The 72,089-nt window shown below is 48.8% G+C and overlaps 1 long non-coding RNA gene across 1 annotated transcript; it reads right to left on the reverse strand.

The window, feature by feature from the left end:
* Window positions 1–34,126: 34,126 nt before the first annotated feature.
* Window positions 34,127–54,400, reverse strand: LOC144817740 (uncharacterized). The gene is made up of 5 exons (XR_013606969.1): window positions 54,181–54,400; window positions 53,729–53,817; window positions 52,814–52,993; window positions 43,077–43,207; window positions 34,127–34,340 (listed from the first exon to the last, which is right to left on the reverse strand). It is a non-coding gene; the product is annotated as an uncharacterized LOC144817740 (long non-coding RNA).
* Window positions 54,401–72,089: the final 17,689 nt, after the last annotated feature.

Below are 72,089 nucleotides of genomic sequence, written 5' to 3' on the forward strand. Positions count from 1 at the left end.
CATGAAACAGCGCAAAACGCAACATGGTCGCACCTCAATTTCCCAGAGAAATCTTGCTCTTTTTGGACAAAAAGACTACCTTTTGTTTTTGCGCCCTAGCTCTGCCAGCACCTAGGGAAACCTAACAAACCTATAAATTTTTGAAAACTAGACACCCAGGGGAATTTAGGATGGGGTGACTCGTCTGCCTACCCCCAGGTTCTGTTACCTAGAATCCCTTGCAAACCTAAATATTTGACAAAAAAAACACATTTTCCTCACATTTCTGTGGTGGAAAGTTCTGGAATCTGCGTGGATCAACAAATTTCCACCCGCCCAGCGTTCCCCCAGGTCTCCCGAAAAAAATTGCACCTCACTTGCGTGGGTAGGCATAGTGGCTGCGACATGAAACAGCGCAAAACGCAACATGGTCGCACCTCAATTTCCCAGTGAAATCTTGCACTTTTTGGACAAAAAGACTACCTTTTGTTTTTGTACCCTAGCTCTGCCAGCACCTAGGGAAACCTAGCAAACCTATACCTTTTTGAAAATTTGACACCCAGGGGAATTCAGGATGGGGTGACTCGTCTGCCTACCCCAGGTTTTGTTACCCAGAATCCCATGCACAGCTAAGATTTTGACGAAAAAAACACATTTTCCTCACATTTCTGTGGTGGAAAGTTCTGGAACCTGCGTGGATCAACAAATTTCCACCCACCCAGCATTCCCCCAGGTCTCCCGAAAAAAATGGTACCTCACTTGCGTGGGTAGGCATAGTGGCTGCGACATGAAACAGCGCAAAACGCAACATGGTCGCACCTCAATTTCCCAGTGAAATCTTGCACTTTTTGGACAAAAAGACTACCTTTTGTTTTTGCGCCCTAGCTCTGCCAGCACCTAGGGAAACCTAACAAACCTATACATTTTTGAAAACTAGACACCCAGGGGAATTCAGGATGGGGTGACTCGTCTGCCTACCCCCAGGTTCTGTTACCTAGAATCCCTTGCAAACCTAAATATTTGACAAAAAAACACATTTTCCTCACATTTCTGTGGTGGAAAGTTCTGGAATCTGCGTGGATCAACAAATTTCCACCCGCCCAGCGTTCCCCCAGGTCTCCCGAAAAAAATTGTACCTCACTTGCGTGGGTAGGCATAGTGGCTGCGACATGAAACAGCGCAAAACGCAACATGGTCGCACCTCAATTTCCCAGTGAAATCTTGCACTTTTTGGACAAAAAGACTACCTTTTGTTTTTGTACCCTAGCTCTGCCAGCACCTAGGGAAACCTAGCAAACCTATACCTTTTTGAAAATTTGACACCCAGGGGAATTCAGGATGGGGTGACTCGTCTGCCTACCCCAGGTTTTGTTACCCAGAATCCCATGCACAGCTAAGATTTTGACGAAAAAAACACATTTTCCTCACATTTCTGTGGTGGAAAGTTCTGGAATCTGCGTGGATCAACAAATTTCCACCCACCCAGCATTCCCCCAGGTCTCCCGAAAAAAATGGTACCTCACTTGCGTGGGTAGGCATAGTGGCTGCGACATGAAACAGCGCAAAACGCAACATGGTCGCACCTCAATTTCCCAGTGAAATCTTGCACTTTTTGGACAAAAAGACTACCTTTTGTTTTTGCGCCCTAGCTCTGCCAGCACCTAGGGAAACCTAACAAACCTATACATTTTTGAAAACTAGACACCCAGGGGAATTCAGGATGGGGTGACTCGTCTGCCTACTCCCAGGTTTGTTACCCAGAATCCCTTGGAAAGCTAAGATGTTGACCAAAAAAAGACATTTTCCTCACATTTCTGTGGTGGAAAGTTTTGGAATCTGCGTGGATCAACAAATTTTCACCCAGCGTTCCCCCAGGTCTCCCGAAAAAATGGTACCTCACTTGCGTGGGTAGGCATAGTGGCTGCGACATGAAACAGCGCAAAACGCAACATGGTCGTACCTCAATTTCCCAGTGAAATCTTGCACTTTTTGGACGAAAAGACTACCTTTTGTTTTTGCGCCCTAGCTCTGCCAGCACCTAGGGAAACCTAGCAAACCTATACATTTCTGAAAACTAGACACCCAGGGGAATTCTGGATGGGGTGACTCGTCTGCCTACCCCAGGTTTTGTTACCCAGAATACCTTGCAAGGCTAAGATTTTGACAAAAAACACATTTTCCTCACATTTCTGTGGTGGAAAGTTCTGGAATCTGCGTGGATCAACAAATTTCCACCCACCTATTGTTCCCCCAGGTCTCCTGAAAAAAATGGTACCTCACTTGCGCGGGTAGGCATAGTGGCTGCGACATGAAACAGCGCAAAACGCAACATGGTCGCACCTCAATTTCCCAGTGAAATCTTGCTCTTTTTGGACAAAAAGACTACCTTTTGTTTTTGCGCCCTAGCTCTGCCAGCACCTAGGGAAAACTAACAAACCTATACATTTTTGAAAACTAGACACCCAGGGGAATTTAGGATGGGGTGACTCGTCTGCCTACCCCCAGGTTTTGTTACCTAGAATCCCTTGCAAACCTAAATATTTGACAAAAAAACACATTTTTCCCACATTTCTGTGGTGGAAAGTTCTGGAATCTGCGTGGATCAACAAATTTCCACCCACCCAGCGTTCCCCCAGGTCTCCCGAAAAGAATTGTACCTCACTTGCGTGGGTAGGCATAGTGGCTGCGACATGAAACAGCGCAAAACGCAACATGGTCGCACCTCAATTTCCCAGTGAAATCTTGCACTTTTTGGACAAAAAGACTACCTTTTGTTTTTGCGCCCTAGCTCTGCCAGCACCTAGGGAAACCTAACAAACCTATACATTTTTGAAAACTAGACACCCAGGGGAATTCAGGATGGGGTGACTCGTCTGCCTACCCCCAGGTTTTGTTACCTAGAATCCCTTGCAAACCTAAATATTTGACAAAAAAAACACATTTTCCTCACATTTCAGTGGTGGAAAGTTCTGGAATCTGTGTGGATCAACAAATTTCCACCCACCCAGCGTTCCCCCAGGTCTCCCGAAAATAATGGTACCTCACTTGCGTGGGTAGGCTTAGTGGCTGCGACATGAAACAGCGCAAAACGCAATATGGTCGCACCTCAATTTCCCAGTGAAATCTTGCACTTTTTGGACAAAAAGACTACCTTTTGTTTTTGTGCCCTAGCTTTGCCAGAACCTAGGGAAACCTAGCAAACCTATACATTTTTGAAAACTAGACACCCAGGGGAATTCAGGATGGGGTGACTCGTCTGCCTACCCCTAGGTTTTGTTACCCAGAATCCCTTGCAAAGCTAAGATTTTGACCAAAAAAAACACATTCTCCTCACATTTCTGTGGTGGAAAGTTCTGGAATCTGCGTGGATCAACAAATTTCCACGCACCCAGCGTTCCCCCAGGTCTCCCGAAAAAAATGGTACCTCACTTGCGTGGGTAGGCATAGTAGCTGCGACATGAAACAGCGCAAAACGCAACATGGTCGTACCTCAATTTCCCAGTGAAATCTTGCACTTTTTGAACAAAAAGACTACCTTTTGATTTTTGCGCCCTAGCTCTGCCAGCACCTAGGGGAACCTAGCAAACCTATACATTTTTGAAACTAGACACCCAGGGGAATTCTGGATGGGGTGACTCGTCTGCCTCCCCCCAGGTTTTGTTACCTAGAATCCCTTGCAAACCTAAATATTTGACAAAAAAACACATTTTCCTCACATTTCTGTGGTGGAAAGTTCTGGAATCTGCGTGGATCAACAAATTTCCACCCACCCAGCGTTCCCCCAGGTCTCCCGAAAAAAATTGTACCTCACTTGCGTGGGTAGGCATAGTGGCTGCGACATGAAACAGCGCAAAACGCAACATGGTCGCACCTCAATTTCCCAGTGAAATCTTGCACTTTTTGGACAAAAAGACTACCTTTTGTTTTTGTGCCCTAGCTCTGCCAGCACCTAGGGAAACCTAGCAAACCTATACCTTTTTGAAAATTTGACACCCAGGGGAATTCAGGATGGGGTGACTCGTCTGCGTACCCCCAGGTTTTGTTACCCAGAATCCCATGCACAGCTAAGATTTTGACCAAAAAAACACATTTTCCTCACATTTCTGTGGTGGAAAGTTCTGGAATCTGCGTGGATCAACAGATTTCCACCCACCCAGCGTTCCCCCAGGTCTCCCGAAAAAAATGGTACCTCACTTGCGTGGGTAGGCATAGTGGCTGCGACATGAAACAGCGCAAAACGCAACATGGTCGCACCTCAATTTCCCAGTGAAATTTTGCACTTTTTGGACAAAAAGACTACCTTTTGTTTTTGCGCCCTAGCTCTGCCAGCACCTAGGGAAACCTAACAAACCTATACATTTTTGAAAACTAGACACCCAAGGGAATTCAGGATGGGGTGACTCGTCTGCCTACCCCCAGGTTTTGTTACCTAGAATCCCTTGCAAACCTAAATATTTGACAAAAAAACCACATTTTCCTCACATTTCTGTGGTGGAAAGTTCTGGAATCTGCGTGGATCAACAAATTTCCACCCACCCAGCGTTCCCCAGTTCTCCCGAAAAAAATTGTACCTCAGTTGCGTGGGTAGGCAAAGTGGCTGCGGCATGAAACAGCGCAAAACGCAACATGGTCGCACCTCAATTTCCCAGTGAAATCTTGCACTTTTTGGACAAAATCCCTTGCAAACCTCAATTTTAGATGAAAAAAATCAGTTTTATCACACTTTTTTGTGTGGGAAAGCGTGGCATCACTGGGCTCACACAAATTACCTCCCACCCAGCGTTCCCCCAGGTCTCCCGATAAAAACGGTACCTCACTTGCGTGGGTAGGCATAGTGGCTGCAACAGGAAAATGTCCAAATCGTACGGTGGTGAATTTAAAATACCCTGAAGCAAAATAACCTTGATTTTTGGGGGGGGGCACCTGAGTTTTTGGCCCGGGGCTCGGTGGTATTCTTTAGAAAGTACCAAACCTGAACAGTTCTGAGAACTAGACACCCGGGGGAGTCCAGGGAGGTATGGCATGCGTGGGTCCCTCAATGTTTTCCTACCCAGAACTCCTTGCAAACCTTAAAATTAGGTAAAAATATCACTTTTCCAAACTTTTTTGTGTGGGATCTCCGTGCCGGCAAAAATGTCCTACCACCCAGCGTTCCCCTTGTTCTCCCGAGTAAAAGGATACCTCACTTGTGTGGGTGCCCCAAAGCAGAACAGGCCAAAAATGAATTTTGAAAAAAGTAGTATTTAAGTTTTACAAATTAAGCCCCCCTACCTTAGTCACAGGCCTTTGGCCCACCCACACAAGTGAGGTATCATTTTACTCGGGAGAACAAGGGGAACGCTGGGTGGTAGGACATTTGTGCCGGCAGCGAGATCCCACCCAAAAAAGTACGGAAAAGTGTTTTTTTAACCTAAATTTAAGGTTTGCAGGGGTTTCTGGGTAGGAAAACATTGGGGGACCCACGCATGCCATACCTCCATGGACTCCCCCGGGTGTCTAGTTCTCAGAACTGTTTGGGTTTGGCAGTTTCCAAAGATGCCCGCCAAGCCCCGGGCCAAAAACTCATGGGAACCCCCTTGCAAAACCAAATTGTTTTGAATGAATTAAGTTTTCAGATGGAGAACGTGCGATTCAAGGGACAATATAGTATGAAAATTGTGACAGACAATTTCAAGTTTGCAAGAGATTGTGGACAAAAAACAACAATAGAATTCACCATAAAGACATAACCATATTCTACCATGAATTACCAATAATATCTAAATTTAGAAAGTTATTTATAGCTATAATATACACCATAACTGAGTTACTCAAAAGACAAAGAATCAAGCACGGCTATCTATTCTTCAAAGACACACACATACAGGTTGGATTTGGCATGAGGGCGAGTGATGGTTCAGTACATAAAATTTTATTAACATGATATTTCAAAAAAATGAAATGCCCTGTTAATAAATAAATGCATAAAAACCGAACCAGTGACTCACAACTCATGAGCTGTAAAGCCACGACAAGGCACCAACCGTTTTACAGGCCATTCACGCACCTTTCATACTTGATACAAACCAGACCACTGACACCATCTGGAAGGAAAAGCAACACATTACAACAATCACAATAAGGGACAAGGTACACCCTACTGCAGAAAGAGAATATTTTTTTTTTTACTGCACAGCAATCTAATCCGCAAGCACACACACATACTGGTTGGATTTGGCACGAGGGTGAGTGATGATTCAGTACATACAATTGTATTCGCAAATAATTTCACAAAAAATGAAATACACTGCGTATAATTGAAAGTATGATTAACTGAACCACTGACTCACAGCTCGTGAGCTGTAAAGCCACGTCAAGGCACCAACCTCTTTACAGGCCATTCATACACCTTTCGTACGTGTGACACATTCAAAATATTCACACCGCCAGCCGCGGACCCATCACATTTCAACACTCACACCAGCAAACAGCGCCATTGAAGGGCCCATCACTTTCACCCGCCCACATTTCTGACACTGCAACTACACAAAATGATGGACTGCGTCCACAATCAGGGTGATCGCGTGACAACGCTAAACTATTATCAACAAAATGCATCATCCGAAGAAGAAGCATATACCGATCACGACTTATGACTGCTGGAAATATAGCTGTTGCCATCAAGGGACTAGTGGACCAATATGAAGTCATTGATGGCTTCCTGAGCAAGCCCATCAAAAAAGTTAATCCCAAAAACTTCTTCATCTCTTCAACATTTGTGGGAGTCCACCGGATTGCTCTAGAATAGGGCTTAAGGCTGGCACTGTTGGCCCTCAAAAATTGTTCTGCATACAAATTGGTTTGCTCAACAATCTCTTGCAAAAACACATCGTCAAAAAACAACTGAAAAAAATGTATTGGCAGAAAATTCTCAGTATTCACTCTACACCCAGGAACACCAGTGAACTCTGGCAATGCCGGCTGCACCATGCCAGGGGGAACCCAGAGGCCATCCCTATCAACGGGGGGAGCAGCCACCCCAGCCTGCAGCCAAGAAGCCTCTTGCTGCTGTTCACCAACGGGAAGCCTAACAGTCACAGATACTTCTGGCTGTACAACAACAACAGAAGACATAGCATCCCCAGAGGGCTCTTCCTGCACTACACCAACGGGAAGCCCAGCAGCCTGAGATGCTTCTTGCTGCACTACACCACCGGGAAACCAAGCAGGCCCAGATGCCTCTTGCCGCTCTACACCAATGGGAAGCCTAACAGCCACAGATACTTCTGGCTGCACAACACCAACAGAAGACATAGCATCCCCAGAGGGCTCTTCCTGCACTACACCAACGGGAAGCCCAGCAGCCTGAGATGCTTCTTGCTGCACTACACCACCGGGAAACCAAGCAGGCCCAGATGCCTCTTGCCGCTCTACACCAATGGGAAGCCTAACAGCCCCAGATGCCTCTTGCTGCACTACACCAGCAGGAAGACGAAAAGCACCAGATGCCTCTTTGCGCACCACAGCAATGTGAAGCCTTTTGGGCGCAGGCTCCAGCCCACATGCCTCTTGCCAACGTAAAAAGAAAGGAAACCTTGCGGCCCTAGCCAGCAGCACATGTGCCTCTTTGCCCACTACCAGCACCTCAATGTTCTCCTTTACCATAGGCCCTTCATCAGCACTAGAAGAAGATTCATCATCCGATGATGATGATTCCATGCGAAGAGAAAACTCACTGCCAGAATCTTCTGCCGCCACCTGGGAGTCCGAATCGGACTCCGTCTCTGAACCATGGTCAGAGGAAGACTCAAAAAGCAAACCAAGAACCTGCTGAGCAGTAATCCTGCGACTAGCCATTATCCTTACAAAGCAAGAAGACTGCACACACAAGTGAACAACAACCTACACTGTGCAAAGTAAGAAGTAAACAAGGTAAGGCTTTCACAAAAAGATAAATACAATCCAAAACAATTTCACTCTTACCAAATATAGCTACACTCACCAGCACCTACTGTGTTGAGACACAGCAAAAATAAATGATATCCCAAGAAAAAAAGAAATGACAGATTAGAAAACAAAGTGCACATCAAACACTAATGCTGAAAAAAAAATGAAAAAAAACACAGAGCCACACAAACTTCTAGAAGTACAACCTTTTTCAAAAAGACAAACATCAAGGGAAAGTAGTACAAAATACATTCACTTACCAAGCACAAGCAACTACACAAGCTGCAAACAGACACGCAACCTACAACAATCCAAACAGCAAAAGCCTGGAACAAGACAAAAATAGAGAAGAAAAAAAATTACTACCACATTTCACAAACAATATAACAATTAAAACAACAACACACAAATTTGCCCCCCAAATTTAAATTCGGCCAGATGGGCCATCAAATAGGGCTTAGACCAATTGGGATTAGATGAGGTTTAACATCAAGACACTGGTTAATTTTTTGAATTTTTTTTACTGCCTGACCCCTTTGGTGCCAGTCAGTCTTTTGCTCCTACCAGTACCCCCATCACACAGGGGCAGTAAGGACATTCATACACCTTTTGTACGTGTGACACATACAAAACATTTACACCGCCAGCCGCCAGGCCATTCAAGGGCCCATCACTTTCACACGCCCACATATCTGACACAGCAACTACAGAAAATGATGGACTGCGTAGAGTGTCACTCAACTAGCAGTGTGTGTAGTGACCAACAGAAAGTAACTACTCACACACCGCCAGCCGAGTGCCAGTCCACCCACACCACCATCCAAGCACCAGACCATGCACACCGCCAGCCAAACACCACTCAGCGCACACCAACAGCCAAGTACCACTCCACGCACACCATCCAGCCAAGCGCCACTCCACACACACCGCCAGCCAAGCACCACTCCATGCACAAACAGCCAAGTACCACTCCACGCACACCACCAGCCAAGCGCCACTCCACGCACACCACCAGCCAAGCACCACTCCATGCACAGACAGCAAAGTAGCACTCCACGCACACCACCAGCCAAGCGCCACTCCACACACACCGCCAGCCAAGCAGCACTCCGTGCACAGACAGCAAAGTACCACTCCACACACACCACCAGCCAAGCGCCATTCCACACACACCGCCAGCCAAGCACCACTCCGTGCATAGATAGCCAAGTACCCCTCCACGGACACCGCCAGCCAAACACCACTTAGCGCACACCGACAGCCAAGCACCACTCCACGCACACCGCAAGCCAAGCGCCACTCACTGCCAGCCAAGCACCGCTCCACGCACACCATCCAGCCAAGTACCACTCCCCACACACCGCCAGCCAAACACCACTCCACACACACCACCAGCCAAACACCACTCCGTGCACAGACAACCAAGTACCACTCCACGCACACCACCAGCCAAGCGCCACTCCACACACACCGCCAGCCAAGCACCACTCCGTGCACAGACAGCAAAGTAGCACTCCACGCACACCACCAGCCAAGCGCCACTCCACAAACACCACCAGCCAAGCACCACTCTGTGCACAGACAGCTAAGTACCACTCCACACACACCACCAGCCAAGCGCCACTCCACACACACAGCCAGCCAAGCACCACTCCGTGCATAGATAGCCAAGTTCCCCTCCACGCACACCGCCAGCCAAACACCACTCAGCGCACACCGACAGCCAAGTACCACTCCACACACACCGCCAGCAAAGCACCACTCCACGCACACCGCAAGCCAAGCGCCACTCACCGCCAGCCAAGCACCGCTCCACGCACACCATCCAGCCAAGTACCACTCCCCACACACCGCCAGCCAAACACCACTCCACACACACCACCAGCCAAACACCACTCCGTGCACAGACAGCCAAGTACCACTCCACACACACCACCAGCCAAGCGCCACTCCACACACACCGCCAGCCAAGCAGCACTCCGTGCACAGACAGCAAAGTAGCACTCCACGTACACCACCAGCCAAGCGCCACTCCACAAACACCACCAGCCAAGCACCACTCCGTTCACAGACAGCCAAGTACCACTCCACACACACCATCAGCCAAGCGCCACTCCACACACACCGCCAGCGAAGCACCACTCCGTGCATAGATAGCCAAGTACCCCTCCACGCACACCGCCAGCCAAACACCACTCAGCGCACACCGCCAGCCAAGCACCACTCACCGCCAGCCAAGCACCGCTCCACGCACACCATCCAGCCAAGTACCACTCCACACACACCGCCAGCCAAACACCACTCCACACACACCACCATCCAAACACCACTCCGTGCACAGACAACCAAGTACCACTCCACACACACCATCCAGCCAAGCACCACTCCACACACACAGCCAGCAAAGCAGCACTCTGTGCACAGACAGCCAAGTACCACTGCACGCACACCATCCAGCCAAGTGCCACTCCACACACACCGCCAGCCAAGCACTACTCCTTGCCCAAGGGGTCGCTTCCTAAAAACTAAATTTAAATTCCCTGGTGCTAGTGGGCATTTTCTGCCCCCCCCCCCCCTGGGGGCAAAACGGCAAAAAACGGGCCGATTTGCCCCAAGGGTGGACAGAAAAACAAAAACACAATCATGGCCACCTGGAAGCGACCCTTACCCAAGGGGTCGCTTCCCAAAACAAACACATTGCCCCAACAAAAATCCCTGGTGCTAGTGGGAAATGTCTGCCCCCCCCTGGGGGCAAAACGGCAGAAAAACTGGCCTATTTGCACCCGGGGGGGGGCAGAAAAACAAAAAGTTAAGTATGAGGCCACCTGGAAGCGACCCTTGCCCAAGGGGTCGCTTCCTAAAAGCTAAAAACAAAATCCCTGGTGCTAGTGGGCATTTTCTGTCCCCCCGGGGGCAAAACGTCAAAAAGAAACGGGCCGATTTGCCCCAAGGGGGGACAGAAAAACGTAAACAAAAAACATGGCCGCCATCTTGGCTCCAAAAAACAACCCTGGTGCTAGTGGGTAATTTCTGCCCCCTCCTGGGGCAAAACGGCCGAAAAAACGGGCCGATTTGCCCCCAGGGGGGGCAGAAAAACGAAAACATAGTCAAACCCCGCCTGGAAGCGACCCTTGCCCAAGGGGTCGCTTCCTATAAACTAAAATTAAATCCCTGGTGCTAGTGGAGGCATTTCCGCCGCACGATCGCGACGCTGTGAGCGATCGTGAGGCAGAAATGTCCTGCAAAGAGACATCAGGGCAGAGGAAAATCTCTTTCCTCTCCCCTGATGCCTCTTCGCTGCCCCCAAACCCCCGCCAGCCACGAGAAACCCACCTTCTTTCCAAGCGCGCAGGAAGCAAATGGCTTCCCGAGCGCTGGGAATCCCTGATGATGTCAGCGCGCGCTGTGCGCGCTGTCGTCATCAGGGATTCCCATGGGGGGGGGGGGGCGGGGGCGGCAGCTGAAGCTCTTCCGCTGCCGCCCCCAGCAAAACAACAAAGATCGGAGACCCTCGGGGGGAGCGCCAGCGCTTCCCCCGAGGGTGGGGCTGATGACGAGCTGGCATCAGCGCACGACCGGTGTGCGCCATGACGAGCCCAGCTCGTCATTAGCCCCGAAGGGGTTAATAGATGTATTACAAAAAATGTACGCGAGGCACCTTTTAAATCAAATCAATGATTGGATTGATGATACCAAATTTCAAGCGGGATTTAGAACTAAAATTAGTACTATAGACCAAGTATTTAGGTTTTGTTGTTTGTGCTGGAAATATGTTAACTTAACCCCTTCGACGCTGATGACGAGCTGGGCTCGTCATGAGGTAGCCTCCTGCTACGCTGATGACGAGCCCAGCTCGTCACGTAACATGCGCTTTAGAATATCTCAGCGTACGAGCGGAATTCCGCCCGCACGCATGCGGTTAAGGAAGGGCCATTTATATGTGGCATTTGTTGACTTAAGAGCCGCTTTCGATCTCATCCCCAGGCACTTGTTGTGGAAGGCGCTTGACAGACAGGGATTACCAAATAATATCCTTGAGCAGTTAAAAAGATTACACCATAATAATTTTGCAAAGGTGAGGTGGGGTCCAGGAGGCGAACTGACTAGTTCTATCCCTATAGAAAGGGGAGTTCGCCAAGGTTGCGTACTGGCACCAACACTATTTTCCCTGTTCGTCAATGATATTCCATCCTTTTTAAGCAAATGTAAAAATGATTCACCAAAGCTGGGGGGTGAGGTAGTTTCTGCTCTATTGTTTGCGGATGACACTATTTTAATTTCCCAAACTGCCAAAGGCCTACAATTTCTGCTCAACATCTTTAAATTATATTGTAGCGAAAAAGGCCTAGAGATAAACACCAGCAAAACAAAATATATAGCAATAAATCCTCACAGTTCCGTTAAGGGGAATTTGGTCTTAGACAATCAAAAATTGGAATATGTACAAAATTTTAATTACCTGGGAGTCTCACTCGACTCTAAGATGCAGTGGAAATCACAAATTGAAAAAGTAAGCTGCTGTTAATACAGAACAGCCGCCCAATAATAAAAAGGCATGGGGAAAGCCGGAATAAAGCAGTGCTACCAGCACTTGAGGTGTTCCGGGCCAAAGCACAAGCGGCGGCCCTATACGGAGCCGAGTTATGGGGCCCAGCCTGTAAAAGGGCATTTGAGGTGAAAGAGAACACTTTCTATAGAACTCCCTGAGTAAGTGACCAGGTAGAGGTGAGGGCGACACCCAATAAATATGGGTAAGTCCTGATATTTATTTGATCGCGATGGGACCACTAGGGGGTTTACATACACCCTCTGAGGGATGAGAGGTAGCTTAATGAAAGTGAGTCACATGTGGACATGAATATCCTAAATCTGAACATACCTTGTTTCTTTCAGGTTCCCGGTAATTACTTACACCACTGTTCACGTTGGACAATACCGGTGGAGTATTTGTTAGAAAAAAACTTTTTCGTTCAACTTTAATCACTGTATATAATATCTTTTCACTTGTAGTAATGAGCAGCAGGTTTATTTGTTTATAGCTTGGTCCTGAGGAATGCCCCGATACTTATAGATCCACGTGAGGGCAGAAACATGTCGACCTACCACCTTGTCTGACATCTTGAAAATTTCAAGTGTCGACCTATTGCTTTTTTAATCATGACAGGGGCACTTGGAGAATAAAGTTGGGATAGAGTAGCCTTAGTAATTTTTAGACACTTTTTCCGTATTTCTTTTGCGCTGCACATTTTTTCACACTATTCTGACCCTCTTCTTATACCACCTTGAGTATGTCATTGGGTTCCAGAATGCGGAGCCACCAGCCATCCTATAGTCTTTCCCGATCAATTACTGAGATTGGGTGCCTTGAAAGGAGAAGGCCAGATCCAAATGATGAGACATCACGCCTTGTGAATGATGGGTCCTGGCAGAAGGGATTTCTTCTCTAGTTTTGGGAGGCTGGTGTCTTAGCGGTTGTCGTATGTTGGTCCTTTTGACTCACTTTCTGATTTTCTCTTCTAGACCCGAGGTGTTCTGTGTTTATTGTATTGAATTAGGGGAAACACACCTTGCAGGCCTATAAACTGTCCCTGAGACCCTCCGATATTTTGTTGTTGTTATAGATTTCCATGTATAGTCATAAGCACTTGAAAGGACTAGCAAGCCCATCAATGTAAAACAGACGCGGTGGAAGAGACAGAGAATAGATCTGTAAGTTTAAGCAAAGAGGTTCCTAAGGGAGGCCTGCCCTACTTGAGCATCTGCCTTGGCATCAGAGTCCAGGCAGTAGTGGTTTGTGAATGTATGGACTGACTTTCAGGTAGCAGCCTTACAAATCTCCGAAATGGGTATATTACGAAGCAGGGCCACAGTAGCTGCCATTCCTCTGGTAGAATGAGCCCTGGGCTTACCAGAAAGGGATTTGTTAGCTTTTTGGTAACAGCGTAAAATACAGGAAACAATCCATCTGGAAATGGATTTCTTGAAAGTCGCTAGACCTGTATGGACAGAGCCATAGTTTACAAATAACTGATCCGATCTCCTTAGATATTTGGTTTTGCCCAGATAGAATTTTAAAACCCTTTTAACATCAGGGGATGAAGCGATCTCTCCGCTGGAGTAGATGGAAGTTTGAAAAAAGTTGGCAAGGAAATAGTTTGGTTCACATGGAAATCCGAAATTACCTTAGGGAGGAATTTCGGATGAGTCCTCATAACCACTTTAGATGTATGGAACACTGTGTATTGTTCTTGACAGCAAAGTGCCTGGATCTCGCTAACCCTGCGGGCAGAAGTGATAGCCACAAGGAAAGCTATCTTCCAAGAAAGATGCTGAAGAGTAACCTTATGAATGGGTTCAAAGGGCTTTACATTAGCCGGGAAAGAACCACAATAAGTTCCCAAGGAGGAGAAGGACTTCTAATGGGAGGGAAAACCTTCTTCAAACCCTCCAAGAAATCTTTAATGACAGGAATCCTGAAAAAGGAAGTTTGTGAAGGGCTTTTCCTGTAAGCAGTAAGGGCTGCTAAGTGAACTTTAATGGAAGAAAATTGAAGGCCAGATTGTGCTAAATGAAGCAAGTATGGAAGGATGACATCTTCCTGGCAAGAGGTAGGATACTCATTCCTCAATGAGCACCAAATACAGAATCTCTTCCATTTATGAGCATAAGTAGAGCATGTGGATGGCCGCTTAGCTGCCTTAAGAATGTCCATGCAGTTTTGAGGGAAATTTAAGTGTCCATACTAAACTTAGTCAGGAGCCATGCTGCCAAATTCAAAGAGGAGAGGTTGGGATGTACCATCTGTCCTCCGAACTTCGTTAGTAGGTCTGGTGTGCATGGAAGCTGTCATATTGCTACTGATATTCTGAATACTGTGTTAAGTTAGCGTAGGCTCATTTACTGTTTAAACGCCATTTTCCTTTTTGCTGCTTCTGCACACGTTACATAAATGTTGATTTAGCTTTCACCCTAGTAGTTTATTTGAGAATAATATGTTATTGCCTTCAAATCAACGTTGCTTAATAAATAATGTCTGTACAGTGAGTGCTGAATCTATAAGGATAACAAGACACAGATTGTTGTGAGAACTGATCTCCGCACCTCCATAGACATAACATAAGTGCAGCTCCTGCCAAATTCTGGCTTTAGGCGGGTTTGATATTGCAGTGTTCAAAGCACATACAGACACTTGATGCGTTTTTGCATGCAGAGAGCTGTTGGGAGCAGATGTGATCTCTTCATACTAGGATCTCCAGGTATGGGCCCGCCCTGATAAAAACCCAAAGAGACCTTCTTATATATTAATATAATATACCAAATAGGGTAGGTGTGAATTATGTGTGGTTAGCACTTATTCATTTTGGCATAATAGCATGCTGTCCCCGTTTGCTTTCTATGGACTAGTAACTATGCTGATAACTTTGCTTCTGATAATATGTTTCCTTGTATTGTCTAAGATACTGCGTTTGAGACAAAGGCATTAGTAAATAAATATTTCAAATGTGCGCGTGTCCTCATTACTCCACGTTCTGGATTGAAATGATTATATAACGAAAGAGTGCTCATGTGTTCCATGTAACCTGAGGTATTGTGAGTTCATGTATTGGTTTGTCTAAACATTGGATGTTCCTTTATGTTCAATAAGACACTTTGGCTAGCTCGGTAAGGGTTTTTTTGGGTACTGAGGTGAGTTTTGGGTCACCCTAATTCGCCGAGGTTTCCAATCCTCTGTGCACAGTTCTGTGGGAGAACAGAAACCCTCCGACAAAGCCTGAGATGTGGATGGATAGACCGGTGAAGTAAGTATGTCAACCACCATTGATGTGGCCATTCCGGGGCTATGAAAATCATCTTGGCCCGTGATTGAGAGAGCTTGATGAGAACTGCTGGGATCAGGGGAACTGGAGGGAAGGAGTAGAGAAATCTGCCTGACCAGTTAATCCTCAGGACATTCCTCAGGTTGGTAGAACCTTGAGGCGAAGCTTTGGCATTTGTTGTTTTCTGCGGTGGCGAACAAATCAACCTCCGGAGTACCACATTTTTTAATACACCTCGTACCACATCATCGTTTAAGACCCACTCGTGCTTTGCCTGAAGGAGTCTGCTTAAAGAATCGGCCTGAGCATTTTGAACACCTTGGAGGTGATTCGCTGATATGGTCAGGTTTCTGGTGAGAAGCCACTTCCAGATCGTCTGGGCTTTCCAAGATAATGGTCTGGATCTCGAGCCTCCCTGCTTGTTGAGGTAGAACATTGCTGTTCTATTGTCCGTCTGGACAAGCAGGGAGCGGGCACGGAATGATGGTTGAAAAGCTTTCAGAGCCAAATGAACCGCTCGAGCTCTAGCAGATTGATGTGGTAAGTAGATTCCTTATGTGATCATTTGCCTTAAATTTGAAGGTGCTCTGTATGAGCTCCCCATCCCAGGAGAGAAGCTTTCATGACTATGGTTTAAACAGGCATCTCCCTCGTAGAAGATTGGTGAGCGAACACCAACATTTGATGGACTGGGGGGCATGTTGAGACAGTTGAATCTAGTCTTCCCAATCTCCTGTTCGCTGGTACCTTTGATCTTCCAGACATTCCTGTAGGGGTCTCATGTGAAGACAGGCCCGGACTGGCAATGCCGGGCTCCGGGCAATCCCCCGGTCGGCTGCCAGGGGTGGGGTCCGGTTTTATGGCCGGGGGCCGGTTTTGTTGCTGGGTGGGGTGGGGGGCCGTTTTTTTGTGCTGCATTCAGTACTGTAGTCACTTACTCACTACTGTACTGCTGCGTCTACTGATTCTCACTGTCTCCTCGCTCCTGGGGAAATAAACACAATTGAATTCATCTCTGCTGTTCGGTGCTGGATAAATAATGCAGCAGCAGTCAGGGTCATTGTAGGAGTCGGTTCGGGTCACGCGCATGCGTCGAGTCTGCACAGCTCAGTCTTCAGTTCACAGTTCGTTCACCCACCTTAGGGTGGTGACACATGCGCATTGGGGCTCGCGCTATAAAAAGTGTGCGTGACCCCTGATTCCAGAACACAGAGACTGAGAGTGAGGCCCAGACGACGAGAGGCCCTCTCACACGCCACTCCAGAATTTAATTATTTCTACCCGTAGTAGTCCCCCGTCCCATGCCCTGCCTGTCCCAGTGTGAGTATCCAGTCCCAGTGTCCCACTGTCCCTGACTGCGGCCGACAGTTTGCCAGTGCCACCCGCCGCCAGGTGAGTGTTGTTTCCATTAATGCATTTGCAATCAGATATTCTCGTATCTGCGCACTGTGCATAATGCACAGTGCGCAGATACGAGATGTGATGTGTGATAATAAGAGGGGCAACTTACTGGGACACTTGGAGCACCGCTTCACAAGAAATGGAAACGGCTTGGTGAGGAATGCATATTGCGCAAAACAAAGTAAATTTGTCCAAGTGGCGCCTCGCGACTTTACCTTCCATGGGTGGAAACTGGCTGTGGCTCTTGCTTTCCGCAAATGTGCCTGTACTGAGGAGCACTTCTGCCAAGCTCTCGTGGGTGTTGTGCTGGGACGTGGTGAACGTCGCTTCATCCTGCACGATAACCAATCAGGGGGCTGCTGAATAAAAGCCTCTTTTATGCCACCCATTGAAGGTGGAAACGAGTTCTACTTTCTGTACACAGCAATATTTAGCTACTTACCTAAAAAAAATACAAATTATACAATCATCGTAAAGACACTTTATTCGTCTCAAAATTGGGAGCAACTATCAACTGATGATTAGATAACACTTCTATACAAGTGCCTGCCCCCGGCCCCAACCTCCCCTTTCCGCCCACCCGAGTCATTGCACAGTGATATCTTTGATATCAGCGCTACGCGCACCAGCTCCACTTTCCTCGGCGATGGATGGGCTGGCCTTGATGGGTTCGTGGAACGGATGGCAGCCCTGGGTCTCCATAGCTGCCAAGCTTTCAGATCGCTATAAGTGACATTTTCGTCATTTTTTCAGTGAGGTTATGAGTGCAGTGGTCGAAGTGGGCGGGATCGCAGGGCCCCTTCTTCTTTAATTTGATTGATTCTGTTCCCCAACTTTATTATTTTAAACACACGTCGCAAAGAAGGCAACGTCGCTTCTTTCCTCCTCAGAGAAGAAGACAAGGTCAGTGTCGACCTCTGCTCTGCAGCTGATAGCTGTCCCTCTCTCTTTCTCACTCATCCAGGAAACAGATGGACCAGGGCGGCACTACAGCAATTATGTTGCTGGACCTCAGTGCCGCCTTTGACACTGTCAACACCAGCATCCTTCTCCATCGCCTACGCCAAATAGGAATCTCTGGGAAGGCCATGCACTGGCTTCAGTCCTTTCTGGAGAATCGTTCCTTTGAGGTAGTAGAGGGCACTACCCACTCAAAAATCTGGCCCCTTGACCAAGGCTTTCCCCAGGGCTCTGCCCTGAGCCCTACCCTTTTTAATATTTATATGCAACCTCTTGCTGACATGGTGCATTCGTTCGGTCTAGACATAGTAACCTACGCCGACGATACACAATTGGTCGTATCCATGAACCAGTCCAATATCTCCCCCCCCAATCTCAGCAATTGCCTGGTAGCGGTTACCCAGTGGATGACCACCTCGCACCTGAAGCTCAACGGCGAGAAAACGGAGCACATGATCTTGGGCAATTCAATCACTTCTAGCCCTCTGCTGGACTGGACCCCATGCATGTGCATCCCGCCTCAACCTAAAACCCAAATAAAGAGCTTGGGCATTTGGTTGGACGCAAATTTAAACTTTACACAGCAGGCAACCATTTTATCCGCCACTTGCTTTGGCCTTATGCGCATGCTTAGGAAAGTGCTGCCACTCCTTCCCTCTCAAGCCCGTAGAATAATGGTACAAGCCATTATCCTGTCCCGCCTGGACTACGGGAATTCCTTATACCTCGGGGCTCCTGCCTCTACAACAAGGAAACTCCAGGTTACTCAAAATGCGGCAGCCCGCCTTTTGCTAGGCCTTAACCGGCGAGAATCAGGCACAGCGGCTCTGAAGAAACTTCACTGGCTTCCCATTAAGGCCAGAGTACTGTTCAAATCTATGTGCATTATGCACAAGACCATGTGGAAAACCGCACCAGCAATGATCTGTTCTTTAGCGACCCCTTACCTCCCCCACAAATCATTGCAATCTAGCACTGCAGTCCTGGCGACCATGAACAAAATTAAACGTACCAGATGGGGCGGACGTTCTTTTTCCTGGAACGCCGCCAAGGCTTGGAACTCCTTGCCTACTACCCTTCGCTGCGAATCTAACCTTCTGAAATTTCGGAAGGAACTGAAAACTCTTCTTTTTATCTAATCTTGGTCTTTCAGCTCACACTAGTCAGACAATACTCAGCGCTACGAGGCCTCCGGGTTGTTTGCGCTTAACAAAACACAATTAATAATAATAATAATAATAATAATCCTCCCTCTCTGTCTGGCTTTTCCTCACTTACTGGAAACCGTGACTTCAAGAAACGGGTTCTCACCCTCTCTATACCACGTTCGTTTATTTGTTCCTCTGTGAAATGGATCCAAAAACGAAAAACACTTTTGCTGGATGTTAGAAATGGGATCCCTGGTTGGCCAAGGCTTGCGCCGAGGCCAGGCAGAAATCACCATTCCTACCTAGGGTAAGGAAGTCACCCGCCAAGACAACCCCTGCTCACCCTCGTGGTAGCTTGGCACGAGCAGTCAGGCCTATCTCGGAGGTCATGTGTAAAGCATTTGCGCACGCACCCCCAGCACCAACCTCCCGGGCCCCCCACAAAAGGAACTCCACACAAGATATATATGAAAAATATACTTTGTATTGAAAAACATACTTAGGGATATATACACAAGATACAATGTGCCAGGGGCACGGGTAGGGTTTACAAGGGAATATATACAGGACAGGGCCAATGGGACCACTGCCAGGAATATGCACATGATGGAACTGGCCTTTAAGACACATAACAACTGGGAGCTTCCTAGAACTAGAACTAGAACACATAACAACCAGGAGCTAGCATTAGAACACAGGACAACCTGGAGCTTAATAGAACTAGCAGTAGAACTCACTCTAACCAGAAGCCACATACATGAGACCTAGGATATTTAGGAGGGAAGGAAGGACAAGGCACATAACACATCTGACGCACCTTCGGAGGCGCAACACATAACAACTCTTCAGGAATCACATTAACATCAGCCAAGAACTTTCAACAGGCCAACTGGCCTTTCTAGGGCTAGGACGCCCAATGTCAGGATATTCAGAATAGGCTGTAGGTAGTCAGAGCACACCTACACGTAGCAGCTGCCCACGAAGTGCTGGGCAGCTGAAGGGCCAGGATTAGGCCAAAACGTTGGAGCCTCGCAGGCTCGAAGCCAAGGGGCAGGGGTTTAGCCTCGCAGGCTCAGGAGGGATGAGCGCCATGAGGGAGCCTCTAGGGGCTCGGGGGCACTGGTGCAGGGACTGAGCCTCGCAGGCTCGAAGAACAAAGGACCACGGTGGAGCCTCTCGGGGCTCGGTACTGACGGAACACGTGGGAGCCTCCTCGGGGCTCGGGAAGCAAGATGCGGCTGGGACCGAGCCTCGCAGGCTCGGCGGGACAAGGGCCATGGGTGGAGCCTCTCGGGGCTCGAGGAAGGAGGAGTGGAATAAGCCTCGCAGGCTCGGGGGGACTTTGACCAAAGTGGAGCCTCTCTGGGCTCAGGAGGCAAGGTGTGGGCAGGTGGGGCCACCCCCCGGGGGACCCGGCATCACTGGGGGCCCCATGGGCCTCAAAACACATGTGCGCTCGCGCTGGAGGGGAGGTGCGGGCACCGGCAATGTGCCCCGACGCCCCGCCTCTCCCTCCTGCAGCACTCACCGGCCGGGGGACGCGCCGGTCTCTCCTCGCTCTCCGGGGCTCCCTCTTGCTCCTCGGGGGCCCTGGGGGGGAAGCGGCAAGTCTTCTGGGGAAGCAGGGGCGCGGAGTCGGCTCCAGCCGCCCCCCTGCCTTCTCGTCTTTCTCGCCAGCCGCCTCACAAGCTCCCCGGGCCGCCGTCCAATCACAGCGCGGCCCGGGGGAGGGCTTCACGGAGGGGTCCCGGGCCGGCGAACACGGGGGACCTGGCGAGGGCCAGGCTCCCTCGAGGATGAAGGGAAAATAGCGAGGTAGGCACTCGCTGGGGGTGTAGAGCCCCGCAGGACAGGGCCAATGCCGGGTGGGCACCGGCTGGTTGAATGTAGCTCTCCCAGCGCTAATAACACAGATAAAGCGCTCCAAAGCGCTAGGGGGCAGGAACCAGCGCTCCCAGACGCTAGATAGGAGGGACAGCGCTCCCAGGCGCTGGGGGTCAGAGGAAAGCACTCCCAAGCGCTAGATGGAAAAAAGACAGCAAAGTCCATAGGAAGTCCAGGACTTCAGGAGGGGCACAGCAGCTCCTAGCAGGGCAAGGCCATCAGGAGTCCAGGAGAAGGGCAGGGCCCAGGGAGGCAAGCCAACCCTGGGCCCAAGCAGCAACAGCCCCTGGCAGATTCAAGTTGGGAACAAGAACATTTGAGAACAGGTCACAGCCTCTTTTTATACAAGAAATTCCTTTGTCTAAAGGTGCTGGGTGGGGGAGAAACCAGTCGCAGCCGGTTTTGGGAGTATCTTGTTTTCCCCAACCACCCCTTTCATTCATCAGGCAGGCCAGGTCATCAGACGCACCCCAGGGGGGTGGAGCCAGCATTGTGGGGGAAAGCCCAGCCCCATACAGGATACAGGCATAGCTCCTCCCTCTCATCAGCATGCTAATCTCTCCATTCACCACCGGGGCAGACCCACACAGACTCTTGGAGCCAGGCTCCCTAGCCGGCTTCAGCCAATCACGCGCCAGCACACCTACTGCACACACACACCAATGTCTAGAAGTGGCACTTCCCTTCTAGTCACACACATGCCGCATACATCATCTTGTAGCATTCAATCCCACGAGTCCACCCATACCAGACTCAAGCCTGTACCCCCCACGCATCAGGAACTACTAGGGACACACACATTCCCCATGCATTCCTATGGGTGGGCAGGCCTCTCTCATCTACACGCACTCAGAGTGGGAATCACCATCCCCAGGTTACATATAACAGCAAAAACATCAGGGGTGGACCTGCCAGAAGGGCCCAGTCCAACACGACCCCCTTCCAGCCAAAACGCAGGGTAGGCCAATCACCACCGTGATGGACTTCCCTGCTTTGGGCGACAAAACATGGACGCGGGCCTGCACTGCAGGGACACCCTCCAGTTCTACGCCACGTTGATCTATAGACACACACAGACTTAAAAAAAAACAGGCCCAACTAGGCTACCCCACGGGCACTCCTTAGTTGTCCAAGGCTAGGACCAGGCCCTAGGCCACCCAGATACCGCTGGTCCCTGCCACGCCAGAGTGGGGGGTGGTAACCCCTGGCCCACAACAGCCATTCTCCACTCCCTTTCTCCGTGTAGTTCCACTTTACCACTTTCTCTTCCACCTAGGGTCCGCACCCTCAGGCTGGCCAGAGGTCACGGGCAAGCTTTCCCCACCCTACCTCTACTTCTGAGGTTCCGTGCTCTCCCAGGAGAAACACCCTCCAGAACACCTTCTCTCACCAGTCTCGAGACTCTCTCCCTCCACTGTTCTACCACCTGGGACCTAATTTCACCGGATGCCCAGGGGTCAGACTCCCTCTAACCCCCTTCCAGTTCCGCACCCTCCCATGTAGAACAGGGTCCCTCCACTTAAGGTGGGCCCCACCTGCTCTCAGGGCAGTACCACGACACTCAGCCAAGAATCCTAAAGATCCCTGCTAGGCCTGTACCACCCCTTCTGGGAAACACAGGGTCTCTTCACTTAAGATGAGCCCCACCTGTGTCCACAGGAGTACGCTTAGGAGACACACCGGCCAGGATACTGGCTACAGTCGCCCTGCTGTCCAGATCCGGAAACACCGACTACTGGCTCCCCAACCGCGGGCAGTACCCTACCGGCCAGATGCCTGTCGCACCAGGACTTCTACAAGAGAAAAATGAAATCTAAGACTTTCTCTCCTCCTTCAGCAGGCAGGCAACCACTGCAGGTCAATACCCCATACAGCTTACCCGGTTCCTCCTCTTCAGGCAGGAGTTCCCTCTTGTACTAGGATGAGCCGCGACAGCGTCAGCAGGGCTCCAAGTTCAGCTCTCCCCAAGGCAAGCCGCGACCCAGTCAGCAGGGCTTCCTTGTCTGGGATACAACTTAACATTCACTTCAGCACGATGAGCCGCGACAACGCCAGCAGGGCTCCAAGTTCAGCTCTCCCGAAGGCAAGCCGCGACTCAGTCAGCAGGGCTTCCTTGTCCGGGATACAACTTAACATTCACTTCAGCACGATGAGCCGCGACAACGTCAGCAGGGCTCCAAGGTCAGCTCTCCCCAAGGCAAGCCGCGACTTCAGTCAGCAGGGCTTCCTTGTCCGGGATACCACTGAACATTCACTTAGCAAGCTCCCCGTCTCAGAGACTAACACATGACGCATAAAACACATTCAGCGGTGTAAAGAAGACACATGATGCATCAAACACATTCAGCGGTGTAAGGGAGGACACATGACGCATAAAACACATTCAGCGGTGTAAAGAAGACACATGATGCATCAAACACATTCAGCGGTGTAGGTAGGACACACTTATCATTGATTCAGCAAGCTCCCTATCTCAGAGAACTTACACCCAAGTCTTCAGCAAGCTCCCCCTCTCAGAGAACTTACACTCCATTATTCAGCACAACTCAACATTCATCCACACACCCTCCCCTGGACTGGTAAGACAGTTTCTACAGCCCCTGATTCCTCAACCTGACCCACGTGGCACAGGTACCATTACTCTAGGGAAGGGACAGGGACCACACACATTGGACACACTTTCGCTGCCACCACTGGATCCCACCCTTCGGGTGAATCCAGAAAACATATTGCACTTAGGGGGATGATCTACCCACCCGAGCTAGGGACACCTAACTCACAGTGCACCAGAACCACATTTTCCACAGACACAGATACTTCTATCTAAACTGCATAGTTTTGTGGTGGGGCCGGCAATCGCTGTGGTACTGCGCAAACACAAGTCTAAATCCCACCGCTAGCCAACAATGTTAGAAATGGGATCCCTGGTTGGCCATGGCTTGCGCCGAGGCCAGGCAGAAATCACCATTCCTAGCTAGGGTAAGGAAGTCACCCGCCAAGACAACCCCTGCTCACCCTCGTGGTAGCTTGGCACGAACAGTCAGGCCTATCTCGGAGGTCATGTGTAAAGCATTTGCGCACGCACCCCCAGCACCAACCTCCCGGGCCCCCCACAAAAGGAACTCCACACAAGATATATATGAAAAATATACTTTGTATTGAAAAACATACTTAGGGATAAATACACAAGATACAATGTGCCAGGGGCACGGGCAGGGTTTACAAGGGAATATATACAGGACAGGGCCAATGGGACCACTGCCAGGAATATGCACATGATGGAACTGGCATTTAAGACACATAACAACTGGGAGCTTCCTAGAACTAGAACTAGAACACAAAACAACCAGGAGCTAGCATTAGAACACAGGACAACCTGGAGCTTAATAGAACTAGCAGTAGAACTCACTCTAACCAGAAGCCACATACATGAGACCTAGGATATTTAGGAGGGAAGGAAGGACAAGGCACATACCACATCAGACGCACCTTCGGAGGCGCAACACATAACAACTCTTCAGGAATCACATTAACATCAGCCAAGAACTTTCAACAGGCCAACTGGCCTTTCTAGGGCTAGGACGCCCAATGTCACAATATTCAGAATAGGCTGTAGGTAGTCAGAGCACACCTACACGTAGCAGCTGCCCACGAAGTGCTGGGCAGCTGAAGGGGCAGGATTAGGCCAACACGTTGGAGCCTCGCAGGCTCGAAGCCAAGGGGCAGGGGTTGAGCCTCGCAGGCTCAGGAGGGATGAGCGCCATGAGGGAGCCTCTAGGGGCTCGGGGGCACTGGTGCAGGGACTGAGCCTCGCAGGCTTGAAGAACAAAGGACCACGGTGGAGCCTCTCGGGGCTCGGTACTGACGGAACACGTGGGAGCTTCCTCGGGGCTCGGGAAGCAAGATGCGGCTGGGACCGAGCCTCGCAGGCTCGGCGGGACAAGGGCCATGGGTGGAGCCTCTCGGGGCTCGAGGAAGGAGGAGTGGAATGAGCCTCGCAGGCTCGGGGGGACTCTGACCAAAGTGGAGCCTCTCTGGGCTCAGGAGGCAAGGTGTGGGCAGGCGGGGCCCCCCCCCCCGGGGGACCCGGCATCACTGGGGACCCACGGGCCTCAAAACACATGTGCGCTCGCGCTGGAGGGGAGGGGCGGGCACCGGCAATGTGCCCCGATGCCCCGCCTCTCCCTCCTGCAGCACTCACCGGCCGGGGGACGCGCCGGTCTCTCCTCGCTCTCCGGGGCTCCCTCTTGCTCCTCGGGGGCCCCGGGGGGGAAGCGGCAAGTCTTCTGGGGAAGCAGGGGCACGAAGTCGGCTCCCGCCGCCCCCCTGCCTTCTCGTCTTTCTCGCCAGCCGCCGCCGTCCAATCACAGCGCGGCCCGGGGAGACGTCAGCAGCCAAGCCCGGGACGGCAGCCAATCACAGCGCGGCCCGGGGGAGGGCTTCACGGAGGGGTCCCGGGCCGGCGAACACGGGGGGAAATGGCGAGGGCCAGGCTCCCTCGAGGATGAAGGGAAAATAGCGAGGTAGGCACTCGCTGGGCGTGTAGAGCCCCGCAGGACAGGGCCAATGCCGGGTGGGCACCGGCTGGTTGAATGTAGCGCTCCCAGCGCTAATAACACAGATAAAGCGCTCCAAAGCGCTAGGGGGCAGGAACCAGCGCTCCCAGGCGCTAGATAGTAGGGACAGCGCTCCCAGGCGCTGGGGGTCAGAGGAAAGCGCTCCCAAGCGCTAGATAGAAAAAAACAGCAAAGTCAATAGGAAGTCCAGGACTTCAGGAGGGGCACAGCAGCTCCTAGCAGGGCAAGGCAATCAGGAGTCCAGGAGAAAGGCAGGGCCCAGGGAGGCAAGCGAACCCTGGGCCCAAGCAGCAACAGCCCCTGGCAGATTCAAGTTGGGAACAAGAACATTTGAGAAGAGGTCACAGCCTCTTTTTATACAATAAATTCCTTTGTCTAAAGGTGCTGGGTGGGGGAGAAACCAGTCGCAGCTGGTTTTGGGAGTATCTTGTTTTCCCCAACCACCCCTTTCATTCATCAGGCAGGCCAGGTCATCAGACGCACCCCAGGGGGGTGGAGCCAGCATTGTGGGGGAAAGCCCAGCCCCATACAGGATACAGGCACAGCTCCTTCCTCTCATCAGCATGCTAATCTCTCCATTCACCACCGGGGCAGACCCACACAGACTCTTGGAGCCAGGCTCCCTAGCCGGCTTCAGCCAATCACGCGCCAGCACACCTACTGCACACACACACCAATGTCTAGAAGTGGCACTCCCCTTCTAGTCACACACATGCCGCAAACATCATCTTGTAGCATTCAATCCCACGAGTCCACCCATACCAGACTCGAGCCTGTACCCCCCTCGCATCAGGAACTACTAGGGACACACACATTCCCCATGCATTCCTATGGGAGGGCAGGCCTCTCTCATCTACACGGACTCAGAGTGGGAATCACCATCCCCAGGTTACATATAACAGCAAAAACATCAGGGGTGGACCTGCCAGAAGGGCCCAGTCCAAAACTGGAAATATATTTTTCGGACATTTTTCTATTCCAAAGTGCAGCTTTGGGACGTAGGAAAATAAATGGTTCAAAATGTGAAAAAATAACTGAACAAATATTGCTTTATTTGATAGGCGCTTCAAAGAGATCTTAGAGACTCAGTTCACCTCTTGACGGAGTCGGGAGTTAAACAGGCCAGCTCCTTTCCACTTTCTCCTTGCACTATAGTTGCTACTCTCTGTTAAAGAGGTTCTCAGCGAGACCCTTAACATACACAGGTGAAACACTGGCTCAGTCAGAGATAAAAGTAAAAATAATAAGAATAGCAGCAAAAATTACAATAATGATTATGACTATAACAAAAAGATCCAAATGTGACTCTAAAGTGTGCTGATGAAATACATATGATTATTGTTGGGACGCTGCGAATGACGCTCTCTTCTCTGTGTGCCATATTACCTGATCTCCTAAACATGCATGCTTTCAGGATCGGAAGAAGATGGGGGTAGGGGGTTCCACAGTGTGTGGACACCACTTGAAGACAATGACCATTACTTGTTGGCAGCCAGGAAATGTTTGTGAGAGATGGAACATAAATACAAGGCATGTCACTCAGCCAAATATCATTGGGAACCCTACTCTCCGTATTAACATGCTTTCACACTCCTACCTACCTACACAGCCGCTTTACGCTTGAGTGAATCTCAACATCTCAGCCCTTACTCTGATTCCAGGGGCGATAATCGAGTTTACTCTGCAATTGCTAACCGTCTTCTCGTCCTCGAGCGCCAGCTGGAACTGCTTTTAAATTAGGTGTCTGTTATGTATTGGTAGGTGATGTCTCCGTCGAAAGGGGCCTGTGCTTTTCGCAATGCTTTTATCAGTGTGTCTATGAAATCTGTAGGGTTTCAGAAGGGGCCAGTGCGCATTGGGAGGTCGTATGTTTTGCTGTTTGAGCATGATAAGCCTCTTATCCAGATCCGGGATGTAGGTGCCCAGGATGTTTACACCCACCTGGAACCTCACCCTCCTCGCTGCAGTTGGTGAATCTTAGGGTGGCACCGCAGGTATGCGTCAGCCCTGGTATCAGTGCGAGACAGGAAAATACAGGAGGAATGCTTATGCTGGGAACGGTAGCCCTTTACTGCACACAGTTATGGCGGGAGTGGCTTAACTGCAGCATTCCATGGAGGTCTGTTTTGAGGAGATGGGATTTACCTCATCAGTAATGATTTGGCGAGGACGAGGGCCTTAGAGGTAACGAATCAGACCCTTAAACTGTCACAACTCCCTCCAGTGATCACTCTACATGATGGATACATGCACCTGTTTATTCGCTCACATGACAGAACTTGCCACTTTACATCACACAGCTTTTTCCAATTGAACATCAAGGATGAGTGAAAGCTTCAGCTTGTGATCCGGAAGCAGGGGTTCGGGAGACAAGGGGTCCTCTGCACCCCAAAGATGGCTGTATTTTTCTAACGAGTAAGTAAAGAGAAGAGAGGTACCCCTTAACAAAAGTCAAGGGAAATGGGGTTCACCAACCAATATAAAAGAGATTCCCTTGAACAAGGTCATTCACATTAACACCATAAATATGGAACAAACAGTGACTAGAACTACTGAATAAAGGTTAAAAAACTCTCAAATTTTATTGTATACAATAGAGTTAAAAACAGCAAAAAGCAAGGTTAACTGTTAAGCACAAGATAAAAGAAAATTAAAAATAACAATCCATATACAATATTGACCAGCAATATTGCTGAAAAAAGACAGAAAAAAACCACAGTGAGACATACAAATGATGCAATACACGGTGTGTGTTCTAATGTTCTTTTTTGGAACAGCGGTGTTATGCAGATAAAATATTGTTCTGTCAACGGCGATGTCTGAACCATAAATCACACTGTACTAGGGCGTCGACGCGTTTCGGTGGTTTGTTGAAATTCTATCCACCTTTATCAAGACAAAGATTCTATTTCTGTCGTACTTTACAAATGTTCCTAAAGGATAGATACACAGTGAAATTAATAACATGGCAATAAACTCGTTTACATTCTTATATAAATTGTGTTGTTTACATTAGTTGGCTAATCTTTACATTGAGTCTCTAAGTGCAGATTTCTTAACATCATGAGAGAGCTACAAGGTCATAGCACATTCTGTCCTTCAAATCGAAGACTAGAATACATTTTTAGCAAGGGGGAACCATCTTTTATATTGGTTCTAAGGACAGCCTACAAGGATAGTCAGGGCCCAAAGATCTATAAATTGATGGTATGAGGGGACCTGGTTGTTTCCTACTGTCTGTTCCCCAAACATTTATTACACCCTCTAAAATTCGGCAGGATCATGTAATAGTTAAAAATCGTGGTTCTACCCGCCTCGTAAACGATGGGTATTCCTTATAAACCTTTTTGTTGAAAGAAGGGAACACATACATTGATTACATTGTTGCAAAGGGGTAATTTTCATATCCACAGAGATGAATGAGACTATAAATTTACCTCTATGATTTGAGGACCGGTATAGAGAATTAGTGTGGTCGTCCTCTATGAAGACGTATTTCTCAGACCGAGGTATTTCATGGAAGTTTTTCTAGTTTTCACTATTGTTAAAATCTCTGGTGGAAAAAGTACATATAGCAATGTACTGGGAGGAAAAAGATAAATAATAGGTTACCCTCTTTGTATATAGTGACTGGAATATTTTACCCTCTTCATTGGATTGTACCTATTTAATAGTAAATTTTTACCTTATCTTAAGTTTGTTACGTATTTGTGGCAAGATGGGTCGAGTTTGGTAGCGATCCTCCTGCCTTTGTTGAAGTAACTTCTATTCTAGTGTTCCTGTGGAGTATACCTGCAATTCGATACCATAGAATAAGTTTATTGTTCTCTACGGTGCATTATATTGGGCCTGTCTTGAATGGAGTGTAAGCTATATTTCCATACCTGTTGGGTAAAGTGGCAATATAATGCCCGACTTTCTGGATGTGCAGAGCTTTGAATTCAAACGCGTTGTGTCTGACCAGAGGCGCCTAAGTCTTGCCCCAGAGACGTGAGTAAAAGTTCCCTGTCAGGGACGGTACAAAAAAATATCCGTTAAAAAATGTAGGCGTTCGATGAATCTCCTGGAGGGTCATGAAATATAAAGGGCAAAGTGCCGTGATGGCGTCTAGCTACAGAGCTTACCTCTACGTCTGCTATCGGCTGCACGCTTCTCTGGTCGTTTTTTCCGATGTAAACCGGATAGCGGTTCGCTGTAGTTATAACATAGAAGCTCGCTATCCATTGGTTCTACTATCAGCCAATGGGTGCTTGAAAGGGTGAGCCCTGAAATTAGCATACCGCGGCTAGGAATTCCTCTGTTCTCATTGGGTAAGAGCGATAGTGATTCTAAGTGAAAGCTAAGACGTATAGGGCGTTGCGCAACGTGAATGCGCCTTTTATTGTTTCCTTGTTGATGCTTCTCTCGTGGAAGTATTCTACAGGGAACATTATTATAAACAAGTTTTATTTTTCCTACAGTTGTACAGTAATGTGGAGTTGCATTATTCCTTGTCGTATTGACACCATCTTGGAAGGACCCAGCGGATTCAACGTGATGTGGGTCTATGTCTGCTCCATAATTGCAACAAGGCAGTTGATAGACTCAACTTGCACAAGTTGGATAAAATATCGAACCTACTAAGGGACTCATCAAAGATTACTTTTATGGGGAGGAATGTTTTTAAAGCATGTTTGTATATGATAAAGGGGGCTATCTATACAGGAAGGGGGCAGAAAAGGTAGTATGTATTTCATATTCTTATTTTATATAAAGATTTTTTGGCTAAAACATATGGACTGAGTCTAATAACGGGACTGTTTGGGGGAAAAAGGCACATGACGTGACAAATTAAAAGGATGTTTGGTGCTTTGGAAAGATGTTTTAAATGCATTTAGTCCAGTCCTCCCTGGTGCTGAGTCCTTTGTCTATGGTATTCAGATGGCAAAAATACCATTGTTCTCTCGTTTTCCTGAGTTTATCGATATCCCCACCACGCCTGGTGGTTCTGATTTTCTCCAGAATGAACCAACGCACGTCCTCACAGGAGTGATTGTGCTGTCTGAAATGTTCCGTGAGGGGGGCATTGCTTTTATTAGTGCGGATGGCTGATTTGTGCTCAAGAACTCTAACTCTGAGTTCTCTGCTAGTCTCACCCACGTATCCTAGGTTACATGGGCAAATTAACAGGAAGACAACATTCTGACTTCTACAGTTGTTGAATGTTTTTGAGGTAAGAGACTTTCCATTGTAGGTGAAGGGGGTTTCTGAAATACAATGTGGACAAATGGAGCAAGTCCCGCACCTATAATTACCTGTGGCCAGTCCACCAGTAAGGGTTTGTTGGGATTCGCCAGGAGGTTTGTAGGTATGTACAAGACAGTTAAGAAGGGTTTTGTTTCTTCTGAAGGAAAACAGAGGTTTGTTTAGTTGTTTGTCACTGTTAAAATTTAAGATGCGCCAATTTCTATTAATGATGTTCTTGATCTGGTTACTGGCCTGAGAAAATTGGGTCACAAAAACTATCTTGTCGAGGTCATTATCTGTTCTAGTTTTGTTCTGGTCTAGGAGACTATCCCGATCATAAAAGCGCGCTCACTTAAAAGAGTGTTTAATTAATTTGTTGGGATAGCCTCTTTCTTTCAATTTCCTTTTTGTATTCTCTGAGTGTTTATAAAAATCCTCCAAATTTGAGCAATTTCTTCTAAGTCTAAGAAATTCTCCGAAAGGCACATTATCTCTCTGTGCCTTCGGATGATTGCTTGTATAATGGAGGAGTGTGTTTTTATCAGTTGGCTTAGTAAATAATTCAACTTTTAAAATACCTTCTTCGTCTTTGATTACTATATCAAGGAATTCAACTCTGGAGTTACTATGGTGACCTGTAAATTTTAGATTAGGGTCACCCAGGTTTAACCACTCCAGAAAACTAAGTAGATCCTCACTGGCACCGCTCCAGATAAATACAATATCATCTATGTAGCGGTGCCAGCAGGAAATGTTTTCAAAAAAGGGTGCGGCCTCATTCAAGATGTGTTTTAATTCAAAATTTCCCACATACAAGCAGGCCAGGCTGGGGGCACATGTGGCCCCCATACTGGTCCCCTTGATCTGTAGGAACAAGTCATCCCTAAATAGAAATAAATTTCTTTTTAAGATCAGATGGATGCACGACATGATGAAATTACTTTCCCCACCTTTTAGATCCTCTGTTTCTAAGATTGAGGATATGACGTTAATAGTATCATTTTGGGGAATGTTAGTGTATAGGGCTTCAATGTCAAGGGTGACCAAGAACTGGGTCACCCTGTTGAAGCCCCTACCCTCAAATACTGATATTGCGTGCGAGGTATCTTTAAGGTAGGACCTTTGTTTTTTCACAATAGGCTGCAAGAAGAAATCTACTACATACCGGCTTAGCGGTTCCAGGATAGATCCTATTCCACTAATTATAGGTCTCATGGGTGGATCCATGAGGTTCTTATGGATCTTGGGGAGACCATACATAGCTGGGGTAACGGGATGTTGGTTGAGTAAGAAATTATATTCACTCTCGCATATGGCCTCCCTGTCTTTACCCTCTCTCAAAAGGTGGGCCACCTCATTCTTAAGTTTGCTCAGTTCCTGGAATTTTGATTTGGTATAGTGCTCCTTAACGCTGAGGGGTTCTCTCATCTTAGAGTTATACTTATCCGTGTCGGAAACTACCACACCCCCGCCTTTGTCGGCGGGTTTGATAGTTAACTCCTCGTTGTTCTGCAAATTAGTCAAGGCATTTCTCTGTTCTTTTGAGAAATTGTTATGGCGTAGCAAATGTTTAGAGAAAAGATTTTTTATTTCAACTTCCACTACCCTCTCAAACACTTCCACATTTTTATCAACTTGATGTATACTGGGGAAGAAGGTAGATTTTGGTTTGAGCCCTGTTACGCTTGGAGGGGGATTATAGTCTCGGTTTTCAAAGAACCGATTAAGACGTATTTTTCTGAAAAAGGATTTAAGGTCACTTTCTATCTCAAACTTAGATGGAGCATTGGTAGGGGCAAAGCTGAAACCTTTCTGAAGGACTGTTTGTTCTATGGTGTTGAGCGTTTTCTTGGAAAGATTTATGATGAGAAATTTTCCTACCTCCAGTATTGGGTACTTCTGGTGGCTATGTACTCCCTCGAGCTGGTTTGAGGTTGATGCTTTCTCTGGTTGTCTGGGCGATTGTATCCCCTGAAATTTCTTTGCCCACGATTTGGGCGCCTGTCTAAAAAAGGCTCTCGTTCGTAATTGTAGCCCGTCCTCTCGTCTTGTGGTCTTTCAAGTTCATCATCCCCACTTGATCCTGAGGATTCTGAGAATGTAATTCTTTTGTTATTGTTTCTAGAATAGGCAGGTTTCTGTTGGTATGGTCATTCCCATCTAGTTTCATTTTTGTTTGTGAAGTAATCCTTCTGGGTATATGGATATACCCCCTCTATAGTGTATTTATCTACGTCTTTTCTGAATTTTTTTAGTTTTTTATTGAAGAGATAATCTCTATATCCCTCAGCATCTAGGTCGATCTCCTCAAGTTTCTTTGTAGCGTCTTCCAGGGCGGGGGATTGTTTGAGTGTCGCCTCCAACTTTTCTATCTCCTCTTTCTCTAGCTCAATTAGTTCCTGAGCAGTTTCTATAATTAAAATGAGCCAATCGCGGCTACATCGGTTGGCTATCAGAGTCCAGGTTTCTATAAACTTTGGACATTCTGTAAATAGCCCAGGTTCATTGCGAACTTGTAAACCTATCGGTATGACTCCCTCTTTAAGGTAATTGATCAAGAACTCTGCGTGGAGCTCAGTTCTGATAAGCTTCTTTTTTGAATTAAGTATTTTGATCAATTGCTCGTGACTTGAGTTGTGTAGCCCTTTGGAGCTCCCAATTTTGGGGTCTAAGTTCATAAGTCTGGTGTATTTATCATCAGAGAAACCAAAAGTTTTCAGTTTCTCCATGGTAGACCCAAGGATTTTTTGTTTAAAAGTTGTTTTAAGGGTGTCCTCAAAGGAGGATCACGAGAGAGAAAGAACTCTTCTCCAACCAACAGGTTGTGCAATGATGAGTAAAGATAAGAGAGGTACCCCTTAACAAAAGTCAAGGGAAATGGGGTTCACCAACCAATATAAAAGAGAGATTCCCTTGAACAAGGTCATTCACATTAACACCATAAATATGGAACAAACAGTGACTATAACTACTGAATAAAGGTTAAAAAACTCTCAAATTTTATTGTATACAATAGAGTTAAAAACGGCAAAAAGCAAGGTTAACTGTTAAGCACAAGATAAAAGAAAATTAAAAATAACAATCCATATACAATATGTTATGTTATGTTATATTAATTTATTATGCGCGCAGATACTCCAGCCAAGGAGCGTCCCGGCGCAGAGATTGACCAGCAATATTGCTGAAAAAAGACAGAAAAAAACCACAGTGAGACATACAAATGATGCAATACACGGTGTGTGTTCTAATGTTCTTTTTTGGAACAGCGGTGTTATGCAGATAAAATATTGTTCTGTCAACGGCGATGTCTGAACCATAAATCACACTGTACTAGGGCGTCGACGCGTTTCGGTGGTTTGTTGAAATTCTATCCACCTTTATCAAGACAAAGATTCTATTTCTGTCGTACTTTACAAATGTTCCTAAAGGATAGATACACAGTGAAATTAATAACATGGCAATAAACTCGTTTACATTATTATATAAACTGTGTTGTTCACATTAGTTGTCTAATCTTTACATTGAGTCTCTAAGTGCAGATTTCTTAACATCATGAGAGAGCTACAAGGTCATAGCACATTCTGTCCTTCAAATCGAAGACTAGAATACATTTTTAGCAAGGGGGAACCATCTTTTATATTGGTTCTAAGGACAGCCTACAAGGATAGTCAGGGCCCAAAGATCTATAAATTGATGGTATGAGGGGACCTGGTTGTTTCCTACTGTCTGTTCCCCAAACATTTATTACACCCTCTAAAATTCGGCAGGATCGTGTAATAGTTAAAAATCGTGGTTCTACCCGCCTCGTTAACAATGGGTATTCCTTATAAAACTTTTTGTTGAAAGAAGGGAACACATACATTGATTACATTGGTGCAAAGGGGTAATTTTCATATCCACAGAGATGAATGAGACTATAAATTTACCTCTATGATTTGAGGACCGGTATAGAGAATTAGTGTGGTCGTCCTCTATGAAGACGTATTTCTCAGACCGAGGTATTTCATGGAAGTTTTTCTAGTTTTCACTATTGTTAAAATCTCTGGTGGAAAAAGTACATATAGCAATGTACTGGGAGGAAAAAGATAAATAATAGGTTACCCTCTTTGTATATAGTGACTGGGATATTTTACCCTCTTCATTGGATTGTACCTATTTAATAGTAAATTTTTACCTTATCTTAAGTTTGTTACGTATTTGTGGCAAGATGGGTCGAGTTTGGTAGCGATCCTCCTGCCTTTGTTGAAGTAACTTCTATTCTAGTGTTCCTGTGGAGTATACCTGCAATTCGATACCATAGAATACGTTTATTGTTCTCTACGGTGCATTATATTTGGCCTGTCTTGAATGGAGTGTAAGCTATATTTCCATACCTGTTGGGTAAAGTGGCAATATAATGCCCGACTTTCTGGATGTGCAGCGCTTTGAATTCAAACGCGTTGTGCCTGACCAGAGGCGCCTAAGTCTTGCCCCAGAGACGTGAGTAAAAGTTCCCTGTCAGGGACGGTACAAAAAAATATCCGTTAAAAAATGTAGGCATTCAATGAATCTCCTGAAGGGTCATGAAATATAAAGGGCAAAGTGCCGTGATGGCGTCTAGCTACAGAGCTTATCTCTACGTCTGCTATCGGCTGCACGCTTCTCTGGTCGTTTTTTTCCGATGTAAACCGGATAGCGGTTTGCTGTAGTTATAACATAGAAGCTCGCTATCCATTGGTTCTATTATCAGCCAATGGGTGCTTGAAAGGGTGAGCCCTGAAATTAGCATACCGCGGCTAGGAATTCCTCTGTTCTCATTGGGTAAGAGCGATAGTGATTCTAAGTGAAAGCTAAGACGTATAGGGCGTTGCGCAACGTGAATGCGCCTTTTATTGTTTCCTTGTTGATGCTTCTCTCGTGGGAGTATTCTACAGGGAACATTATTATAAACAAGTTTTATTTTTCCTACATTTGTACAGTAATGTGGAGTTGCATTATTCCTTGTCGTAGTGACACCATCTTGGAAGGACCCAGCGGATTCAACGTGATGTGGGTCTATGTCTGCTCCATAATTGCAACAAGGCAGTTGATAGACTCAACTTGCACAAGTTGGATAAAATATCGAACCTACTAAGGGACTCATCAAAGATTACTTTTATGGGGAGGAATGTTTTTAAAGCATGTTTGTATATGATAAAGGGGGCTATCTATACAGGAAGGGGGGCAGAAAAGGTAGTATGTATTTCATATTCTTATTTTATATAAAGATTTTTTGGCTAAAAAATATGGACTGAGTCTAATAACGGGACTGTTTGGGGGAAAAAGGCACATGACGTGACAAATTAAAAGGATGGTTGGTGCTTTGGAAAGATGTTTTAAATGCATTTAGTCCAGTCCTCCCTGGTGTTGAGTCCTTTGTCTATGGTATTCAGATGGCAAAAATACCATTGTTCTCTCGTTTTCCTGAGTTTATCGATATCCCCACCACGCCTGGTGGTTCTGATTTTCTCCAGAATGAACCAACGCACGTCCTCACAGGAGTGATTGTGCTGTCTGAAATGTTCCGTGAGGGAGGCATTGCATTTATTAGTGCGGATGGCTGATTTGTGCTCAAGAACTCTAACTCTGAGTTCTCTGCTAGTCTCACCCACGTATCCTAGGTTACATGGGCAAATTAACAGGTAGACAACATTCTGAATTCTACAGTTGTTGAATGTGTTTGAGGTAAGAGACTTTCCATTGTAGGTGAAGGGGGTTTCTGAAATACAATGTGGACAAATGGAGCAAGTCCCGCACCTATAATTAGAGGGTGTAATAAATGTTTGGGGAACAGACAATAGGAAACAACCAGGTCCCCTCATACCATCAATTTATAGATCTTTGGGCCCTGACTATCCTTGTAGGCTGTCCTTAGAACCAATATAAAAGATGGTTCCCCCTTGCTAAAAATGTATTCTAGTCTTCTATTTGAAGGACAGAATGTGCTATGACCTTGTAGCTCTCTCATGATGTTAAGAAATCTGCACTTAGAGACTCAATGTAAAGATTAGACAGCTAATGTGAACAACACAGTTTATATAAGAATGTAAACGAGTTTATTGCCATGTTATTAATTTCACTGTATATCTATCCTTTAGGAACATTTGTAAAGTACGACAGAAATAGAATCTTTGTCTTGATAAAGGTGGATAGAATTTCAACAAACCACCGAAACGCGTCGACGCCCTAGTACAGTGTGATTTATGGTTCAGACATCGCCGTTGACAGAACAATATTTTATCTGCATAACACCGCTGTTCCAAAAAAGAACATTAGAACACACACCGTGTATTGCATCATTTGTATGTCACACTGTGGTTTTTTTCTGTCTTTTTTCAGCAATATTGCTGGTCAATATTGTATATGGATTGTTATTTTTAATTTTCTTTTATCTTGTGCTTAACAGTTAACCTTGATTTTTGCAGTTTTTAACTCTATTGTATACAATAAAATTTGAGAGTTTTTTAACCTTTATTCAGTAGTTATAGTCACTGTTTGTTCCATATTTATGGTGTTAATGTGAATGACCTTGTTCAAGGGAATATCTCTTTTATATTGTGTTTTTTTCTAACCACTTGGTGGCAGCTGGGGCCATTCCTTGCTTTCGGGCCCGGGAGACTGAGGCCATTGCTACGCCGCTGCTTGTGGTATATCAAGGACTCGGACATTCTATTTTTAGCAGACTTTTTTGCCTAAACACTTAGGTGGGCGTGGGCTGGGAACAATGAAGGATTCACTTTACTGTAACAAAAGACCGGATTAGTGACATGTGTGTTAACATCCCCCTTAAGCTTTACAAGGCAAGATTATACATTCAGCATCAAGCATTATCTACGTCATATGCTTTCAAAGGATGTTTAGAGCTTCCTTCCTTCACAAAAACAATAAGTGACCGCGTTTACATTTGCTCTTTTCTTTTCATAATTGTCACACAGGAAGTTTATTCGCTCGAAGTCGAAGGTTCGCCGTTTGCCCCATGTACCTGTTTCCATAATGCGTGCATGTCCACCTGTGCTTGTGGGACTCTCAATGCTGGGTACAGGAGTTGGGTGAGTGGAGCAGAGTGGTGCTCCAGATGTGTTTGGCGTCTCTGGTCGTTTCACTAGTTGAGAGACCTAGGACCGAGCTGGCCCCCGGATCTCTCACAATCTCGTTGGGCCTCTATGCACCATTATTGGATGTGCTGCTGCGTGCAGGCGCATGTCAGGTGGTCAAGCTGCTCTGGGCTGCCCTCTAGTCTTTCATGCCTGTTGGAGCATTGCCCCGAATACCACAACTGCCCCCTGTTCAGACTCGGAGCACAGACGTGTGGATATCCCTGCACCTCACACGCACTACTTTGTATGAGCCTGGGCCCGAACTGACCCTTGTGCCCCTGTCTCGTGCCTCTGCAGCAAATCTTAGGCCTCGTCTAGCCCCGGCGGCCCATTCTGGCACCAACAATTGCCTTCAAAATCCTGGCACCCTCCACATCTGTACACGCTACAAGTAACTTGAGACCTTACCAGAGCCTACTGCAAGGCCCTGCACACAAGCAGATTTACTCTGCTTATTGCACGGTATGACTTAATCCTCCCAGTGCCTCACATGTGCTCCAGAGCCTGTGGTACCAGCAATTAACAAGGGACGCCAGATGCTTGACTTCAACTGCTAAATCATTACAGCAGCCATTTAGCACCGTTGTGTAACGTTCTACCTGTCTGTTCCTCTACAGAAGCCTGTAGGGTCCTTTTTACACCTATAGGTAAGATTCCAACATTGGCAAATGTATTTTGTTGAACCGGATGCCACTACTTGGGATTCTTTTTCACACAATCTGTATCTCATAGCCTTCCAACTGAACAATGTTTTCTTCAAGTGTGTAAATCCTTAGCTCCTCGTCGATCTTCATAGGCAGCCCTCTGATTTTAGTCTAGGGTGCCATATTGACTGTTTGTGTACCACCCCACTATTTAGGACCCTCTAAAAGAACGTCTATGGGTACATATGACTGGGTGGATAACCTTGTGCTCTTTAAGGTCCTCATCTACTATTTACTGTGCTTTGAAAGTTGATACAATTGAATATGTAATGAAAAATGTGCTGTAAAATTCACAATTTTGTTCTGTCGTTTTCCAAACCCCCCTAGTAGCAGTTGGGCTCGCTCTCTGCGCTCGCTACGCGCCGGACAGGGGCTGGTCTGCCAAAATTTGCCAGGGCTGCTTTCAGTTCCCAGTCCAGCCCTGTGTGAAGATGTGCATTCGCTGTAAGGAGTATGCAAGACGCCATGGAGCTGAGAAGAGAGGAGCCCTTCCTCACAGTCGGGTGAGACATTGTCATGAGAGCCTGAGCCTTCTGAAGGATTGTTAAGCGTCTCCCTTCTGAAGCATACACGTTTGTCATGCGAGTATCGATGGATGCTCCCAGATATTGTAGGCACTATACTGTCTAGGTAGACTTTGTTTGATTCACATGAAGACCAAATAGACGGAGAAGGTCGGAGGTCCATTTGAAGTGTAGTTGAACCTCCTGACACATGGATGCCTGATCAGCCAATCGTCTAAATGAGGTTAGACAAACACTTTGTGTTTCTTCAGATGGGCAGCTACCACCACTATGCACTTGGAGTAGGTTCTGGGTGCTGAATTCAGACCGAATGGTAGTAATTGTTCCCCACTGCAAATCTCAAGAATTTGCGATGTTTCTTTAAGATAGGGATGTGGAAGTATGCGTCTTGCAGGTCTATTGCGCATAACCAATCCCCTCGATGTAGTTGAGGATAGGTCTGGTGCAATGCTAACATCCGGAATCTCTCTCTCCGAATCCACTTGTTGGCCTTCCTTAGATCGAGAATGGGTCTGAACTCGTTGTTGTCCTTCTTTTTGACAAGAAAGAATCTGAATACAGCCCTTTGCCTCGTTGTAAAGGAGGAACATGTTCTACCGCCTATTTTCGTAAGAGAATGTTTGCCTCTGTTTATAATTGTAACAGTTGGAATCTTGACTGTGCCGGAGGTATTGATGGTGGAGGGCTGATGAATCGTAGAGAATATCCATTGCTCACAATATTCAGAACCCAACTGATGTTTTGCCACTCTGCCAAGAAATGTTGAATGCTTCCCCCTACCGTAGAGGGTAACGGAAGAGGGGGAAAACAGGATTCAGGGTTTGGAACCTGTAGGCATCTTTCCTCCTTGCGAAGGTTGCTGTCCTGACCTTCCTCTTGCTTGCCGCTTTTGATAAGGCTGGAAGGATCTTTGATACGATTGCTGCGTACCGGACTGTCGGTCCCGATACCACCGAGGGGTTTGAACCCTCTGTGTGGAATATCGGCGTGAGAATGGGCGGAAAGATTTTCGCTGGACTTTGGTTCTTTTGAGACCTACAGCTTTTAAAGTTTCCATCTCTGCTTTCATATGGGACATTTCCTCATCTCAATGAGAACCAAACAGGGTAGTACCTGAGAACATGAGATTCAGGATGCGCTGTAGCGCATTGGGTTTCAGTGAAGTCAAGCGAAGCCATGAATACCTTCTGAGTTCCACTCTATGGCAATATCCATGTGCAGCAGAAGGGATGTTGTCCGCAGCTGCATTAATTACTTGGATAGATTACACAAAGCCTTCCATTATGACCTCGTTAAAGTCCTCGCTTTTGTCCCTAGGTAGGTGATCCGCAAATTGTTGGAGAGACTACCATAGTGCTCGATCGTACCTGCCTAGCGGAGCTGTGGCACTAGCAGCTTTCATGGTGGAACTGTAGATGTTGGAGCTGCAGTAGGTTGCTTTCCGCTGCCACCACAATGACAGAATTTGGAGCTGGATCCATCCGTAGGAATGTGGTATCCTGTTCTGGAGGACGATACTTCTTTTGCAGCCTGGATGGAGCTGGTTTAATGGAAGCAGGTGTCTGAAAAAGTTCCATTGCCGGTTCTAAGAGGCCCAGCACCAAAGGAAGCAAGGGACGAGATGCTTGTCTCTGTTGAAGAGTCTCGAATATCACAGAAGTTGATGGCTTCGGAGTGGACATCGGAATGTTCAATTTGGAAGCACCCTGCACCAAGACTTTGTGAAAGGTAGAAATACCATCAATTGGTGAAATCCTCTGAGAAGGAGAGTCAGATAATGTTGGGGAATATCTTCCTGTACTTGTAGAGTAAGTGTCCCTTGTATGTCTGGAGCGAGATCTTCCACCATGATGTCGGCGGTGGGAACGAGTAAAGGAACGTCTTTGGCTGCGAGAGCGATCCCTTGTGCGAGACTTTGGCCTTCGTGGTGTAAGAGGCAGAGGAGGAGGCGGCGGAGTAGTAGGCAGAGGAGGTGGTGACGGTGTAGTTGGTCTAGATTGATCATCTGGTCGAAAAGGAGGAGACTGAGACAGTGATATGGTCCTAGATGGAGAGTATGTAAGGCAATACTCTAAATCCAAAGAGTAGATTATTCTCCTCTTTTTAAGGGCCTTCTGAGATGAAGAGTGAGCCACAGATTCTGCATGAGACCTATCTTTCCCCCTCGACGTCGATCTACTTGTCGACGGCGATCCTCGAAAGAGAGCTTCCCCTCAACGATGACTGCAGACTACTCGAATTCGACACAGTCCGCAGTTGTCGGTATTTTCTCGACGTCGATCGACGGTGTTTCCTCGACGTCGCTCGACTGTGATGTGTCGAGGTCGAGTGATGCGATGTTCTCAACAGCGACCTCCGCGGTGGCCTTCTAGGAGCCGAACAAGGCTTTCTTTTTCTCGACGTGGAATGTCAACGTTGTTTTGACCCAGAGCCCTGAGTCGACGGCGAACAGGTCGGCGCTGCATCTCCTCTCAACGTCATAGTCTTCGACATCGACCGGGACCGACGTAGTTTTTCAGCGATTCTTTTGCTGGGGAGCCCCCCCAGAGGCTGAAGACAGAGCCCTGGTAGAGGACTGACTCTCTCCTTGCCCTGAAGTACCACCTGATGCGTTGGCCTGCAGTTTTCTTTGTTCTTCTGTTCCTTGAAGCTGCATTTTCTTACTGTCACGCACGGTGCTCCTGGAAATGGTTTTACAGATGGCACACGAATCAGGGACGTGAGTAGCAGGCAGGCAAATAATGCACACTCTATGAGAATCAGTTTTGGCCTTCTTCTTTCCACAGTCTGGACACTTATCAAAAATAGATGACATTTTTGAATGAAAACTGTGTATATTTCTATCAGGAAAAGACAGAAAAAAGTAGAGAAAGACCAAAGAAGTTGAGTGAAACACTTAGTAGTTAGATTCTGAAGTGATTTTTGAAGAAAAAAAACAATGCAATTATGGGTCCCACATTTTTTTAATGTTCTGGTTCATAAATTGTTGATTTCAAACTTCAAATCAAATTAATATATCAAATAATGCTAAATATCATCTGGTTTCAAAAGAAAAAATATTACTGCGACTGTGTACCATAGGACTGTAACAATTAAGCAGATGTAAACATTGTATTTACTCAGCACAGATATGAAAGTAACCACCATAGAGACCAGGCTGTCCACTAACGGGGGAGATGGGCTCTCCACAACTAGATGCCTGTAATTTCAGATGTAATCTCTCCGTCCAAAAAACTCCACTTTGTCCTTCGCCCCTCCCTTCTCTGTTTCTGGGCAGGCTACTGCGGACGTCATTAAAGTGATTGATACCACTTTGCATCACTGCGTTGGGCAATGGACAAGTTGTAAAGCACTCTGCTAATACTTTACAGCATCGTCAAAAGGTACCGGTAAAGCCAACAGATACCAAAGGCTTTGCCAGTGCTTGTTTATTACAGCCTGAATGTCTGTGGATGCGAGTCTGCCCACTGAGGGGTAGTGCATGAGGCTGTCCATGGGCAGACAAGTACCAATAAATACACTGGGTGTGGTGTTATGCTGGAAGTTGGGTTGTTTATGCGGTTGTGTTCATAAGGGAATGTTGTCTTCCAAGGTCATGCAATGGTGAGGTTTGTTGGGTTGTCTCTGATGCAATGATGTGGAAAAAGTCAGCACTACTTATATGACTTCGGAATGTTGCACATTTACAAAAACAATATTGCTTGTGATACGGGAAGATTTGCCAGCTTTAGTATTATTTTCCCGTTCATATCATTGTTATCATTCTCTAAAAAGACTAGAATTGTAATATACAGTTCATTTGCATGTCCACTCACCCTGAAACAGACTTGTATATATCTTCTGCAGCCTGTAGCATTACCATCTTTTTCCTTACTTGTGCAGGATGACTTTTGCTCCTATGCACAACAGTAAGGGCAGCATCTACTGATTCCAATTCCACTAAAGCCTAGGATTAATGAAGAAAAAAATTATGATTCTTTTGTACTGTAATACATCATTTTAGAGTAAGCAAGTCTTTTTTCTAACATCTTGTGCATGTTACGAGAAGCGCATTTCACTACTGGGAATGTGTAACAACATTTTTACCTTCAATATTGAACCACACCCATGACCCACACCATGCCAACAAAGAATATTAGAATCATTTTAACTTAATGCATTCTATCCACTACATGTCCTTTCTCTACAATGACAGAGTACGAGCAGCTGGTGTCTGCATCACCGCACTACAATATATAAGCACACATTTACAGAGCTCTTCTGCACTGTGGGGATCATGAGATCATTAATAAAAGAAGCCGCGTGCGCTTTGACGCTTGCTGTGCAGTGCCGCTCTGCCTCCCTCATGCAATTGTTATATGCTGCTTAGCGACCACAGTCCAGCAGCCGGCCTGGGCTCACTTGTTGCTATGGTGAAGGAGACTCTTCTTGAGATTTTAGGTCTCGGCTGGGCGTGGCAGGGCAGAGCCCTGCACCGCCTCTCCGAGAGATCTTGTAAATACAAGATTTGTAAAAGGGACTCTAAGCCCCGCCCCTCCTTTCCATTGGTTAGCGTCAGCGTTTATTGTAAACATTGGCTTCCCAATGGAAAGGAGTGTTTTCAGGTGCCACCCTGTCCGCTTTTCAGATATCCCCTGCGGACACCGTGGCCAGTTTTACGGCAGTGGTAAAGAACTTTCTTATCAGTGGAGGCGTGTGTTTTATGACTCTGTTTACTCCTCTGGCCAGGCGCGGACCTCACAGGCACAGGGGTTCACGGAGAGGACAGGGGATTCCCTCCCTCCCCTCAAGACACATAACAAACCGTGTGATGGCCCCTTCTCCTTCCTCGTGTCTGGTTATACAAATGCTAAAAAAACTGTGAAAAAGTGTTTGTTCTGTGTCTCACCCTGGTGTATTTCTCATTACTTAAGCATCAACAGTGTTGGAAATAGAGTCGCTCTTTCATTGCAAAAGTGCAACATTTCTTTCATATGAGCCATGCTGTGTGAATCCAATCTGTACCCCGCCCTTCAGGGAGCTGGCACCTGGGCTGCCGTGCTGACCCTGCCCCCCAGGCTCCTAGTTCCCGAAGACTGTGGTCGCAGGCTTGTTCCAGCCACAGAGCTGGTGGGCACTTTTGCACGTCCTCCTCGGTGGGCTTGGCATCCGCTGGGCCCTGGCACTGGCCCACACCCGGGATGCACTGGTGCTCTGGTAGGGCCAGATGCTTCGTGACCTTATGTCTTTGCGTGGTAGTGCTGCTGTCACCCTTTCCAGAAGGTGGGTCTCCGCGGAGAGGGCAGAGGCATCTGCGCCAGGGTTATGGGGGGCTCAGAAGGGAACCTGAGCTCCCCACTGACGTCCTCCGTTTTTACGACTCTTCTTGCTTTTTGGACTCGTTGTTTCTTTTTAGGCGCTCTGAGGCCACCCGTGTGCCATTTAACGTTATGTGAAATTAAATGTAGTTATTAATCTGTTGCTAATGGCTGCCCATGCCTCATTCCATCACTCCACCTTTTCTCTGCCTCCTTCTCACGAAAGGCAGCGAAGCCCCCACAGTGGCCACCTCTCACGTGTCTCTCTCCTGAGCGGAACAGGCGCCTCACTGGGCGCTTTAACAATACTTTCCCCCAAAGGTATCCTCTCTTTCTCTTCTTCAGGTTCATCGTTCCTTCCCTCGCTAATTATCCCCCCTCTCCGCCTCCACCTTTATTCCCTGTTCCTTCCCTTCTATCTCGCACCTCATATCCCTTTCCCACCTGCACTGCTTTTATTCCCCCCTCTCTCTAACGTGTTCCCTCTTCTGTCTGTCTCGGTCAGACCCTCTTTCTCATTGTTTATTTATCCCTTTCACTCGCTGGCACCCCTCTGCTACACTCTTCTTCCCTCATTCGCCCCTGTCTCTGCCTTTCTAGCTTTCTCATTTCGCTCTCTTTTACTTTCTATATCTCTTCTGTATAAACTCTGTGCCCATTCCAGTCTTTCTCTTAAACCCTCTCCTTCTCTAGCTCCACTCTTCGTTTAGTATCACTCGCCAGTCCCCTTCCTTTCTTCGGTTTTCTCTTTATTCTCTCTCTCTGAATCATCACTTGGCTTTCTCTCTTTCCCTTCCATCTTGCCCTTTCCCTTTAGCTCCCCCTTTCTCTGTCACTCACTCTCCCCCTCTTCCCTTTCCCTTCTCCCTTTAATTCTTTCTTCTTCTTCGCCCATTCTTTCTTCGTCTCTCCTTTATCTCCTTCGTCCTTTCCCAGTTCTTAGTCCAAGTTTCGAGTTAAACGTATTTTGTGGGGGGGCGTGGCTGCGTAGCAGAAGAGCTCCCGGGGCACGGAGGCTCATTTTATAAATCCGACCAATTAATCCGGCACATTACCACCTGAAGAGGCAGACCCCACGACCGGAGAACAGCCGGCATCAGCGGATCCGATCCCGGTGAAAATCCGACGTCGGGAACTGGTCCGGAAGCAAAGAGGCGAAGTGGGGCCTACTACCGTTGATGCAGCGCCAGCCTGGACTGACTGAGAGCCCGGGCGGAAGTGAGGGCTAGGTGGCGAAGTGAGTCTGCAGCTGGCCGGTCCACCGGTGAATAGAAGGCGCGCCGCATACTTTGAAGGGCAGCGAGAGCGGGCATTGCAGTGAAGACCCCGCAACACCCATCCTGACCGGCAAGGGTGATAACGAAGGTGCAAATAACCCCGTAGACGGCGAAGGGGTGCGTCCTCCAGAGTGCGGAACTCTCCTGGAGAATAGATACGGCCGGCGCAGCATGGGGGGATGAACGCCGGCTGAAATCCTCCGCCGACGGTGAGGCGAGGACAGTGGCCTTGAGGGGCCTTCACGGGAAAAATAGCAACGCCCACACGCACCATGATCCGGCAGCCTGCCGGGCCTGAGCCGTGAACTGTACAAGGCTAGACATCGGAACGGAGGCGGAGGGGCACAGAAGGCGGCATTGGCAGTGGGTCGGGGACACTAGAGGCTGGGAATAGGAAGCGCCTGCCCTCCAACAAGATCTCTGGGTGAGCGGGGCCCTGCGGTGCCGGAAAACAAGTGGTCCGTACCGCAACCAGGACATAAGTCGCAGCTGACGCGATGCGACGGGGCTAACTTTTCGCCTCGCACACCCCGCGCTGACTTTGCTGGATTTCAAGACCTTTAGACCGATAAGGAGGCTGGCAGTGATAAGCCGAGCACTAATCGGAAGACCTGAGGTAATAATCGGAATGCTATTGTAGCCCCACGTGCCCAACTACCAGAGGTACACATGCCCTGCAGGACGATTCCGCCAAGGGGCAACGCGCGAAGATTGGGAACACAGAGGAGCAGGTAACACGTGACCAGAGACCTCCCCCCATGTTGTACAGGTGATCAAGGAGCCTGAGGTACCAGCCCACTGAGTGAGGGAACTGAGGACCGTGACAGCTCGATAGCCCTGAGACAGTGGAAGGGGTGCGGGGGCGCAATAGTGACGGGCACACAAAAAAAAGACACAGCGCCACTGATAGACATGTGAAAGACATGGTGGCACTCGGAGAGCTCCCATCTTGAAAACGGGAATAACACCCGGGGTGCAAGGGCACGTCGCGGTGTCCGGTCGTTACCGGACTGACACACTCCACAGCTACAGAGAGTCAGCCATGGTGGGCGCGCAATAACGTGGCCGATTCCCCCGTGTTGAACTACTACCAGAGACACTGCACGCTAAGGTTCAAAGTACAACGCACTCCCGCGGCCGCTTCTGCTGCAGTGCCCCACGTTCATAGCCACAGCCAGGTGCAATCGGACGCCATGGCAGGCAGAGGGCCGAAAAACATGTCAACGCAGGCAAAACTCGATAAATATGCTTATGAGAAACACAACCAACAGTCAAATGAAGGCCGCACATCCACAGGCAAGGGTCAAGACACACAAGGAAGCAAAAAGGTGACACTGGAAGACATCATGAAAACTCTCTCCAGTGTCCAGACGACGGTGGGGACTATCTCCACTGATGTCAATTTGCTACGTGCTGATTTCCATAAAATATCGGAACGGGTGGCGCAAGTGGAGGTGGTGGCTAAGTCGCTGGTAGAGGACACTTCAGAACTACAGAATGCAAGGGAACGCATGGAGACGGTCACCAAACAACTACAAGCAAAGCTGGATGAACAAGAAGGGTGCTCCCGACGGAACAATGTTCGAATCCTAGGTATTCCGGAAACAGAAGGTAAAAGAGCAATGGATCTGTACGTTGAAGAACTCATACAGAACAAACTGCAGCCCAAGGGCCTTTCCCAATTCTTCTCGATAGAACGAGCACACAGGGTGCCCGGCGGAGCACCGAAGCCGGGCGCCGCACCACGACCAGTCCTGACCCGCTTGTTCAATTTTAGGGACAGGGATGCAATACTACAGGCTGCAAGAGTCTCGCCGCCCATCAAACTTCAAAACTCCACGCTGGCCTTCTTTCCAGACTACACGGCGGAGGTGGCCCGGCGCCGGAAGACCTTCTTTGAGGTAAAAAAAGCACTGCGGGCGAAGGAACTGCCATACTCCATGCTGTTTCCAGCGAGGTTGCGAGTCGTTGCATACGGAAAGACGTGGTTCTTCGACACACCTGAGGTTGCTCAGGACTGGATCAATGGCTGGAGACCAGTGAAGGGGCCTCGCCGATCCAACAGAGGACATCGGAACCAACAAGCCGGGACACGAGTGGAGCCGCGATCAGAGGGACCGGCACTTCAAGAGAGGACATCAGAGGCAGGATCCGAAGATGGCGGGCAACCGCCCGACTCCTAACTATCCGCGACGCCTCAGCATAGATGCGGCTCATTTTGGGAGCCTGGTGTTATGCCCCCCTGGACTCACGGTTGGGTGAAGCCGAGTAAGGTGGACTGAGCCGTTGGCGCTCCGGGACTCTTTACCCCCACGAGCAAGTAAGGTGGTTGGGGTTTGGGTTAAGCACTCTGCGAAGTTGGGGAAGCGGGCGATGTTAGGGAAGCAGGGAGGGGGGGGGGAGTTTTGTTAGTTCTGGCTCAAGCATCACACGCTATGGCACACCATGTCACGTCCTGCATATGCGGATCCACGGGCGGCGGCAAGCACATGTCACCGCACTTAATACGTCACCTGGACACGCTCCTAAGACCACATGATGGCTCACCAGTCCCACATAGAAGCCACTGAGGACATGACGCGCACTATGGCGGTGCCCCCCCTTCGACTACTCACGTGGAATGTTAGAGGGCTGGGGGACAAAATAAAGAGAGGATTGGTCCTGCAAGCAATCAAACACCAGGGCCCGCGCTAGTGTTATTACAGGAGACACACCTCACGGGGACAGCATGTCGTGCACTTGATAGGCGAGGCTATAAAATGGCAGCGCATGCGGAGATTACCGCGGGGGACGGGTATCCTGGTGAAGAAAACCTCCCCCTTTATTGTTCTGCAACACAAGGTGGACGATCAAGGCCGCTTCGCGGCTGTGCATGGGCAATGGGAGAGTAAACTTCTAAATGTGGTGTCCGTGTATATTCCTTCAGCACTACACTCCATAGCCTTGCCTGCGTTCGGAGAGTTTCTTCTGAGTCTCCCGAAGGGGGACACGATCATAGGAAGGGACTTCAATGCCATTGCAGACCCAGCGCTGGACTCGTTTACCGTTAGGATGCGCACGTTGGGCTCCTCTACCTTCCTGGGTTTCATGGAGGCATTGGGACTGACAGATGCCTGGCGCCAAATCCACCCCACAGCGAAGCAATACACGTATCTCTCTCCGGTGCATAATAGTCTGTCCCGCATAGACTACTTTCTGCTCCTGGGTGATGGGATGAGGGACGTGGACACCATAGACATACTGCCAAGAGGAATTTCCGACCACTCTCCTGTGTTGCTATCCCTCTCCATTAAGGAGAAGAAATGCGCGAGAGTTTATCCCATATATCCTGTTAGAAGGGGAGATCTCAGAGGGCCAGGTTATGCTCACCCGACCACCCCGGGACCCACCTCTCCCACAGATATTGCCGAGTCTTATCGTGAGGTCTCCACCGGGGGGGGGAACTTCGAGTCTAGGATCGTACACACTGAACTCACACCACACTTACGAACAGACACCACACCGTAGGTTTTCAGTAACAAGTCCTTTATCAAACAGTAAGAAGAAATTAGCACTCTTATTTACAAGCGATCGAGGGATCGTAAAGTCTTTGGGGATTCGGGAAGGGGGAAGCGGGACAGTCTCAGTCTTTAGGCCAATACGAAGCGTACCCTGCGCACAGCTCTCAATCCTCGAGCCGGGGGATACGGAAGATGATGGTCGTACTGGCTGCTTCACTCACTTCGAGTCGACTCAGGTCGGGGTGGTAGCGTCGATGGTCCAGCCGGACCAGAGTACTCCTCGAGCCGCAATGAAGTCAGCAGGGCTTGATCCAGAGATGTTCTTGAGGAGCCGCGACAGCGTCAGCAGGGCTCGGAGGTCTTAGTTCGGTCCTTGCGAGGTTGAGCCGTGACAGCGTCAGCAGGGCTCGATCCGGAGATGTTCTTGAGGAGCCGCGACAGCGTCAGCAAGGCTCGGAGGTCTTAGGTAGGTCGTTGCACGAATGAGCCGCGACAGCAGGGCTCCGAGGTCTTAGTCTGGTCTTTGCAAGGATGAGCCGCGACAGCGTCAGCTGGGCTCCGATGGTCAAGTTCCGTGTTACGAGTAGGAGCAGCGACAGCGTCAGCAGGGCTCAAGGAGTCACAGGTTCAGTTCTCCCAAGGGTCAGCCGCGATCAGATCTGCAGGGCTTTCTTGTCCAGGATACAACTGCCCACTAGTTGTGGTGCGGGCCTTGATATAGTCCAGTGGCCCTTTGATGTCCAGACCCTCGCAGGCGGAGGTCTCAGGCCTTGGGGGCTGGCCGCTGGAGAGGTCCGGCGGTTGGCTCTTTGATCCTTTGAAGATGCGTCCGGGAATTCCCAGACGCCCAGCAGGTCTGGAGCCAGCACTCGGGGAGGCCAGAGGTGCAATCGAAACTGGCCCACAGGGGAGGGCAAAAGGTGTGACAACCCCCAGTCTCTCGGGGGAGACCGGAGGTGCCATCGAAACTCCCTGGCTTATCTCACTCGGGGATCCCTTTACCTCCCAGCCGGGATTGGCGTGCCTTGGAGTCTAAGTTTCGCTGGGGCCGGGGTCATGCTAGGCCTAGGGAGTCAGGGGTCTCGGTGAAGGAAAATGGCTGCCGGGCCTTGTGGGGCATGCAGGTTCTGGGCGCTCGGAGCCAGGAGCGGGACGGGACATGCGAGGCTGGTTGTTGATTACGTGGTTTGGGCGTACAGGGAGCAGGACGACCAGGGGACTCCGGGTGCAGGGCTACGCTAATGGGGTGCTGAGGAACGGGGGGGGAACCACGCCACGAGGCCAGGTCCAACATATCCCAATTATCTCTTGATCCCCAATATCAAAAAAGTATTATTTTGCAGAAAACACTACATCGGTATCCTCCCCCTCGGTCTTGTGGGAGGCATATAAGACGGTCCTGCAGGGGCGAGCAATCGCTTCAATATCGGGACACAAGCACACATATCGGCAAGAACTATCAGAGCTGGAGCTCCAAGAGGCCAACACGGCACACATGGCTGATCCCATGACGGAAACTGCACACACGCTGAATTTGCGCCAGCAGCAATACCAGGACCACCTCAAGTCACAAGTAGTGGATAGCATATCTAACACAGCGCATAGGGTCTATGACGTCGGGGACAAGGCGGGGAAAATGCTGGCTTGGCTGGATAAGAGAGGAGGGGGTAACAGAGGCATACAACACCTACACACCCGAGAGAGGCAGCTACAGACACACCCGGAGGATATAGTGCACACCTTGGCGGGGCATTTTCAGGAAGTGTATACTCCGGAACGGGAAGTCACGGCACAGGCAAAAAAAAAAACAACAAAAAAAAAACATATTTTGTGGGGAAGGGCACCGTTCCGGAAGGAGCTGTAAGGAGACAAACCACACCTCTCTTGGAGCCTTCGAGACGCAGGGCCCACGCCAGCGAGTGGTTGGGGTTAGTGGAGGAAAAGATGTAATGTAAACACCGCCTGCCCGCGAGGCCTGCGCCTCAGCCTCTGTACCTCAGGGCGCGTCCCCTTACAGTAGGCAGCGAGCTGTGGAGGGGGCCCATTCCGCGAGGCTGTCGCAATGGCGTAACGCAAGATGACGGTTCCCCCGTGCAGAATGTAATGTGGGCCCCAGAGTCTTTCAAACTGAACAGATATTCATTTGTCTTGGGCTCAATACCTCCTCCCCCTCCGAGGTAGTAAGGTCCCCTCTAAAGGGTTGGAGGGTCCCCTGTGCCCTGCCCGTGTTACGCCCCTTCTATGCACTTTCGCTGGGCCACTGTCTGCCCGCAATATTTACTTACCAGATTTGTTATTGCTCGGGAAAGCATAGTGGCTTTCCTGAGCTCTAAACTGTTTCTTATTGCCTGCCATTGTACGCTTTCTGCCGGTATGCAATGGCAAGACTCAAGGGCTGAGGGGGAAATAAGGTACATTTGACCCCTATTCAGTAAAAGTGACTGCACAAAGCCAGTGCACATTGTTCACATCTGCCTAAAACAATTTTTTTCCAGTGGCATAGGCGGTTCAAAGTGTGCTTTTATATTTTATTTTAACTTTAAATACCAGCTATTTATTTTGCCTGGAATTCGTGTGTTCAGTTAGATGGTGATATTTTTTATTTTTTATTTTTTAAATTGTTGTTATAATTGTGTTACATTTTAAAGCCTGCCTTTATGTTTCTCCCCACAATGTACCCTCAACATATCATGGTTACCAGTGCAGACAAAATGTTATTCCAACACCTTTTTACTATAATTGCGTTGTGCAACACTTGTTGTACAATGATTTGCACGCTTATATAATTTATTGTCTCTGTATGGTGTGTGTGAGATTTAAAGTGATTTAAAGCACCCTGATTCCCTTCACTGATCTAAGTAGCGCTATAAAATAATTACATAAAAAAATACTTAAGTGGATTTTTAAATCAATGATTGTCTAATTTCTCATCCAGACAGACACATCTGACATTCTTAGAGTGCATGCATATCTCTTACATACAAAAACCTGCCTCAAATGTGCACCACACATCCATACGGATCGTGCCTTTTAACTCTAAGCTAGCTCGTCTTCTTCAGCGCCTGCTCCTTCACCTTGCTTATTATTCTGGTGAATGTTCTTTTTAACAACTTCGAGAAGGACTTGCACACAGCTGCGGCTCGCTCGTCCCCCTTGGGTGCCTCCTCTCAGTATGTCCAGCATAAAGGAGCAACGTAGCTTGGTGCCATGTGACTTGCAGCCAATCGGGGAGAGTCTCTTCTTTAATGCTCAGCCATCGCGCATGGCGGCTACAAAGAATTACCAACGTGGTTCAGCTCGCAGTGTGCACTATGCACGAGTACTCGTTCACCACTTGAATTTGTTTTAGTTTATTGTTATTACCCTAGGGTACCTCTGGGGTTAGGGTTAATTCTATGTCAGGACAGGAGGCTCCGATTATGCTTTTGTCATTTCTTTATAAGGAAATGCTCAGCAGCCAATTATAGTAACTACTTACCCATGAACACCAGGGTATAACTATAGAGTATCAAAACAAAGTAGAAGGTGCACGCAAACAGAGTCAATTTCAATATTGTTTTTTGTATTAATTCTTCTTTATTCAGAAAAGTTTCGTCACGCAGCATAGGCACAGCCAACGCGTTTCGTTCCTCTTTTAGCCTTGGGAACTTCGTCAGGGCTGTAAAGATTACAAACATATATATACATAAATATTTACTCAAAATGAACAAATTGAAACATTAATATTAAGAACAAAACCCAAAGAAAAAAAGACTGAGCTTAGATGCTCCAGAAATTAATGACTGACGTCGCACCAAGTGATTAAAAATACGGTCTACCAAGGACTGGACTGGTTTACACTATAGTACAACAGTGACTGAAGTACGTGACCCATGTACACACATTTTTGTTAAAAAAGCAAATAAACTGCTTATTTATAAAACACATATCAATTTCAATATTATTTACATCGTTATTATGTCAGGGAGGACAGTACAAAATAGTACCCTGTAGACCATGAGATTGATAGGTTTGATAGGAGGAAATATGTTAACCAAATATTTGATAAAACAATCCAACTCTGGTTTTATGTCTGATGAAAAGGGCCTACATAAACAAACACAAAACATAGGAACCGATAAAATATATACAATAATTTTGGTTAGAGAACAATGTACTAACCTCCTAACCATCCTAAATCCAAATATTAAGTCCAATAAAAGAGGGCATATATCAAGAAGAATAGAGACCAATAACCAAAAAACAATATTAGTAAGAGAACCATGCACTGGAAGTTACATTTATTAAGGAGACATCCTATTTCCCTATTTTCAATAGAAAGAACCTCTACACAAGGTTGTCAAATGTTAGTAATAGAGCGCAGTTGCTGAAAGAAAGGGGGAAAGGTGCTTACCAATTTATTATAAAGTTCAAGAGCTGAAGTACGAACTCAGTTTAGACCGCGGCTCAGCGTGATAAGCTGTACCAGCATATAGTGATCTCCTGGAGTAAGACAAGGGGAACATAAGTATTTATCAGTATGCTTAAAAATGGAATGTGAGTAAATAAGAAAGGACATGTTAATAAACTATATGGGGGAGAATCATATGGTCAGTGCGGTGGCATAACTAGTAACCGTCCTTTGAGCAGACATGTTGATCAAGCACTCGTCACGGCTAATAATGAGAGTCCCACCATCAAGAAATAAACGAGGAAACATTTCTATATATATATCCGTCCGCTGAGGCAAATAATGTCTGCAGAATCATTGTTATATGATACTGGGAGTAGGGATAAGCACAGGGACGAAAACAAAATAAATTAAGACCCTGTGATCCTAATTGTCCAACCCCGGGGTTGATGTACCTTGAAAAGTGACTATCACGTCTCCGCTGGTTGTCGGTTCAAATGGCTCTGTTTCATGCGGTAAGTGCAAGTTTCCAAAACATTAGTCGTCAATGGATCCGATCAGTTAAATCAGAAAAAGGAATTGAGTCAATATCATCTACGAAAAAAATAAGAAAGAAAATTACGTCCCATGAATAATGAGAGTCCAGTCTTAGAAAAAGTACACATGTGTGGTGACATATCCTCATTTAATAACCGCTCCAAAGTATGTATTGGTACGGATCAATGCCACCTCGAGGCACAAGGGAATTCCAATAGATTCCATAAATTATATGGGAGGATGGGTACAGTTACCACCAATAAGGATGGACCACCTGTTGTAGAAATATAAGTTTGGCACGTTATTAATCAGTGAGATTAATAAGAGCATACATCAGAATTCCTTATTCAAAAAAGAAGTAAACCAAATTATTGCACAAAAACGTGTGCCTAATAATAAGGCCAAAAACGATACAGTTTGGAAGAATTATATATAAACATAATAAGTGAAACAGGGGGGGCGCGGCTAAGCACGCAATGGCGACGGACGCTCTTGGGTAGAGCTCCGCTACCGGCTCCCCTTCCCTGAGCCAATTATCCGGCAATACTGAACGAGGCCGCCCGAAACCTTGAGCGGACCCCCCCGGAACCCGCCACGGCGCATCTGGCGAATTTTTGTATCCGAGCTCCGACGGGCCCGACCCCGACCTCTCCCACAGCCCTCTTGCGGGGCGAGGCGCTCCCGGGCCGGCGACACAGCCAAGGGAGACCGAGGCTTGGGCCCAGAGAACAGGCCCGTCAGCCCACCCTCTCCGAGCTGCCCGGACCTCACGAGCTGCCCACTGCCTTACCGGGTGGACCCGCCGGTGGTCCGGAAGACACCCTGAACTGCTGCGGCCCGCCAGGGACGGGCCCAGACATCGGGGAGAACAGGCGTCCCCCGTTCGCGCCGAGGACCCCAAGCGCGACCTGCCCTGGACCGAGGTGAGGCATAGCGGGGCAGTGGTCGACCCGGGGGGGACGCAGGGGAGGGCGGTTGCCCCAAACAGAGGACGGCCCCCCCCCCGGAGGGACCTCACAGCAACCGGCGCCACCCGGGGAGCCCACCACGCTGAAGCGGATACCGAGGGGCCGGCAAGAGGCGGCAGCCCCCGCACTAGACGCTGAGGGCCTGGAACCCTGTCCGGGGGGCTGCGTAACCACAGAGAGCAGAGCGACCATCCCTCCACCCCCTCACACTGTGGACACACGGAGGGGTGCACCTGCGGACCCCCCCCCCATGGAGGCGAAGGCTGCCGGAGTGACAGTGGGGCATGAGTGAAATGAGGCCAGGGCCCAGACCAACCTGCCCAGCTCATACGGGCGCGCGTGTCGCATACGCCCCCTCGGCCATTGCAGCATTTGGGCCGGTGTGGTGGGGCGACAAGGCGAAACGCCCCCTGGTGGACCCCCTCCCCCCCCCCCCCCACGGGGGCAACAACGACGGCCTAAACTGAGGGAATAGCTGACACCCGCAGAGTTCCCCACCCAGGAGTGCAGTGCATCCGGGGACGCCATCGCTGGAGCGGCACCGGGGACTACCCTGCCGGACAGGCGCCACCCGCACATGTCCGGGGGAGTGCGGACCCGCACCGGGACTGGTGGGGCCCTGCCGAAAGGGAAAACGGGCAGATCGATACACAAAATGGCCGCCGAGCAACTGGCTGCGAGGCTTGACAGCATGCTGGCAGCGGTGGAACGAATGGAACAGTCCCTCCAGCAAACTAGGACCTCCCTGGAGTCCAAAATAGATGGGGTCGCAGTGGACCTGACCCTCCTGCGCGATGACCACAGGAAATTGTCCGACCGAACCAAGACCCTGGAAGGCGCAGTGCAGGGGATCGAGCCCAAGGTCACTCAGGCAGACAGGCAACTGCAGGACCTCCTGAACAGAGTGGAGTTCCTGGAAGACAGGGCCGAGGACGCAGAAGGGAGGGCGAGGCGCAACAACATCCGCCTTGTGGGGGTTCCTGAAAAATGGGAGGGGGCCCGCCCGGCCCAACATGTGGAGGACTGGCTGCGGACACTATTGCCCGAGGGCTCGCTGTCGCCTCACTTCGTTGTGGAGCGCGCACATCGGGTGCCAACGCGGCCCTACACCACCGGCGCCAACCCGAGGCCGCTGCTCTTCAGGATACTGAACTACAGAGACAGAGACACGGTGCTGCGAGAGGCCCGACGATTGGGTGAGGTACGCATAGACAATGCGTCGATCATGTTCTTCCCCGATTACACCTTCCAGGTACAGCGCCAGAGGCACGACTTCATGGAAGTGAAGAGGAGGTTGCGCACCGCGGGCCTCAAGTACTCCCTCCTATTCCCTGCCGAGCTGAGAGTAGTGGCGGGAGACAACACTTACTTCTTTAGCACACCTGCGGAGGCCAGTGAATGGCTGGACGGGGGCACGGACACGGCACCCAAACACTCTCGCGGGGGCGAGACGAGGACCAGGCCACGAGGACCGCGACGCCGCCGCAGACAAAGGACCCAACAGTCCCAACACGAGGAGGAGGGGGCGAGACACTCTCCCCCACTGGATCAGATGCTCCGAGAACAACGCGATGCATTACAGGCGGTTTCTCAAATGAGCAACTCACCCTCCCAAGAGACAGCCCAGGAGGTCGGCCAACCGCCGGTACCAAGCGACGACGACGAGGCCGTATATGGGATCCCGAACTCACAGATCTCGGTGGAACTACCTATAGTCACGCCGCAAACCTCTGACTTGGTCCACTGATTCTGGAGGTGACGTTTGTTTTGACCTTGCCGAAACGAAGGGGGGGCTGGCGGTGGTCGGCTGGACGATGATGCGCGACTGGCGCCCGCCGCTACTGGGGCCGTCTTCCTCCCCCCCCCCTGCCAGCTGACCGAACAGTGGACACCTGGAACAGTGAGTAATGCCCTTGTGGCACTGGTGGTAAGCAGGGTGGGACATAAAGGGGTGGTCATTCAGCACACAACCGCACCTGGCCGCTCAAAGGATGGGTTACTCGGTGTGTTGGACCGTAGTGGGTGGCCACTAACACCCTGTATCGAGTGGCTCAGGGAAGAGACCTGCTTCCCCTAACTGACTATATATCCTTTTTTGCCGAACTTGTGCTTAGCACACACTGCCCCTTAGACAAGTAAGAATGCTCCTCTCCCTTGAGAGCATGGACGGTGGCCCGTTCCGCCACTGCCCTTTTGGTATTTTAGTGGGGATAGCCCGCTGTTGGTTGTTGTTCTTCATTGGTTTTTTTCCCTGTCCTAATGTCTTCCTGAACTTTGCTGAGTGTGCTGCGAGGGGTGGGAACGGGAAAGCTGGGAGGGCCGCTGCTGGGACAATTGGTGGAGCCGCTCCTGTTGGGAATGTCAGGGAGGGATGTATATTGCCAAAATGTCTACCATAAAAATATGTACATGGAACATTAGAGGTATGCACACTCCCGCGCGCAGGTATCAGATATACTCCTACTTGAAAAGGCAAAACGTGCAGGTCGCGCAATTGCAGGAAACACACCTGAGTGGGGCGGAGGTGACAGCGCTGAGGCGAAGATGGAGGGGACAACTATATGCCACCGAGTACTCCTCATATGCCCGCGGAGCACTGCTGTGGGTGAAGCAGGGAACTCCCTTCGTAATGTCAGAAGTACACTTGGATACGGAGGGGAGGTATGTCCTAGTGAAGGGTCGCATAGACGGGCAACCAGTGGTCCTGGCGTCCATTTACGCTCCAAACACGGATCAGGGCACCTTCCTAGCGCGCATCTCGGAGAGATTGGCGCCCTGGCACGGCGTCCCATGGATACTGGGAGGCGACTATAACACGGTGCTAGACCCAGCGCTGGACCGCTCGGTCCCGCCAAGGCTGGAGGCAACGTCCCAGGGGGCCACGAGGGCACTCACACAGTGGGCGGCACAGTGGGACCTGAGGGATGCATGGCGTGCGCACAATCCTGACGCTAAGGTGTACTCTTATTTCTCGGGAGCACATAAGTTACACGTACGCCTTGATAGGTACATGGTATCAACGGAAATGTTGCCGCACATCACTGACTCCCAATACCTGGGTCGGACACACTCGGGCCACAACCCCCATACACTACACTTGGCCTGGGAACGCCCGCGCCCACCTATCCCCACATGGCGACTGCAACCTGCATTACTGTTAGACGCCCCCTTTAGAGACTCCCTGCAGGCCTGCGTAGCACAATACTTCACTGACAACTCAGATACAGCATCCTCCCCAAGAGTAGAGTGGGACGCATTCAAGGTGGTGGTAAGGGGACACTGCTTGAGCACTCAGGGGAGCATACGGTGGAAGTTGGAGGAGGACTTGCGCAGGGTGGAAGCGGACCTACTCGGTGGGGAACAGGAGGCGGTGGGGGGCGCAGGAGACCGGCTGCAGGCGGCCCGGGCGGAGCGCGAAACACTACTGGAACGGCTGAGGCACGTCAACTTTGCGGCCCATTCGGCGCGGGTGCATCAACACGGTGACAAGCCCGGTAGGCTATTGGCCTGGTTAGTCAGGCAGGAGGAACGCACGGAGCCAGTATCCGTCATCCGCACGGCTGAGGGAGAGCTAGTGTACACCCAAAGCAGGATCCATCAAGCGTTTGTGGGGCACTATCAGGCCCTATACCAGTCGCAACTGAGAGTCTCCGCGGCCTACATAGCAGAATACCTGGCGGATATCCCGCTGCCCTCCCTTATCGACTCGCAGCAGGACGCCCTGGGGGCGCCCTTCTCCCCGGAAGAAATGCGCGAGGCCATCTTCGCACTGTCCAACGGCAAATCGCCTGGCCCGGATGGACTACCCGCCGAATTCTTTAAGGCGTGTTCGGACATGCTGGTTCCGGAGCTGCTCAAATTGTACCATACTGCGCTGGAGGAATCAGCACTCCCAGACTCGCTCAACGAGGCAAACCTGGTCTCGCTGTTGAAACCGGGCATGGATGGCGCGCTCATGGGGTCCTATAGGCCGTTGGCCATGCTGAATACCGATTATAAACTCTTCACCTCCCTCCTGGCCCGCCGCTTGGCCCTGGAGGTACCAACTCTGGTACATGAGGATCAAAACGGCTTCATGCCGGCGCGGAGCACGTCTCGTAACCTACGCCGCCTCTTCCGGATTCAGGAAGCGGCTTTGACACATTGGCCTAGATCGGGGTGTCTGGTCTTGGACCTGGAGAAGGCCTTTGATTCAGTTGAATGGCCATACCTGGGAGCAGTATTGGACAAATTCGAGGTGGGAGATGCCTTTGCTGACATGGTCGGACTGCTCTACCAGAGACCCAGTGTCCGAGTGAGGACGGGTGGGCTGTTGTCGGAGAAGATCAGGGTGCGCAGAGGCACCAGGCAAGGTTGCCCCCTGTCGCCCCTCCTTTTCTCATTGGCCATTGAACCACTGGCGGCTCTGCTACGGGACAGAGGAGCGGAATGGGGGATCCCATTGGCTGACGGAACACACACAGTCTCACTCTATGCAGACGACCTGCTGCTTTATGTGCGGGACCTCACCGCGGTACCGGCCGAGCTATCGGATATCTTCCAAACCTTCGCGGAGGTCTCGGGCCTCAGGGTCAACTGGGCCAAGTCCGGAATATACTCGTTCAGCCGAGACCAGGAGGAATGCGATGTGCACCTTGGAGGGGCCCGGCTCGCTTGGTACCCGACCACGTTTAAATACCTGGGGCTGCACATCTATAGAGACCCACAGGACATACTGGAGGGCAACCTGGTGCGCGCCATTTCCTCCCTGCGAGCCCAGATGTCCTTCTGGAAAACTCTGCCGCTGAACGTGCCCAGCCGAATAGCTCTTTCCAAAATGATAGCGCTCCCTAGGTTACGCTATCACTTCGCGAATATCCCTACGTATGTCCCCGCACGGATATTCCGCGACCTGGAATCAATGCTTCGCGGCTTGATCTGGAACGCGGGACGACCACGAGTGGCGCTGGCTAGACTGTACTCCCCGACTGCGGAGGGAGGATTGGCTGTCCCCAACATGGAGCTGTATTACCTGACTGCACAGCTCCAATGGGTGACGTACTGGCTCAGCGATACGCATCTAGACGACACGGCCACTGCGGACCACCAATGGACCCACCCTCGGGTTTGCGCCCTGTTTCACCCATTAACCAAAGGACCCCGTCCTCTACCCTTGCATTTAGCCGTGGCCCGCAAATGCTTTCTCCGGAGCCTGAAACTAACACGAACTGCCAAACCATATGCTCCTGCCCTCCCCCTGCTGGGCACCCCCAGGAGGAGTGGGATGGTCACACAGCGCAATCTGGACCACTGGGTCACAGCCGGAGTAGAGACCATGGGCGACCTGTATGCTGACGGGGCCCTGCTCCCATTTGCGGAACTATCGGAAACCACGGGACTGCCGGCTGGGCAATTCCTATTCCATGCGTCGGTACTGCGGGCATACACTGACTCCTGGGGAGACATCCGGGATGAGCCGCCGGTACACTACCTGATCCAATATCTGCATGTAATGGGCAGAGGCGCGCACATCACGCACTGGTTAGCACAGGCGCTTCTCATCCACACGCAAAAACCCACACAACAGATTAGGGCTAAATGGGCGGCGCACCGAGGGAGGGAATGGACAGATAAGGAGTGGAACCTGGTCCTAGCTAGTCCTGTGAACGTCCCCCGCAATTCCCGCTTTCGTGTTATTCAACTGTACATATTGCACCAGGCATACCTAACGCCGGATAGAATAAACAGATACTTCGCGATCGACACTGCCGTTTGTCCCAGATGTGACCTGCTGGGTGCGGATATCCTACACATGCTTTGGCACTGCCCAACCCTGACCGCGTACTGGGGGGAGGTGACTTCACTCCTGAATCACAGCACGGGCCCAGGTCTGCCGGACACGTGGGAGGCGTGCATTCTCGGACTCTATAAAAGAAGCAAACTGAACAAACCACAGGCACGGTTCTGGGATCTGGGCCTCATCACGGCCAAGCGGCTGCTTACAAGGCATTGGAAACGGCGAGAACCACCTACCCCGAAACACTGGTTCACATCCTTTACTAACTGGGCCGGGGCGGAAGGCACGGCGCTTCGCAGGGAAGAAATAGCGGGTCTGCGGCAGTTCCCGATCGCACAGCTCTGGGATGGCTTCCTGGGGTCCCTGCAGGGGGAGGGCGCTGTCAGGGGGCTCACGTAGGATAGGCGACACCGGAGGTGAGCCACAGAGGCTCCAACTCTATTGCAGGAACCACCACCCGCGGCACCGCCCCCCCCACCCCCCGACACCGACATGGCTCACCCAGCGCGCAGGCCTCAGACACGGTTCGACGCCCACGCGGGCGCCCACGGGCGGTCATCGCCCAGCAATACGCCTACAGCACAGAGCTGCCGACATTGCCCCCGCAAGCACACTCCACCCCCCCCCCCCCACCCCCTTCCTCATATATGTTCACATGTTTGTAGTATCGGACCCCTGCTCACCGGTGGTGGCCTTTCCAACCCCCCATGTTACGGTGGGTAGAAACCGTCAACGGTGCCCCAGGTGGCGACTGCAGGCGTAGACGCCGCTTGATACACCGACAGCGAGGCCACTCCGCCTGACTGCTACATGCTCCACTAATCAGGCCGGCGACCGGCGAAATACCATGGCCCCAAAGGAGCTGTCCCACTTTAGGTCCGAGGACACTTGCGCATGCACACCACTGACCCCCTGCCGCACTGTAACATCATCGACACATGCCACACTGTTCAGAGGTGTCTCCTATCTACACCGTGCGAATGGGACGGACTTGATGTGGGGAAGTCACGATAGGAAAGTTGGAACATGCCGATACGAACTGTTTTGTTTAGTTTGCTGTATTCATGGTTTAGTTCTAGAAAAAGTGAAAAATAAGACGTCATTTATGGACCTATTCTTTTCTTGATTTATGACAATGTGACTATACTATCTATGACCTACTGTACCGGGGTCACGAGGGGCGCAATGATACGCCCTCATATGCAGAATTGCACCCTCACGATTTACAGTTCCATTGCAGCCGGCCCGCAGGGTTGTAGGCTTTGCTATATGTAGTGCACCTTTGAACATTAATAAACGTCTTCAAAAAAAAAAAAAACATAATAAGTGAAACAGTAGTACCAATTATGGATCCTGAATCGCATGTGCCTAATAGTAAGGCCAAAAACGATACCGTTTGGAAAAAATGATATGAGAACATAATATATGAAACAGTAATACTGTCCCCCGAGGTTAGGGAAGTATAAGGCTTCTCCAATCCAGTAGGAGGAGAAGAATTACGGAACGCCGAACCTGATGTATGCTCTTATTAATCTCACCGATTAATAACGTGCCAAACTTATATTTCTACAACAGGTGGTCCATCCTTATTGGTGGTAACTGTACCCATCCTCCCATATAATTTATGGAATCTATTGGAATTCCCTTGTGCCTCGAGGTGGCATTGATCCGTACCAATACATACTTTGGAGCGGTTATTAAATGAGGATATGTCACCACACATGTGTACTTTTTCTAAGACTGGACTCTCATTATTCATGGGACGTAATTTTCTTTCTTATTTTGTTCGTAGATGATATTGACTCAATTCCTTTTTCTGATTTAACTGATCGGATCCATTGACGACTAATGTTTTGGAAACTTGCACTTACCGCATGAAACAGAGCCATTTGAACCGACAACCAGCGGAGACGTGATAGTCACTTTTCAAGGTACATCAACCCCGGGGTTGGACAATTAGGATCACAGGGTCTTAATTTATTTCGTTTTCGTCCCTGTGCTTATCCCTACTCCCAGTATCATATAACAATGATTCTGCAGACATTATTTGCCTCAGCGGACGGATATATATATAGAAATGTTTCCTCGTTTATTTCTTGATGGTGGGACTCTCATTATTAGCCGTGACGAGTGCTTGATCAACATGTCTGCTCAAAGGACGGTTACTAGTTATGCCACCGCACTGACCATATGATTCTCCCCCATATAGTTTATTAACATGTCCTTTCTTATTTACTCACATTCCATTTTTAAGCATACTGATAAATACTTATGTTCCCCTTGTCTTACTCCAGGAGATCACTATATGCTGGTACAGCTTATCACGCTGAGCCGCGGTCTAAACTGAGTTCGTACTTCAGCTCTTGAACTTTATAATAAATTGGTAAGCACCTTTCCCCCTTTCTTTCAGCAACTGCGCTCTATTACTAACATTTGACAACCTTGTGTAGAGGTTCTTTCTATTGAAAATAGGGACATAGGATGTCTCCTTAATAAATGTAACTTCCAGTGCATGGTTCTCTTACTAATATTGTTTTTTGGTTATTGGTCTCTATTCTTCTTGATATATGCCCTCTTTTATTGGACTTAATATTTGGATTTAGGATGGTTAGGAGGTTAGTACATTGTTCTCTAACCAAAATTATTGTATATATTTTATCGGTTCCTATGTTTTGTGTTTGTTTATGTAGGCCCTTTTCATCAGACATAAAACCAGAGTTGGATTGTTTTATCAAATATTTGGTTAACATATTTCCTCCTATCAAACCTATCAATCTCATGGTCTACAGGGTACTATTTTGTACTGTCCTCCCTGACATAATAACGATGTAAATAATATTGAAATTGATATGTGTTTTATAAATAAGCAGTTTATTTGCTTTTTTAACAAAAATGTGTGTACATGGGTCACATACTTCAGTCACCGTTGTACTATAGTGTAAACCAGTCCAGTCCTTGGTAGACCGTATTTTTAATCACTTGGTGCGACGTCAGTCATTAATTTCTGGAGCATCTAAGCTCAGTCTTTTTTTCTTTGGGTTTTGTTCTTAATATTAATGTTTCAATTTGTTCATTTTGAGTAAATATTTATGTATATATATGTTTGTAATCTTTACAGCCCTGACAAAGTTCCCAAGGCTAAAAGAGGAACGAAACGCGTTGGCTGTGCCTATGCTGCGTGACGAAACTTTTCTGAATAAAGAAGAATTAATACAAAAAACAATATTGAAATTGACTCTGTTTGCGTGCACCTTCTACTTTGTTTTGATAATTGGATTATTTACGCATCCTATGGCAGCGGATGCTAGAAAAGTGTGCACCACTAACATTTGGGAACAAAATGATCCGTAGTGCTTGACCTGGTCTGCTGCCTTGGTCCTTTTGTCCTAATCTAACTATAGAGTATACAGTATAAAAGGTCACAATGCTAGTCCTTCTTCCTCTTTCTTTGCTGCTCCGGAGCCAGTTAAGTGCTCTTTCCAGTATTTGCATGACTTTACTGTAATTGCTTTGATGTACTTTGTAATTCACTTACTTCGTATGCTTTAACTCTAGCGCTTGCAGTGCGCTGTGTGTTGCGTTTCTCTGGAGTGCTCCGGTTCCGGTTGCCTGCTGTGCCCGCTGCCGTTTTTCTTTCACTTTCGGCCCGTAGTTGCTGCGTGTGTTCCCCGGGGGCGTGTGGTCACCTCCCTGAGACCTGGCGCTTGTGTGCTGCCTTGTTTCTTGTGTGTGGAGTGGGAGCAGGGGTTATCGGCTCGTGCAGGGAGTGCGAGGGCTCTCGAGCCGTGTCTTTGCGGGCAGCCGTGTCGCGCATGCGCACTGGCATTTTTCCGTCTCTGTGTCATTCTTCTCAATGCCGGTTAGAGGAAAGTCGTATTATACGTCAAAGCCCACAGCCTGCTTGGAGATTAATAGAAACCACCGCAATGGAGCGCACACCGCTAGCCCCTCCTCCGGATCGCCCCTCGGGACTCTGGTACTTGTAGTTCAATAGTGGATCACCCAGGTGGGTGCAAGTCGGTACTTGTTGGACTGATGAATCTCTAGACCCGATACATGTCCCGGGTTTTTGGGTATCGCCCGAGACATGGCTCGGGTTTCGGGATAACTTCCCTCATCAGTAGAGAAATGGTTAGGGGTGGAGGAGAAGGCCGCCAAACAACCGTCAATGGCCTCGATGCCCGAACCGGCACGCAGGGCAGCATCCAGGAGCCCGTCGGCTCAAAGCTCAATGGAGCCAATTAGTAGAAACCACCGCAATGGAGCGCACACCGCTAGCCCCTCCTCCGGATCACCTCTCGGGACTCTGGTACTTGTAGTTCAATAGTGGATCACCCAGGTGGGTGCAAGTCGGTACTTGTTGGACTGATGAATCTCTAGACCCGATACATGTCCCGGGTTTTTGGGTATCGCCCGAGACATGGCTCGGGTTTCGGGATAACTTCCCTCATCAGTAGAGAAATGGTTAGGGGTGGAGGAGAAGGCCGCCAAACAACCGTCAATGGCCTCGATGCCCGAACCGGCACGCAGGGCAGCATCCAGGAGCCCGTCGGCTCAAAGCTCAATGGAGCCAATTAGTAGAAACCACCGCAATGGAGCGCACACCGCTAGCCCCTCCTCCGGATCGCCCCTCGGGACTTTAGAGATTCATCAGTCCAACAAGTACCGACTTGCACCCACCTGGGTGATCCACTATTGAACTACAAGTACCAGAGTCCCGAGGGGCGATCCGGAGGAGGGGCTAGCGGTGTGCGCTCCATTGCGGTGGTTTCTACTAATTGGCTCCATTGAGCTTTGAGCCGACGGGCTCCTGGATGCTGCCCTGCGTGCCGACACGGGCATCGAGGCCATTGACGGTTGTTTGGCGGCCTTCTCCTCCACCCCTAACCATTTCTCTACTGATGAGTGAAGTTATCCCGAAACCCGAGCCATGTCTCGGGCGATACCCAAAAACCCGGGACATGTATCGGGTCTAGAGATTCATCAGTCCAACAAGTACCGACTTGCACCCACCTGGGTGATACACTATTGAACTACAAGTACCAGAGTCCCGAGGGGCGATCCGGAGGAGGGGCTAGCGGTGTGCGATCCATTGCGGTGGTTTCTATTAATTGGCTCCATTGAGCTTTGAGCCGACGGGCTCCTGGATGCTGCCCTGCGTGCCGGTTCGGGCATCGAGGCCATTGACGGTTGTTTGGCGGCCTTCTCCTCCACCCCTAACCATTTCTCTACTGATGAGGGAAGTTATCCCGAAACCCGAGCCATGTCTCGGGCGATACCCAAAAACCCGGGACATGTATCGGGTCTAGAGATTCATCAGTCCAACAAGTACCGACTTGCACCCACCTGGGTGATCCACTATTGAACTACAAGTACCAGAGTCCCGAGGGGCGATCCGGAGGAGGGGCTAGCGGTGTGCGCTCCATTGCGGTGGTTTCTACTAATTGGCTCCATTGAGCTTTGAGCCGACGGGCTCCTGGATGCTGCCCTGCGTGCCGGTTCGGGCATCGAGGCCATTGACGGTTGTTTGGCGGCCTTCTCCTCCACCCCTAACCATTTCTCTACTGATGAGGGAAGTTATCCCGAAACCCGAGCCATGTCTCGGGCGATACCCAAAAACCCGGGACATGTATCGGGTCTAGAGATTCATCAGTCCAACAAGTACCGACTTGCACCCACCTGGGTGATCCACTATTGAACTACAAGTACCAGAGTCCCGAGGGGCGATCCGGAGGAGGGGCTAGCGGTGTGCGCTCCATTGCGGTGGTTTCTACTGCTTGGAGATTAACCCCGTATGACGCCGGAGTTCTGTGAGAGCTTTGGTTGTTACTTTTGTGCATAGGCTTTGCCTAGAGTGTGTTTCTTGGTGTCAGCAGGCCTTACTCCCTCCACTTTTCATTCAAATTGAGTCAGGTTGGTGCCTGCTCTATTGGCCTGCTGTGGGGTTTACCGCACTCCCCCTGCATAGTGTCTTTGGCACTCCATACTTTATTCCAGTCAACTTGTGGGCATTATTTTAATACACCTTGTGTATCATGGAAGATTACTATTGTGATGAAGATGACTACTATTATGGGGAAGATGATTCTGGTTATTTGGAACAGGATTTAGTTGAAGAATTGGACAAGGGTGTCCAGCAGTCTGTAAATAAGGCGCTAGTGCGTGCCATTAATCCACTCAAACGGCATTTGAATAAATATGCGCAGCAACAGGGTTGGTTGCCGACTGCTAAGAAGTCCTCAAAATCTCCTGTCCATCCCCACAGGTCGGACTTCCAAAAATTAGCGAAATCTTTGGCGGCTGAGGCCTCCAAGTCTTCTGCACCTCACAATACTGACAACTCTGATCAGGTTCATACTTCAGCTTCTTCTGACCATGATGATCCTCCACCAAGGAAACGAGTCTGCAAGGAACATTTTGTGGACGCTCCTGAGCGTCCTCCTGTGTTGACCTTTGAGCTTGCAGATATTCTTCACCCTCATTCATCATCTTGGTTGCCTTCACCTGCAGTTGCAGCGTATGTTCAGGCTCACATACGTCAGCCTTTTGATACGAATGTTAGGGCCAGGCTCCGCTCAGAATGTCCGAGGCCTGATCTCGCGGATCATTTTGTTGAAACGCCGGAGGTAGATCCAATGATGGTCACCTACTTAAAAAAGTACGCAAAGGACCCCAAGAAGGGCCTTGACAGGTCTTGGCGATCTTGCCAAGACAAATTGCTTGAGTTGCTTGGACCTTCGACCAAAATTCTAGATCTTGGGTTCCAAGCCAAGGAAGCTTCGGCTCTTGTGGACCCTGATGAATTAATTGAATGGGCACAGAGGGCTATATGCCAATTGGGGAACACCAATTGTGCTTTATCTTGCGAGAGACGCCGATCTATTCTCCTAAAATTAGACCCTAAACTGGCAGAGCTCTCTACCTCTGAGTCGGGTCCGGAGCTGCAAGGCCTTCTATTTGGCCAGCCTTTCTTGAAAGAGCTGACCAAATTTGTTTCCACCTTCAGCGGCATTGACAGAGCGCAAGCTTCATTGCGTCGCGCTATGCGTCCGGTTTTTGCCAAGGCCGGACGACATCGTGGACGCTCGTTCGGCCGAGGTTCACATCAACAGTCCCACAGAGGTAACAACTCTCAGCGTGGAGGAGGCCAAGACTCAGGTTTTTCCACCAGAGCGAACTTTTATCCCTCCCGCAAGGGTAGAGGGAACTATGGAAAAGGCCGTTCTGGAGGACAGCAAGGCCATTATCAAGACTCCAACAATTCAGGTGAGCCTGATTCATGCTTGCGATGTGGTTTTGGGGGGCAGAGTACAGTTTTTTCTCAACAACTGGCGCATGATCTCCAGCGATGCATGGGTGCTGGAAACTGTTCAAGGTTTCAAGATAGAGTTTTACCAGCCCCAGCATCAGATCCACCCTCCCACTCCTTTAAGTTTTTCCCTTCGAGATCAAGTTTGCCTCTCCGAGGAGATCGACGTTCTTCTCAGGAAAGGGGAGATTCTTCCCACTGTCCGTCATCCAAGAGGGTTCGTCAGCTCAGTGTTTCTGGTCGAGAAAAAAGAGGGCGGATCGCGCCTTGTTCTCAACCTGAAAGACTTCAACGGAGGGGTCGTGTACAGACACTTCAAGATGGAGGGCATCCATCTCTTAAGGGATCTCCTTCACAAGGGAGATTGGATGGTCCGTCTGGATTTCAAGGATGCTTATCTGTCGATTCCAATATTCAAACCCCATCGTCGGTTCCTCCAGTTTCATTGGAAGGGTGTTTGGTACGAGTATCAGGTTCTCCAGTTCGGCCTCTCGTCAGCACCGTGGTGCTTCACGAAGCTTCTGAGGCCGGTTGTAGAACATCTCCGAGCTCGGGTGTGCGTCTGATTATTTACTTGGACGACATTCTCCTTATGGCGGATTGTCCTCGCAAACTCCTGACTCATCTGGAGTGGTCCATCGATCTTTTACAATCTCTCGGTTTTCTGATGCTGTCCGGCACTCTCCAATTGCTGGCGTGGCGGATTTCGGGGAACGCTGGTCGATCCCAGGCATTTCTAGTGACGCTTCCAGCTTCATTAGTGAGGCCTGGTCACCCAATACTCACAAACGGTACAAAGGAGCTTGGAAGCGTTGGTGTGATTGGTGTGTTCAACGGGAGATTGATCCCGCTTCAGCAGATGTCTCCTTGATTATTAATTTCCTGGCGTCCCTAGCCTCTTCAGGTCTGGCTTATAATTTTCGTTCCGCCATTTCGGCTGGACATATCCAGATTGATGGTAAGCCTGCTGGTGAACACCCTTTCATTTCCAAATTGCTTAAAGGTATTCGTCTCACGAAGCCTCCCAGTCCTAAATATGTCTCTTTGTGGGATGTTTCCATCGTTTTGCGGTTTTTAGAGGCTTGGCCCTCTAAGCAGTTACTGTCCCGCAAGCAGCTGTCTGCTAAGTTGACCATGTTGTTGTGTCTTGTTTCTTGTAAACGTGTGTCGGATGTTCATGCATTAGACCTTGCGGGTCGCAGTTTTACGCCAGAAGGCGTTACGTTTCGTCTTTCCAGACGTACTAAATCTAATACTGCTTCGGTTACCTATCCATCCTTTCCCACTCATCTCAACCTTTGCGTTGTGCAGTGTCTCAAGGATTACCAAGTACTGCTTCTTTACGTTCAGATCTGCAGGGTCAATTATTAATTGCTTTACAGAAACCATTTCGCCCTGTAACTCCTGCTACATTAGCGCGCTGGGTAAGATGGCTCATGTCAGAAGCTGGCATTGATGTTTCTGTGTTTGGTGCACATTCTGCACGTGGGGCGATGGCTTCTAAAGCTTTCTCCATGGGTGTCACTCTGTTTGACATTATGAAGGCCGCAGATTGGTCTTCTGATTCTGTTTTCAAAACGTTTTATTATAAGCCAATTGATCAAATTGCTTCTGTGGTGGTGGATCAGCTTTGAACAAGCATAATCGGAGCCTTCTGTCCTGACATAGAATTCAAAATTTGCAAACATACGTGACAAGAATTTTCAATTCTATTAAGGACAAGGAGGCGAGGATTATCCCACCCATTGTTATTGATTTGCATTGTTATTTTGCTGTAATCTGTATTGATGATGTTGCAAAACTGTCACATTCCTTATTCCCCACCCCCCTGGTTTGAATTCTTATACTCTTGCACTATATATGTGTATTACGGCTGTACGTCTCTTTTCAGGTTCTGACCCAAAGTAGAGTTTGCCGGTGTCATCCGTCTTCGTTTCCCCTTTTTCCTGGTTTGGGGATCCAGTGTTCTTCTGCTGCCTGCATCCAGCTCGTTTGGACCTCTGCGGCGTGTTTTCTTCTGTTCCTAATGGTCTACGTTGGATTTCCCTATTGCACTTGAACTGTTTCCGCAACAAAGAAAGAGGAAGAAGGACTAGCATTGTGACCTTTTATACTGTATACTCTATGGTTATACCCTGGTGTTCATGGGTAATGTAGTTTTTTGTTACTATAATTGGCTGCTGAGCATATCCTTATAAAGAAATGAGAAAAGCATAATCCTCGCCTCCTTGTCCTTAATAGAATTGAAAATTCTTGTCACGTATGTTTGCAAATTTTGAATCCGCTAGCAAGATTGCTTGGTGCTTACTGCAGAAATCTGTGTATGACCTGCAGAGGTCTAGGCGGAATCCTAGCACGTCATATAAACATTCATCTTTCCAATTTCAGTACATTGTTCAAGGCTCTCCACTGAATAATAGAAATGTTGAATAAATGTGTTTTATGTAAAGAACTTTGGATTACACCATAGTAATATAGTTGATTTCCTCCTGTGTGGCAGCATATATCCCTGTTTGTGCAGACATTGACTGTCTGGTTAGCTGAGAAAATAGGAAAAAAGAAATACTGGTGTTGATTACAAATTAGCTGCAATCACATTGGGGGAAGCATTTGCAATGCACTAAGTCTAGCATTTGCAAGAGTTTAAGCTATTAGGATTCTAAATGTCGATGTCTTTTATTTATGTTTTAAAACCTAAAACATAAATAAAGGGCATTGTCATTTACAATGCCAATAGCTCAAACTTTAATAATGTGAGACCTATTGCATTGCAAATGCTTGTTATGTTCATACATTGTTTCCATGCATTAAAAAGAAATCTGTCCTCTGGAGGCTTCTCAGTTTGGGAGGCACACGTTTGGATCCAGCAGGGAGCTGGGTGGGACAGGGCGGCTCATTCCGTGATCTGAGAGGGAGTGGACTTAAACAACAAACTACAGCGAGTCTGTGGCCCAGCCTCACGTGGATCTGGTGGCTTCTGTTGTGTTCTGGGTAGGCCACTGCAGATCATTGTGGTCACGGTCGTAGCTCCAGGGTGCCACGTGCAACCGACCCCTGGATGGACACCGACACACTGGTTGGGCAGGTGCAGCTCAGGATGTTTACCGGCACCGAGGAGACCAATCACATGGCTCTCTGTACTCTCCTGGCTCTCACCCCTTCTCCCAGAATTAACTGACCAAATTTAATGTTGATGCTAAAGTCAACAAAATTAGGCACACATGTGGTCCAGCGGGGGAATGGAGGGGAGAAGATGTGTTCCAGTTTCTACTCCAGTCTGGCAGGTGCAGCTGACTGGTTGAGCCAAGCAAACTGCACTGCTTAAAGCACCACCAGCGCCGGTGAGCCAAATCAACAGTGGCGGCTGGTAGAGTTTGAAAGTGGTTGAAGCTTAAGACCAATTAATGAAATTGGGTGAGTGAATGTAGAGGGCAAGCTGTGTTTTTCCACTGGGGTTTTGGAGAGGGGTGGGGGAGAGGTCTCCTCCTGAGAATGTTTTATACCTTGGTGTGAAGTGGTTCATTTTCAAGCACAATTTCTTCAGAAAAAGGACCAAACAGTTCTTACATAATTTTCAAAGGGAAAAATCATAAAATATTTTGAACAATTTCTAATTTGTCAATCAAGCCTGCCATCCGCAAGGGTTTGGACACCAGCGTGGACATGGTGAGGTCACCACCTTTAGTATAAAATGAAAGGGAGCCAAAGAAAGCCTTATAATTGCTATATTGCACAGTGTGAAACCAAAAAAACTGGCATGAATCCAAACTTTCC

The sequence above is a fragment of the Lissotriton helveticus genome, chromosome 2_1, assembly GCF_964261635.1.
Source record: "Lissotriton helveticus chromosome 2_1, aLisHel1.1, whole genome shotgun sequence".
NCBI classification, from domain to species: Eukaryota; Metazoa; Chordata; class Amphibia; order Caudata; family Salamandridae; genus Lissotriton; species Lissotriton helveticus.